Source organism: Danio rerio, chromosome 1 (assembly GCF_049306965.1).
Source record: "Danio rerio strain Tuebingen ecotype United States chromosome 1, GRCz12tu, whole genome shotgun sequence".
Classification (NCBI taxonomy): domain Eukaryota; kingdom Metazoa; phylum Chordata; class Actinopteri; order Cypriniformes; family Danionidae; genus Danio; species Danio rerio.
In genome coordinates, this window is record NC_133176.1 from 59,428,964 (window position 1) to 59,501,052 (window position 72,089).

The 72,089-nt window shown below is 40.0% G+C and overlaps 4 protein-coding genes across 4 annotated transcripts in view; all 4 read right to left on the reverse strand.

Moving 5' to 3' along the window:
- Positions 1-2,421, reverse strand: part of dcsignlg (dcsign-like g) — a 4,525-nt gene extending 2,104 nt beyond the window's left edge. The window contains exons 1-4 of the mRNA XM_002660580.8: positions 2,264-2,421; positions 1,652-1,990; positions 1,470-1,573; positions 1,291-1,397 (exon numbers count right to left, since the gene is read on the reverse strand). Of these exons, the coding sequence (XP_002660626.3) occupies positions 1,291-1,397; positions 1,470-1,573; positions 1,652-1,990; positions 2,264-2,366 (653 nt within the window). The 5' untranslated portion in view covers positions 2,367-2,421. The remainder of the gene's footprint in view (positions 1-1,290; positions 1,398-1,469; positions 1,574-1,651; positions 1,991-2,263) is intronic.
- Positions 2,422-4,705: 2,284 nt separating this feature from the next.
- Positions 4,706-8,832, reverse strand: LOC141375154 (P-selectin-like). The gene is made up of 5 exons (XM_073907390.1): positions 8,633-8,832; positions 8,102-8,404; positions 7,917-8,020; positions 7,738-7,844; positions 4,706-5,205 (listed from the first exon to the last, which is right to left on the reverse strand). The coding sequence occupies exons 1-5, from the start codon at positions 8,739-8,741 to the stop codon at positions 5,070-5,072; spliced, it is 759 nt and encodes a 252-aa protein (XP_073763491.1). The 5' UTR covers positions 8,742-8,832; the 3' UTR covers positions 4,706-5,069.
- Positions 8,833-13,992: 5,160 nt separating this feature from the next.
- Positions 13,993-17,581, reverse strand: LOC141375506 (CD209 antigen-like protein A). Its single transcript, XM_073909084.1, has 3 exons — positions 17,490-17,581; positions 17,314-17,417; positions 13,993-14,464 (listed from the first exon to the last, which is right to left on the reverse strand). The coding sequence occupies exons 1-3, from the start codon at positions 17,565-17,567 to the stop codon at positions 14,326-14,328; spliced, it is 321 nt and encodes a 106-aa protein (XP_073765185.1). The 5' UTR covers positions 17,568-17,581; the 3' UTR covers positions 13,993-14,325.
- A 19,220-nt stretch (positions 17,582-36,801) lies between these two features.
- On the reverse strand, positions 36,802-57,108 carry LOC141375100 (uncharacterized). Its single transcript, XM_073906685.1, has 5 exons — positions 56,898-57,108; positions 54,799-56,787; positions 54,611-54,717; positions 47,771-47,874; positions 36,802-39,399 (listed from the first exon to the last, which is right to left on the reverse strand). The coding sequence occupies exons 1-5, from the start codon at positions 57,010-57,012 to the stop codon at positions 39,264-39,266; spliced, it is 2,451 nt and encodes an 816-aa protein (XP_073762786.1). The 5' UTR covers positions 57,013-57,108; the 3' UTR covers positions 36,802-39,263.
- Positions 57,109-72,089: the final 14,981 nt, after the last annotated feature.

Here is a 72,089-nt window from a genome sequence, read left to right on the forward strand (position 1 = left end):
ATGTCGATCTTGGTGGTTTTTTAAACACAAATAATTTCGTCCTAAATGAGCATTAAAAGTTAGGAAAGCAGTCAAATGCTTTCATATTAATGTTAGATTTGTGCATTTTTAAAGTGACACCTCTGTTATTTAATGTGATCAAATAAATTTTTTTTTTTAAATAAATAAGAGATTCATTCATTGGTCTTTAATCAGAATGTGTGGGTTATACAGTGAAGAAACGGCTAATGAGATTAGATAGCTTGATTCTATTTTATTATAATAGCTATTAATTTTAATAAGCTGAACTGTTTGCTAATTGGCGAGGCAGTGGCACAGTAGATAGTGCTGTCACCTCACAGCAAGAAGGTCGCTGGTTCAAACCACGGCTCAGTTGGCGTTTCTGTGTGGAGTTTGCATGTTCTCCCTGCCTTCGCGTGGGTTGCCTCCGGGTGCTCCTGTTTCCCCCACAGTCCAAAGACATGCGGTACAGGTGAATTGGGTAGGCTAAATTGTCCGTAGTGTATGAGTGTGTGTGTGAATGTGTGTGTGTGGATGTTTCCCAGAGATGGGTTGCGGCTGGAAGGGCATCTGCTGCAGAAAAACTTGCTGGATAAGTTGGCGGTTCATTCCGCTGTGACGACCCCGGATTAATAAAGGGACTAAGCCGACAAGAAAATGAATGAATGTTTGCTAATTTTTTTTGCTGCTATTGTGTACTATTTATTTTTTCTTTTGTAAATAATAATAATAAAACCTATCACTGACCATTTAACTGTTTATTTACAATGAAACGGCTCCAGAAGAACAGATTTTGTTTGGGGGGGGGGGGGGGGTCGAGGGAATCCCTTATAGTGGGCATATCCTTTATTTTCACATCCCGATGTTGACAGGTATGCATACTGTATGTGTCAACGCAAATCAATTTGAAAGCATTGTTTATACAAAAAAGCCTTTTTTTGGAGCATTGACTTTCATTGACTTCATTATTAGTATAATCCCAGTTTTACTACAAAAACTATGGTTAAATTGTAGCTACCACTGTGTAAATGTAAGTTATACATGCAGTATATATTATATGCTTGTTTTACCACTGTTTTTGTAGGAATCCGATGCACCAAAAATACTGGTTACAGTAGATTCACCAACAAAACATTGTGGTCATAAAGAAAAACATCACCGTTATGTATGTGCTAATTGTGGCTAATTGTGATTGTGGGGCTTTTGGAAAACAAGTGTTGTCATCTGTTTTCAGAACATTTTAAAATGGGCATAAAATCTTAAGCAGTTTCTGTGTGCTTTATGACTTACCCTTGATTCAGTGGTGAGTTATCCACCCACTTCCACTTATTGCCTCCAGTCTCTGTGACGGATAAACCAATCCATGTGTCCTCCTTGACTAATGAAGATATGAACCTCTGTGTGGGAATTAAAGCAGAATAAGTGTGATTCCTCTCATTCATCAACAAACGCTCAATAAACAAACTCACCTGCTTCTCTTCACTCTTAATAATGACCAGATCAGCTCCACGATCCCTGCAGAACTGCCTGCTCTCAGACCAGCTCATCGCCTCAGTGGACATGAAAAACCAACCTAAACAACACACACTTTCATACACTTAAAACTGTTTGCAAAGTATAAAGAAACTACTATAATCAGATCAGCACTGACCTGATTTAGAACGAGCCTCCTTCAGTTCAGCACTCAATGACGTGACTCTGTTCTCCAGCTGCTGTTTCCCCAGACTCAGAGAGTTGTATTTGGTCTCCAGTTGCTGTTTCTTCAGACTCAGAGAGTTGTATTTGTCCTCCAGCTGCTGTTTGTCAGTCTCCAGATCAGTGTTGTCGTGCTGTAAGCTGCTGATGGTGTGATTGAGCTCTTCAACTGTGTTCTTGTAAGTCTTGAACAGGTCTCTCTCTGCTGTGATGCTGATGTTCTGCAGTGTGATGAAGAGCAGCAGAAGAGCACAGATAAGCCCCATGATCACCAACACCACACACTTCCATCTTCCTGACAAACACACACAGATACCAATGAAAAACACTTCAACTCAGCTTCAAATCTTGTATTCTTTCTTAGATTCTGTAGATAAAGATTATATGGTAGCAATGTTGCTGTATTGTTGAAAATCCAAACAAGGATGTAAAAATGCAAACGAATAAAAAAGCTAATAAAATAATAACACATTTAACATAAAAGCAGTTCTTAGGAAAATAGTTGAACTATTTCTGACATTCCTCTTTTTTTCCTACCATTTCTGCTTTACAGTTCGCTTCTACTTACTGCGTTTTCGATCGTTTTCTTCATCCCGATTGTGATTCTGTGATTGAGGTCCAGTCGAGTTCTTAATATCTCTACACTCAACATTTTCATAAACAGCCTCCATTATTGTGTCGTTGAACAGTACGTCCCCACAAATGCTATGCTCTTGAATAAGATGTGCAATTTTTGGGATTGTTTTAACTCTAAAAAGGAAGTTTCATTGCACAATGCTCTAACCACAAACATGAAGACATCGAGTCCAACACAAAATCCCCCTGCAGACCCATGTTAGGCTCATATCTGCATATCTTACATAAATCAGCTTCAAAAGCCAACAAGAGAGATCTGTGACACTCAAATAGGCTCAAACAGGCTTCAACAGGTCAAACTGGACCTTTACATTGAGGATAGAGGAACAGCAGTGGTGAAGAGAAGCGTAACTTAGGAAGTCGACATACTGTACAGTCAGTGTAAAGCGAGATGAAAGACTGTTGTAACCACTGACGCCGCCAGTAGCAACAGGCTAGCGCAGAAATTCTGTTGAAAATACTGGGATAAAATAACATTTTTAAACATAAACTTCAAGAATTCACACTTAGATATTGTTTGACAACTGTTAGCAGGTTTGGCATGCTGTCCCGGGAGAGAACCCTGAGCTCGGAGATAGTTGAGCCCAGGGCTCCTGCCTGGTCAACAGAGCATGTAAGGGGAGTATGAGATCAGGTGGTTCTCGAGAGCTTCCCGTGGTAAAGAAGGAAAAGGGGTGGATGGGGGTTTCTTCGGAAAACGAAAGTAATGGAGTAGTTCTAGCTTGGCTACTTATAGTGAGTTTGGATTCATCTGATTGGCTAACTAATGATTGTAGATGGGTGGCCAGCTGCAGTCAATCATATCACATGCTCCTCTGCAAATTAGTTTGTGAAACTTCACATAAAACTTGCATTCAAACAATTAGACATTTATACAATATTAAAATTTAAACAATTATAAAAATATATAATAATAATAAAAAACAAAAACAACAACAACAGTCATAAAAATAATAATTAAACAAAAAAATAATCATGCATTCTTCCAACCAGCCACCAGTGCTCTCCAACAATAGAAGTAGGTACTAAAGGCATAGTAAACATATTAATCACAACTCTCATAGCAAAATATCTCTGGCCCAGCTCAGGCCCACAATCAGCTTTTGCTTGGCCCACATGCCGCAGTAAATTACGGTACATGACTGGACCAAGTCTGGCTTCCAGACAAGGGCCAAACATGGTCCATATCTAAGTCTCAGCCAAGTTAATAACCCATTACTGAGCCTGAACTGGGCCAGATATGTTAGTGTGTTTCAACTACAACGAAATTGATAAACCCATGAACCATTGCACTTTAGGCGTGCTTTTTCTCGAAGTGACCTAATTGGTAGAATTTTTTTCTTTATTTGAAAATAGTAAAAATGTATTTTAAATGTGGGTCACGATAGGCCAAACTTACATGGGCCACATATCAATTATTAACATCTGGGCCAAATACTACAATTTAAATCATAAGGAATGAGCTGGATATTTATCTTAAATTTGGAATTTTCTGAATGGCTCACTAATGATTAGCGATAGGGACCAGCTGCGGTCAATCGGTCGAAATCAAAGACGAGGGCTTGTACTTTTTTTTTTTTTCTGGACGGCTTTTGCAAACCGTCACTTGGGTTTAGGAAAAGAGGAGGAGGAGGAGGAAGAGGAGGGCGGTCGGGTCGGCCGATCGCCCGGTCAATCGTTCGGTCGTTCAGCCAGCCAGTCGGACGGACGGTCGCTCCACAGCGGCCTCCGACGGCTTTTCACACGAGAACAGCGCGGACGCGAGCGGCGCACGCTCCCGAGAGACGCTCGAGATGCGAAAAACCGCACACAGCAGCCTCTCGCAGATCCGCGAAAACAAAAACTGCATGAATATGTACCTCCCGGGACATATTTCGCAGTCCGCAGAAACGTCCACGGATCATGGAAAATTGTGTTGGTAATACACTTCATAATAAAAGCAGAAAATGCTCTTTTGAGCCGATCCTTCATCCTGAGGATGAGTCTCCATGATCAGCATTTCAGTGCCTAATTAGTTAATTATTTACCCTTATTAAATAACATTTCTAAATAAGTTTAGCTCTTGTGTAGGACAGTGCAGGATTTGTATAATGCCATGTCTTGTTTAGAAATTGTGTTAATGTAAACCGGAAGTGTTCTGATTTCAGTCTGGCCTGTCTGATGAGAAGAACAAACTCTCCTTTCAGCCAGAAACATCTCTGCAGATTCAGATTTGGTGTGTGTATCACATTTACATGCTGCTGTCTTAATGTCTACTGAACGAACCAACAATAACCTCAAACATGATTCTCTAATAATGGTCAAAAACAATGTCAAATAAAGCGTCTCTCTACTGCATCCTGCTGGCTGGAGGAAAACTCTCATAGACATCCATCAAGTGCAACACAACAAAACTTTATTATGATGATGATAAGCAATCAACCTCAAGATGACACACTCGATATCTGAATAATATAACAGAGTAGAAAACAGGGCAGTAAATCAGGTTTTAGCAAAAAGGATGTTGGGTTATTACAGAAGAGAGTATGATGACAGTTCAGTATATATCTGATAAACTTGATGTGGCATATTACAGGAAAATATAAAACATAAATGATGCAATAAAAGCAGGTTATGTCAAATTAAAGTCGCTAACTGCTTTAATGGGTCACCAATCTTGGCCAAACATCACTTTCATAGTGATTTAACCATAACAAGAAAAATATAATGATGTTAAACCACAACAAGATCGAATGAATCTATTTCTCACAGATCCCTTTTCTATTCTTTGAGCATGGCAGATCATTCCAGTTGTTCAGGGCAGGTTCTGTAGATATCAGTTCAATACAGTCTTCAATTCCATCTTGATCATTCGGCTCACCTTTCAGCCAAAACCTGAATAACCACAGTGTAACATCAGCAACTCAACAGCGCAAACATGTTGATTCAGTGAGTGATGAGACTGCTCAAAAGTTATTCACAGACCGCTCATTAAAAGGTTTCAGTGTTAAAGATCTAGCACAGCTGTTCTTAACCTGGGGTTTGCCAAGGCATAGTAGGGAGGTCATGGGGAAATTTGTATTTTGAAATAATTTTACTTTAAAGAATACTTGCCTAATACCACCACCTACTGGAGACAAAAATAGATCTAACGGCCATCTGAAACTCGCATGGGCTTACTGATTAGACATTTTGGGCACACTTTATTTTAATATACATTTCACACTATTAAACTATCAACTAAGACTTTTAGTTCAATAAACTACTAATTGGTTGCTTATTAATAGTTAGTAAGGTAGAGGTTGGGTTTAGGTATTGCATAGGATTAGGGATGTAAAATAATTTCATACTTTATCAGTGCGAATAAACAGTTTATATCTTAAAGAGCCCATATTATACATGAAATAGGGTCATATCTTGGTTGTAAGGGTCTCCAACAACAGTCTAATATGCATGCAAGGTCAAAAAACACTTTCATGGTCTTATAATCTGCATTTATTTTTACCTAATTATTCCAGTGACTCCTGTATGAATCGTCCAGTGATTCATTTGTTCCCAAACCCCTCCTTAGCGCGAAGCTAATCTGCGCTGATTGGACCAATGGCAGTCTGTTGCGATTGGTCGACTGCCTTCAGTCAGAGAGGGAAATGGCAAACAGCTAATCAGCAATATAAAAGTAATCACAGTTCATACACGCTCGATAGTGTAGGCGTGGAGTTTAGCTGCCAGTGGGTCAATGTAAATACAGTCCATGGAGTTGAAAAATACAGACGACTAACTATTTTATTAAGCAAAAACTCCAAAAACTGTCGAAGAGATCTCCTAGCTTGTCTCACTCTGCTCTTTTCACAGACACACACACAAACACACACACATACCAAACAAAGCAGCATGCGTCGCGTTTTTAACATGACTTTGCACGCGATAAGAGAATATAACGAGTTAACCTGATACAAGTACAAATCACAACTAAATACATTTGCAAGCTCGAGTAAACGAGGCAACAACTTTAATTGCACGTACTTACACTTGAGAAATGGAGGAAGAAACCCATCCTGACATGTCCATCAGTAAGTTACTCTTTACTGATCCTTCCTTTAACAAACGCCGATGTTTCCAGTTGTTTCCAACTGCTTGGCTATAATGCTGATGTTTCATCTTTGGGTTGAGACTCGATATAATATCCATCTGCAGTGTGACTTCAATCGACCGGCATGTTTGTGTGTGTGCGTGTGTTTGTGGGTGTGTGTGTGTCTGGGTTTCTGCGTCAGAGGGCGGGGCCTCAGGTTTGAAATCTCCCGGGTTTGCGCGTGCACGTGAATAACTTGTTCGTTCGTACGTCATGGCGAAACACCTAATGAATCGGTATCAAGGCGACTCGTTTGAAGCACTATGAGTCGACTCTTTTATAGATGAATCAACAGTTTTAAACACTGTACACTAACAGATTTAAGCCTTAGCTGGATACTTCACTTCACTTAGAGCTGTGTTACACACTACATGGAGGGGAATTTTCAAAAACCCATAATATGGGCTCTTTAATAAAAGGCAGGTAATAAGCCAGTAGTAAATGGTGTGGATTGTTACTTATGTCTCTTGTTAAAAGATGTAAAATAATTATCTGATGTCTGTGAGTGTGTATGTGAAGTTTCAGCTCAAAATACCACATAAATAATGTTTTATAACTGTCTGAAACAGACCCTTTATATCTGAAACAGACCCTTTTAAGCTTTGATACTAATTGTGCCGTTTTGGTGACTGTTGCTTTAAATGAAAAATGCCTGTGTGTCAGCATAGTGGCAGATTCAAAAACAAGACCTAATGTCCTATGCTAATGGAGTAAAGGTGGTCACTAGTGTTTGGGGTTTTCCCTGAATGTCAATCAAAGTGTTTCAGACTGTTTTCATCAAGTCTGATTATAAAAAATAAAATTATTACATTTTAAAATATATATGTTAAATATTCATTCATTTTAATCAGCTTAGTCCCTTGCTTATCAGGGGTCGCCACAGTGGAATAAATCGCCAACTATTCCAGCATATGTTATACACAGCCGATGCCTTTCCAGCGGCAACCCAGTACAGGAAAACACCCATACACTTTCACATTTACACACACACACACACACACACACACACACACACACACATACACACACATCATCCAATCAACTGTGGGGGAAACCGGAGCACCCATGCCAACATGGGGAGAACATACAAACTCCACACAGGAATACCAACTGACCCAGCCGGGACTCTAAACAGTGACCTTCTTGCTGTGAGGCGACAGTGCTAACCACTGAGCTACCGTGCCACTAATGTAAAATATAACATTACATTTTGTAACTGTGCCTGAAAGGGTAAAAACCGCTGATCTAGTAAATGTGCAATGACTACAACAGAAAACAAGTGCAGTTTAATGGCTTACCCTTGATTATTGAGTATTGAATTATCCACCCACTTCATGGTGCCCTCAGTCTGGATGTCAGACAAACCAATCCACACTCTCTCTTTCACAAATGAAGATATGAACCTCTGTGTGTGAATAAAAGCAGAAGGAGTGTGATTTCTATTATTAAACAACAAACAGTCAATAATCAAACTCACCTGCTTCTCTTCACTCTTAATAATGACCAGATCAGCTCCATGATTCCTGCAGAACTGCCTGCTCTCAGACCAGCTCATCGCCTCAGTGGACATGAAAAACCAACCTAAACAACACATATTTTCACACATCTTATAAAACTGTTTGCAAAGTATAAAGACACTACTATAATCAGATCAGCACTGACCTGGTTTAGAACGAGCCTTCATCAGTTCAGCACTCAATGACGTGATGTTGTTTTCTAACTCCAGTTTCTCCAGACTCAGAGAGTTGTATTTGTCCTCCAGCTGCTGTTTGTCAGTCTCCAGATCAGTGTTGTCGTGCTGTAAGCTGCTGATGGTGTGATTGAGCTCTTCAACTGTGTTCTTGTAAGTCTTGAACAGGTCTCTCTCTGCTGTGATGCTGATGTGCTGCAGTGTGATGAAGAGCAGCAGAAGAGCACAGATAAGCCCCAGGATCACCAACAACACCAACACACATCTGCTGCCTCCTGACAAACACACAGAGATATCAGTGAAAAACACTTATAAATTCAGTTTTAAATCTGTCTTGTTTAATATTCTTTCTGAGGTTTCTATATGAAAATCACAACAAAGAAAGTGTGAATACAATGCAAATATAGCAGTAATTCTATGATAATACATTTTACATAAGTGTAGTACTAAATTTCTCATTTCCTCATTCGCGGCACCATTTCTGATACACAGGTTATACTTACTGTGTTTTCGAGCTTTTTCTTCATCCTGGTTGTGATTCTGTGTTTGAGGTCCAGTCGAGTCCTGAATATCTCTGCTTGGAACATTTGCATAAATGTCCTCTGAATCCATAATTTTCTAGTATATCAGACAGTGCGTCTTCACCAATGTTTTGGTCTTGACTGACAGATGCTTTTCTTAAATTGTAGCATCTCTAAACAGGAAGTTTCATTTCACACTGCAGTTTGTCGACAATAATGACCTAGACAAAGCACTCTGCAGACACATGTTAGGCTTATTGGTCCCACTTTATATTAAGTGTGCTTAACTACTATGTACTTACATCAAAAAATAAATACAATGTACTTACTGTGTTCATAATGTATTTGAGAACACTTGTGGTGCTCTTGAGTTGGGATAGAGGTTGGGTTATGGACAGGTTTGGTGGTATGGGTAGGTTTAAGGGTGGGTTAATGTGTAGGGAATGGTCAGCAGTGTATTTACAAATGTAGTTACAAAAGTTAATTACAGATGTAATTACATACATGTATTTAATTAAGCATAAGTACAGAGTAAATACATGTATTTACACAATAAGCACATTGCAACAAACTAATTTCTATGTAAGTACATATTAGTTAAGGCCACTTAATATAAAGTGGGACCGGCTTATTGTTGTGTACTGTAATTTCAACATATTATCAGCTTCAAAAGCCAAGATGAAGCCATGAAAAAGACTTTAAATAGGCTAAATTTTACTTTATTTTTTTACATTGATAATACAGGAAACAACAGTGTAGTGTAGCTTGACTGAGGAAGTGGACATAATGAAGAGTCACCCACAATATATTTAAAGTAAAACCACTTCTTTTAAGTTTAAAATTGAGCAAAAGTATAAAGAGCATTTAGATAATTTAAGGAGGAACTTGAACTGAAGCAGTTTTTATCCCCTGATGCAGCTTTGCTTCATATTCTGCATCTTCATCTGGCTTTTTCATCTGTGGGCGTGGTTATCTGCCTGTCTTATGAATATTAAACACATTGTCTATGTTTAAGCAGATTGGTTTCGTGAAAATCTTTTTTAAGCCTTTCATGAACAGTTATGTTTGCAAATCACGCAACAATTTGTCTAGGAAGATGAAGATATTTTTAAAGGGGTGGTCTGGAGTGTAATTTTAAGGCTCGGATGTGTTTATAAGATGCAAAGCAAAGTGTGTGCGTGCTTCATTTGAAAAAAAATCTGGTTGTTTTTCATATGTCTTTATATACAGCTACTCTGCTAATATGAAAACGACTATAATATTTCCTAGTTCCTCTGAAAGGTCCGCCCTCAGGAGGCTCTGATTGGCCAGCTAACATAATGTGCTGTAATTTCTATAACATGCTTCCTGAATCTGACAGAAAATGACACAGTGGACACAGCTGAACCTCACGCCTGCTCTATAAATTACAATCTGACAAGTGTTCACATATATTCGGAATAAGCATCTGTAGGTAATATAAAACGTTCATCTTTTGCAAGTTTGTTATTTTAGATGTAGAACACACAGAAAGAGTCTGCATAGAGAGACACTGCAGAGCTGCTGAAGACTGTGTGTGTTTACAATAGTTTGATGAATAAATATATATTTGTAGCTAAACTGTTAACGGTGCTAGCATTTCCTGTAGCATTACAAATAAAAACACTTTGGGCTCACAATCCACAGCTTCGCTTATTATGGTTGGAGGAGTTTTTAGTTGAATCCAGCACTGAACTGAAAGAGATTTTGGAAGCTATCTTTTGTCAAATGCTAGAGCTATATCTTTATTATCATCCTCTGTAACATAATTAAAATTAAACTGTAAGCTCTTCTCACTTCATGTTGTGTCCTCTGGAAGCTCAAGTACAGAAACAGAAGAAGTCCTGTGGAAATAGCAGTGTTTGGACGGCATTTTAGCTCTCTCTGCTGTAACATTAGAGCGGCTCTGGCCATGTCTCATCACTGTGCATGGTGAATGCGCGTAACCGGAATCGTTTGTGATGTCACTAGCCCTGAAGTATTTATTTTGTAGTTCCCAAACTTTATTCGCTGTAGGCTTCGCTAAGCTAACACTGTAAAAGCCATTGTCACCCTTTGCATTGAACTTTAAGCGTCTTACATTCAGGGATGTTGTTTATGTTGACACAGCTACATTACACATCAACTAAAGTTTCAAATATGATATCGTAGTGGACCACCCCCTTAATGATTGTAAATGAGAGATTATTATATGCATGGTATCTAATATTAAAGTGAACGCACACATAATGACGGAAACAAGTGCACTTGATTTTGAGTTTCTCTTCCTCTCTGTTTCCTTCAGTAAGATAAAGCTGCTCTCTTATAAAGTCTTTAATATGATGATGATAAGCAGTTAAACTCAGAAGCAGTCTCACATACTCAATATCTGAATTAGAGCTGAAGATCTGAACCTGACGAGACCCGGCAGGACTCGACGGGTTGGGGTGGGTTCGGGTTTGATTTTTATCATTTTAGACAGGGTCGGGTTGGGCCGGGCTTGGCTTGCGCAGTAGATAAATGAATAGTCATGTGATGCATTTCGATTAGCGCAAGAAAATAATTAAATCATTTGTTACAACATTAATATCCATCCCTGCCTAGGTGAAACAAAAAATGACGAGGAAGTTAAAAGGAGCGGATTTTGACTGCGGTCAAGGCAGTCACTAGTTCAGAAGGAACAGTCATTCTAGCCGCCAAGGTATTTCGGCGGTCGCTCATACACCACGTATTATGGTAGAGTGCAAAACAGCAAGCTGACAAGTAAAAAGATGAGGTCACTCGCTACATGCTGTCATAGAAAATTAAATGGATGTTCTTGGTTGGTAAAAGATGAACAAACAATCCTACCCAAAACTTGCAAAATTAGCCAGATCAGAACTCTGCATCTCGGCCTGTAGCAGCAGCAGTGAAAGGGGGTTCGGTGCTGCTGGACGCACCATCATGAGCGCAGCCTGCGCTAAAACCAGTAAATTCAATCAATAATGTTCCTCCACAAAAACTAATCTTGGTGAGTAAAGGGTTTTTAAATTATGAAAAAATATTAATTTAACCATAAAATCATAATGTAGACTATTATTTTATTATTCAGCTTCAGAAAAAGGGCAAATTGTGAAGAGAAGTGGCAAAACAAATCTCGCAGAGCCTTTATCTTAATTTCGTTATAGCCAAATACCCGTCATAATTGTGAATTTAATTTAATTTGTAAGGAAAGACTTCTTTACATTGGTGTGTTGGCCAATTTAAAGGCTAAGTGTATGTGCCTAGGCTTGTTTAGAGTGCTGAGATGGTACGATGTTACAGAGGACTTATTTTATTTCTTTGTTCCAACTTCCAAGTGGCCTATAGCCGACGTTTGTTTTGAATAAATTAAGTTAAAACATGTAAATGACTCGTTCTTGAAAAAAAGGGAAAAAAGCTGTGTGCATGTGCACATTTGAATAATGTCGGGCTGTAAATGGGTTCGGGGTTTATAAAGCTGTCAATCAAAATGCACCTGTCGGGCTCGGTCCGAATTCTGTCGGGCTCAGGCCCCATCGGGCCTAATTTTTATGGCCCGATTACCGCTCTAATCTGAATAAGATAACAGAGTGGAAAAAATATAGCAAAAAACCAGGCTGTAAGAAAAAAAATGTTGGGCTATTCTTAGGTTCATTATATAAAGCTTTTACATTTGCAGTGTTACTCTTCAGTTGAAAATCCAAGTAAGTGCATGAGGAAAGCAGCCTGATCTCACGAGAAAACGTAAGTATTTTACGTTTTGGCAGTTTAGAGGCTAATTCGTACAAATTCGTACGAGTTCAGTTGTAAGAAAATGTACGATTTTAAAAAGGAGGCGTGGCACCTAACCCCACCCCTAAACCCAACCGTCATTGGGGGATAAGCAAATCATACTAAAATGTACGAATTAGATCGTACAAATTTGTACGAATTAGCCACTAAATGAAAAAGTTACGAATTGCCGTGAGATTGTGTTAGGGGAAAGAGCAAATAAATAAATTCTATGATAATACAATTATCATAAATATCATAAATATCATATATATATATATATATATATATATATATATATATATATATATATATATAAATCCTCAACATTTAGCAACAGTTTCTTGCGTCTTTGCCAATTTGCTCACTGTGTTCTCGATCGTTTTCTTCATCCTGGTTGTGACTCAAAACAAAAAACTGAGATGTGAATCATGTTTATTGCTCTCTTCTAAAAAAGACTGGGGCATTCCCAGCCTTTATACATCATACTCGAGGTTACATGGGCTGTGAATATGTTCAAATATTCAGCTCAGTTAAGCAGAACAACTTCATCCAGGGCTCAAAAATGTCAAGGCGCAATGTTAAGGCGCCTACAGGGACAACTTGCAATAAGATAAGAAACAGTTAGAAAACAACAGAATATTTGAAGAGTGAGTACACGCATATTTCATTTAATTTCACACCCACCAATAATTTAAATACCGTAGATCAAGTCCAACACAATAAACTGTTCAAGAGCTGAGTTTGACACCCCTGTGCACTGTGAAAGAGGAAGTGACCACAGTGTGAAGTTTCCCACAGTATTTTCAGAGCAGTAAAATAATTTCTAAAGAGATAAAATTTAAACTAAATCGAGGTCTGATCTAAAACATTGCTACATCTATGTTTGAATAAAATGCATATTTTCCTTGTTGACCATTCAGAGAATTAAAGGCTGGAGGAGCTTGAACTCGAGCAGTTTCTTGCAGCTCTTCATATTCAGCTTTCTGCCTCTTCCTTCATTCATCATCTTTCAGGTTCAGTTGTGTCCTTAAAATATATGCATCTGAGAGATGAACAGGTTTATTAAACGTTATTTCTACCGTTTCTGCAGGTGTGTTTATCTGTTCTCTGATAGACAGTCCACTGTGGATTAATCTGTGTGTGAGTGAATATTACCTCCCTCTAGTGTATGAATATGCTATTACCTTCTGACATACGAGGAGTTTCTCATTTCCTAAACTGAGTTTCCTCGTTTTAAGTCCATAAACATTTGGATATTAAACCTTGAATCTCTAAACTCTAAAACTCTACACATTTACTTATCTATATTTTTGAATTGACATGATCGCCATCTGCTGGTGAGTACTTTTTACCTACAGACATGCTGACTGCAAAATCATGTTTTGTTATACTGCTTTTCAACTCAAAATGTCCCCAAATGGCATGCAGAATAGAATATTATTTGTTTTAAAAGCTTCTGTAAAAAATAATAAAAATAATACATGTTTTGATAATAGTCAGGCCTTTTAAAAGAGTATATATAATGCAAGTAAATCATAAATGCATGAATGAAATATTATACAAAAAAACTTCAATTCATCAATTTATTAAAACCGAAAGCAGTTCAAATCAGAAACAGTTTCACAGAATTTCAACATCAGTATTAAAGGTTTAATTAACACAAACACAGTTTACCGACCTCAACACTTCATACAGATCAGACAAATAATAACACATTTAAGTACTATTGATATAAATCTGCTTGTGCTGGAGAAAAACAAGTTCCCAGATCACTCCTAACATGAAAATATTATATGTTTTTTAATGAAACAAACAGTTTTAAAGACTGGAATCTTCAAAATTAATTACACAATCACATTATGATTTGATAAGACAAATAAAAGCTTGACAAGGCTGGATGAAGCTTATTTCTCACAAATCCCTTTTCTTCTATCTGAGCATCGGAGGTCATTCCAGTTATTCGGGATGCCTTGTGAAATTCTCACTTCAACACAGTCCTCGTCCAGACTCAGGTAGTTATTCGGCTCACCTCTAGCCCAAAACCTAAATAAAATGTGACAAGACTTAAAATGTTTCAAGTCAAAATCATAAGTTAAACTTAAATAGGAATTCATAAGTCAACCCTACTCGGTTTCACAATGACAACGAACAAAAGTGACAGTAGAGAAGCAAAAAAGAGAGGAGAAATCATAATAAATGTCTTTAAGTTTAAACAACAATGTTTTGAGTTAAAACTAGGAAACTTTTTAAAGCATTTTACTTGTTCGTTTACACAATAACAGCATTTGGTTAGCTGAAAGCTAGTTTGAAAGTGGAAGTTTTGTAAAATACAGTCATTATTATCTTTGGTGTGAACACTCAATATGGCAGTCTTAAAAAGTGGTGACGTCATGCGTAGTAAACATGCCCAGTATGTGCCCATTTTAAAGGCAAGCAGTAAAAACATACACAACAATGGTGAAGTACTTGTGTTGTTGCTGCTCAAGATTTGCTAACGCTTCTTCAGCACAGTGTGAATTTACTTCAATATTACAACCAACAGCGGAGACGAATCATATACAATTGACAAATTTTAAATACACACCAGCTCAAATCTGCCTGTGACAAGTCATCAGTTCCCTACAGATATTGTTTAATAACAAGATGACGGCGTCAAATACTGGCCTGGCAAATGTAATACAGCATATTTACGCATTTCTGCTTATTCCATGTGTTAATGCGGATCACTTTGAAAACATTGAGTCTCACAAAAGTCTCTGGATAATGTGGGTCTGTCTTGGCTGACACGTCTCTACAATATCGCATGGAGGTTGGGGACAGTACCTCTGAACTGGACAACTGGGGTGGTGGTTCCCATTTTAGGAAGGGGGTCCTAACTATAGGGGATCACACTCCTTAGCCACCCTGGAAAAGTTTATGTCATGGGTACTGGAGAGGAGGATCCGGCTGATGGCTGAACCTCTGATACAGGAGGAACAATGTAGATTCCATTAAGGTCGTGGTACACTGGACCAGCTCTATACCCTCACCAAGGTGCTCGAGAGTTCATGAGAGTATGCCCAACCAGTCCACATGTGTTTTGTGTCCCTAGTGGCATTTAGTGAGGGGTGCTCTAGGACTATAGGGTCAGAGGCACTCTGTTAAGGGCTGTCCGCTCCCTATATGAACATGTAGTTTGGTTTGCATTGCCAGCTATAAGACAGACTTGTTCCCAATGCACGTTGGACACTGGCAGGGTTGCCCATTGTTACGATTCTGTTCAGAATTTTTATGGACAGAATTTCTAGGCACAGCACAAGATCAAAGGAGGTCTGGTGTGGAGACCACGGGATTTCATCTCTGCTATTAGCAGATGATGTTGTTCAGTTGGCATCATCAAACGTGGACCTTCAGCATGCACTGGAATGGATTGCTGCCGAGTTTGCCATGGCAAGGATAAGGGTCAACCAAGAACGAGGCCATGGTGCGCCACCAAAAAAAGGTGGCTTGCAATCTCCAGGCTGGAGAAAAGTCCTTACCCCAGGTATCTCTTGGGGTTTTGGTTATGAGTGAAGGAAGTACGGAGCTTGAGATTGACAAGTGGATTGGTGCAGCAGTAATGCTGTCAAAGTACAAGTCTGAAAGGCAAAGCTCTTGATTTACCAGCCAATCTACATTCCTGCTTTCATTTGGTCATGTGTTTTGGGTCTTGACTGAAAGGACAAGATCTTGAACACGAGCAACCAAAATGAGTTTCCTTCGGAGGGTGGCAAGGCACACCCTTAGGGTGTACTAACACTTGGTATGGTTGCCTTGAACTGTGCAACCGTGCACAATTGCCCCCCCCCCCTTCCCCCTCAGCCTGCACTCACACTGCATATTTATCTTCCGAGGCTGAGTACACTAATGTCATCGATGATGCGACTGTTCAGTTAGAAAGAGAAGTGCTCTCGCTTTGTACAATGGAGATTGCCTTAGTTATATTTTGTATTTTTTAAGTCGTTTGAGATGCAGTGACATAGAGTCAAATCTTTTGCTGAACAGATCCACTACTTTTGAAGCTAATACATTTTCGTGAAAGTCATCATTCTGCATGCATTAAGTGGAGTTAGTATCACAGATCGCATTCATTGAAAATTAAAAATGAGTAATGAATCTATATGAAAGAGTCTCTTGAAAGTGATGTTGCGTCTTTAGTTTTGCTCTGAGGTGTGCTTTGCTCTCACTCTACTAGCATACCGCCGAAGCCCAACCAAACCTAGCTCTGGAACAACACCTCCAATCGGGCCAGGGCCAAAAAACTGAACCATACCTGGGCGCAGCACAGAGCACTCGCAATTGTCAAACGCACCAGGAAATGGGGGTCAAATGTGCCCAGGCATGGCTCGGATAGCCTTGTGTGAGTACACCCTTACGTCCTATTCACACGGGGCGTCAGCGTCAACGCTTGACTGAAGGCGTGTCTGAAGTTGAGGCTAACGCAATCGTCATAGCAGCGTCAGCCAATGAAATTCAGTCAGCAATAGCTGGCGTATTTGCATACAGCGATCTGATTGGCTGACGCTTCCGTCGGCGCTTGAAAAGTTGAGCTAGTCCCAACTTCTGCACCGAGCAGCGCCTCTGAAGGCGATGGATCCACAATGCAGTTCGGCATTGTTCAAAGTGAATGGGAAGCGTTGACGCCCCGTGCGAATGGGGCGTTAGAGATAGGGTGAGAAGCGCTGTCAGGAGGAGACCCCGAGGAAGACTTAGGACACAGTTTTTGTATCTTGTGGTACCATCATTGACTATGGAAACCTAATTGTGATTGTGATGTGGAATTCAAGTGTTTACATGTGTTTCCAGCTAATTATTAATATTAGCATGAAAAATGGAAAACAAATCTTAACCAGTTTCTGTGTTTTATGACTTACCCTTGATTCAGTGGTGAGTTGTCCACCCACTTCATGGTGCCTTCAGTCTTTGTGTCGGACAAACCAATCCATGTGTCCTCCATGACCAATGAAGATATGAACCTCTGTGTGTGAATAAAAGCAGAATAAGTGTGATTTCTATTATTCAATATTAAACAGTCAATAATCAAACTCACCTGCTTCTCTTCACTCTTAATAATGACCAGATCAGCTCCACGATCCCTGCAGAACTGCCTGCTCTCAGACCAGCTCATCGCTTCAGTGGAAAAAAAACCTAAACACACATTCATCCTTTTCAAAACTGTATGCAAACATAAAGTAACTACAACAAACACATTAGCACTGACCTTGTTTAGAACGAGCCTCCATCAGTTCATCATTCAGTGACGTGACTCTGTTTTCTAACTCCAGGTTCTTCTCTTTTAGAGAGTTGACGTTGTTCTGTAACTGGTTGTTCTTAGCACTAAGATCATTGACTCTGATCTGAAGACTGACAAACACCAGCTGGAGATCAGTGTTGTTGTGCTGTAAGCTGCTGATGGTGTGATTGAGCTCTTCAACTGTGTTCTTGAACAGGTCTCTCTCTGCTGTGATGCTGATGTGCTGCAGTGTGATGAAGAGCAGCAGAAGAGCACAGATGAGCCCCATGATCACCAACACCAACAACAAACATCTGTGTCTTCCTGACAAACAAACACACACAGATATCAATGAAAAACTCTCAAAATTAGTATTGAGTTCAGTATATGAAGCTTTTATATTTGCAGTGTTACGCTACTGTTAAAAATCCAAACAAGGGCATGAGGAAAGAGCAAATAAATCAATTCTATGATAAAACATTTATCAAAAATAAAGTATTTTAAGTAAAAAAAGAAAAACTTGTTTCCTCATCTGCTACAATGTTTCTGTTCAGAGTAAATTTCCACTTACTGTAATTTCGAGCTTTTTCTTCATCCTGGTTGTGATTCTGTGTTTGAGGTCCAGTTGAGGCCTGAATATCTCTGCATTGAACATTTTCATAAATAGTCTCTGAATCCATGTTTTCTGTGTATTTCAGTCAGCGCGTCTTCACAAATAGCTGTGGTCTTGACTGTCAGGTGCTTACCCTTAACAGGAAGTTTCATTTCACACCACCAATAAATACATCGAGTCCACCACAAAATCCCTCTGCAGTCCCATGTTGGCTTATGATTCTGGCCTGTACAAGTACAAGCTTTCTGCCTCATCCGTCATTCATCATCTCTGAGGTCCAGTTGTGTTCTTAAAATCTATGCATGGACTTTTTATACATGTCCAATAAACACATTTCTCATCATTTTAGCAGCCCTACATTAAGGCAGGAAGTGGCTATTTGACGCAGGCATTCAGGCTAAATATAAACTTCCGCTCTTCACCCAGTGGTTATCTGCACCCCTTTGGCACCAAGATTTTAATTAATTTCTATACAAAAATAGTAATTAGAAAAACAAATGTCTGATACACTCCTTCAATTGTCCTCAAACTCCATTTAATACTGATCTGAGAGACGAATTATGGAGAGAGATAAGACTCAAAAGTAATTCACGCAAAAGACACGATGTACACATGCGTAGCCAAATTACATGCATAAAACCAAATTCATGTGCGTAAAATATTTATTTATATTCACAAAAAAAATTTCACATGCTCAAAATAAAAATACATTTTCATAAAATACGTTTTAAAAAATGCAAAACACCATTTGCAAATGTATAGGAGTGTACAAAAAGTGTTTAAAACTTGCAAGTTCATCCTGAATGAGAATGTGCAAATCCTCTTTCACGTACGACTCCCCCTGGATACGTGTGTGTGTGTATTTTTGAGACTTTCCTGCCAGAGGCAGGGTAACTCGTACTTTTCAGCCAATCAGAGGAGAGCTGTAGTCAAGGACACCCACTCTGCGCTTCATTTGCGCAGACTGTTCCTCTCCAGCATGGTGAATGGAGAAAGCAGCAGTCGCAGTCGCACTTTTTTTCATTTATTTATTTATTTGACCATAGCCTCACTCTTTTTATCCATTATTTTGCCGCAGCGCCGCTCTTCTTTAGCAAAGTCAAATTTATGCATATCATATATTTCTCAATAACAAAATTGTGGTTAGTGAAAATGGCGAGTGGCTAGTAACAGTGGAAAACTACTAGACACAGTGGCTGGTGAAAAAAAAATGTTAGTGTCAAGCCCTGTGTATATATATATATATATATATATATATATATATATATATATATATATATATATATATATATATATATATATATATATATATATATATATATATATATATATATATGGTTTGTACGAGCACACACATAATGCCAGAAACAAGTGCACTTGATTTTGAGTCTATCTCTTTCCTTCAGTCAAATAAAGCTGCTCTCCACTGCATCCTGCTGGCCTAGAGAAAAAACTCTCATAGACGTCCATCAAGTGCAACAAATCAAAACTTTATTAGGATGATTACTTGATGCAGCCTTCAGGCTTAAAATAATCTTCCGCTTCTCACCCTCCTCCAGCTGCTGTTTAACCGCACCACCGTAACACTAAAATTACGATACATTCATTTGACCTTTATTCATCATGACCTTTTCTGTAATTTTTATATAATACTTTGATTCCCGACAAACTACATTTAATACAGATCTGAGAGATGAACAGGTTTATTAAGCTTTATTTCTCCAGTTTCTGCAGGTGTGTTCTCTGGTAAACAGTCCGTTGTAGATTAATCTCAGTGTGTGAGTGATTATTACCTTCCTCTAGTGTATGAATATGCTATTACCTTTTGACATTTGAGGAGTTTCTCATTACCTACACTCTCCTCATTTCCTCATTCAATTTCCTGCTTCCGAGTCTGTAAACATTAGGAAATAAAGCCTCGTGAACTCTGAGCTCCACACTGTAATACCCAAAAAGTGGAGGTAACTCAAACCGTTTGAGGAAACCGATTGCAACAAACCACTTAAGTTCAAAAACTAATGCTAATGAGTACTGTGAACTTAATACATTTGAGTAAATGGAGCAATTTGAACACAGTAAAACCCAATAAATGAAGAGAACTCAACCGAGTACTATGAATAAGTTAAGGCAACTCAACCCGTTTGAGGAAACCGATTGCTACAAACCATTTGAGTTCATAAACGAATCTATATGAGTACTGTGAACTAACTCCATTTGAGTTGAAGTTATACGGTATTTTATTAACTCATTACCTTCAACACTGAGTTCAAAACTCTTTTTAAATGAGTAGAATTAACTTTTGGTCAATTTTGAGTTAACTACACTCATTTCATTTGATAAAGTTGACTGCTGGGTCTTACAGTGTACACATCTCTGCTCACTGTCGTATAGGAAAATATTTTAATCATTGACTGTCCAAGCAAGAATATATATATATTTTCAAAGTTTCCTATTTACAGTTTAGCACATAAGGTGAGCATGTGCTAAATAACAGAAACAAGTGCACTTGATTTTGAATTTCTCTTCCTCTTTGTTTCCTTCAGTCAGATTGTCCTGCTCTCTACTGCGTCCTGCTGGCTGGAGGAAAACTCTCATAGACATCCATCAAGTGTAACACAATAAAACCTTTATTATGATGATGATAATAAGCAATTCAACGCAAAAGCAGTCTTGCATAGTACAAAACAGAATAATAAATCAGACTGTGAAAGGGAATGCTGGTTTTGTTACAGCATAGAGAAAATAATGACAGCTCAATAATCAGTTTTTCATCTGAATTTCCACACTGATGTGGCATTTTACAGAAAATGTATAACACATTAGCATGATACCATGAAGCAGGATATAACCGGCAAACTGTTTTAAAGACAGGAAACTCTATTAGAAACTATTAAAACAAAACAAGAGTAATATAATGCCATTAAAAGATGGGTGAACCCTATTTTTCACAAATCCCTTTTGACAACTGTGAGCACGGCATATCATTCCAGTTATTCAGGATGGGTCGTGTGGGCAACAGTTCCACGCAGTCTTCATTTCCATTTAAATTATTTGGCTCACCGCTGAGCCAGTAGCTGTAAACATGTTTCAGATCTGAATCAGTGTAAACAACAACAGTGTAAACACATTGAATCACTTTAATGAGTGACAATTTTTTCAAATGGAAGAAGTCCTTTTCAGATTTTTATAGGATTAGTTCACTCAAAAATGATATTTAGCTCGTTATTTACTCAGTCAAACACAGCCAATCTCTCAGTTGGGTATTATTTGAGTCTGATTTCACATCAAACTACCTTTTAATAAACTATTAATTTTAATTTACTGTCATGTAAAAAATTAGAAAATAAGAAAGCCTCTATTAAGTATTTTAATGTGCGTGAATAAGTCGTGAGAGAGTTTTACTTTCCATAATCTGACAGAGGAGCATCTACGGGCGGCAGGGATTTAAATCTTTCACAATGCCTGTAATAACTAATTTTAAATTCATTAATTAATATTTTATTCAAAGGAATTTTGAATTTATTAAAGTGTGAAGGTACTTTGAAATAGTAAAAAATAATACAAAAATAGTAAGACTCGAGTTGTGCCAGCTTGTGTCATAATTCAACGCCATTTAGCAAAATAACTTACTTATTTTTTTTAAGCCAAAAAGATACTCATAAGACTATGATTTAGTCAGTCTTAGTCCATTTATTAATCTAGGGTTGCCACAGCGGACTGAACCTCCAACTTATCCAGCATTTGTTTTACACAGCCGAAGCCCTTCCAGCCGCAACCCATCACTCATTCACACACATACACTATGGACAATTTAGCCTACCCAATTCACCTGTACCACATGATTAAGATTTGACCATGTACATCCAGATTCTGGGACATTCATATATATATATATATATATATATATATATATATATATATATATATATATATATATATATATATATATTACAGGTGGGCATCAATAATTTTTTTAAAATTTAGATTAATCTCTCTGTAATCTTGGAATTAATCTAGATTAAAATGGTTCATTTAAATTTTGCCGAAGACTTTCAGAATATGTGTGCAACCCAAATAATGACTAAAAGTAAGTCTTTGAGAGGGAGTTTCTCAAGCCAGGTGGCGCATTAAACCAGGTGCTCATCTCCTGTTTCCAAAATGCATCACAAACTGCTTAAGAAACTGTTCTACTATGATAATTGGTGATGAAAATAAATGATGTTCAATAAGATGTACTTGTGTTTACTGTTTATTCAATTAAACATGAATGTTGTACTGTAGGCCAACGTAAGCTCCAAACAGCCATTTTTGATCACCTTAATCCGACTAAATGAATTAATCGCGAAACGCTGTGTTTTTTTCTTTCCATTCGGCGTGCGTTTTTAAATCCCATAACACTCTCACCATTCCTTACTCCTTATTTGTGTCGAATACCCCAGTTTGTCACGGGGGACATGAATGAAATGTTTATGAGTTAAAGCGAAACTGCCGAACTGCATTTAAAGTTCCCAAAATGACAGGAAACTCTTACATGAAAGCACTTCACGTAAACACCTTCATTATATTATTGTCTATTAAGGCAGATAACTACATTACAGATGTTTGTGTAAGCGTTGTCAGGAGTGTCTACGAAGTTAATGAAAGATTCAGAAATGCATCTTGTTGATTTGATTCAGAAGGGCACTTTTTTGTCAGGCGCTCACCGGTTTGACTTTCCTTTACCGTCATTCATTTTTAAAAGCACCCGCTCTGTTTTATTTGTATGTTTTACTGGAACGCATAAACTCTACAGGCGCCAGATAATTAGATGTGAGCATTAATCAGATTCACTCTAGTGAACTGCATCCAAGTTAACACGTCACGTTTGACGTTGCAATTTCACAGTAGGAATACACACAGGTTCGAAGACTTGTTCTCCCCACCTACAGCGCAATTCGGTCAGGTACACATCTGCGCTAAAATATCAAGGTGAAAGTCATCATAGCTTGTGTAGAACAGACCCAGCTCCCAACCCAACTTTGAGTATAGATTAACGGCGATATTTTTTTATCGCCTGATAAGAGTCTCGCATTAACGCAGCACATTAACGCTGATTAACTCAGATTTAATTTGAAAGTCATACACAGTAAGATGATGATCATTTCTTAATTTTTATTTTAGGCTGAACCTAACCTTTAAGGCAGGGATGTCCAAACTCGGTCCTGGAGGGCCGGTGTCCTGCAAAGTTTAGTTATAACCCCCAATCAGACACACATGGGCTAGCTAATCAAGCTCTTACTTGGCTTTAGAAACATCCTTGCAGGTGAGTTGAGGCAAGTTAAAATCTGCAGTACTCCGGCCCTCCAGGACCGAGTTTGGACACCCCTGCTTTAAGGCTTCCAGAGCAGGGGTCACCAAACTTGTTCCTGGAGGGCCGGTGTCCTCCAGATTTTAGCTCCAACCCGAATCAAACACACCTGAAAAAGCTAATCAAGGTCTTTAGGTATACTTGAAACATCCTGGCAGGTGTGTTGAGGCAAGTTGGAGCTAAACCCTGCAGGGCACCGGACCTCCAGGAACAAGATTGGTGACCCCTGGTATAGATCCTTCACTAGTGGACCTAAAAATCACAAACCTTTCCACAACATACAGTAGTAGGTGAAAGACTGTGTGAGAAAATAATTCTGTCGGCATGTGGTCAGATGCAGGCATTGCTAGTAATCTCATTTTCTTCTGCTTGAGCATTTAAGTCATGCTCTCCGCAGAGTCCTGCTGGCCTGGAGAAAAACTATTCATATATAATGCAATATAGCGCAAATAAAATATGTCGGACAAAACAAAATTACAGTCTACTGTTCACTTTATTTAAACAGAAAGCAATTCTAATCTGAAGCAGTTTGAAAGGCTATTAAACGTCAGCAATAAAGTATAATTAACACAATATGAGACATTTCAGACTTCTGCAGTTTACTGATGTAAACACTTCAGACCAATGGATAAAGCAATTGATAAGCTCTAGATCACAGGTACCAAACTCAGTTCCTGAAGGGCCGAAGCTCTGCACAGTTTAGTTTGAACACATTAAATACACCTGATCAGATTAGATACATCTGAACTAATTGAGTCCTTCAGGCTTGTTTGTAACCTACAGTTAAAGCTGCGTTCACACTGAAATGTTCTCCCCCCATAGACTTCAATTCATTCACACCCGAATGCATCAGACCGGAAACGCAAGTTTGTGCATCAAGTTTTTAGTGTGACCACACCTTTAGTGTGTTGAAGCAGGGTTGGAACTAAAATGTGCAGGGCTGCGGTCCTTTTTACATTCCTGCTCTAGAGGTCTCAAACTCAATTCCTGGAGGGCCACAGCTCTGCACAGTTTTGCTCCAATCCTATTTTAACACACCCGATCTAACTAATTGAGGTGTAGAAGAGTAGTCTTGACCACCTTGATTAGTTGAATCAGGTGTGTTTGATTAGGGGTGGGGCCAAACTGTGCAGAGCTGTGGCCCTCCAGGCATTGAGTTTGAGACCTATGCTCTAGATCAGAGGTTCTCAAAGTGGGGGTCGGGACCCCCCGAGGGGTCGCGGGACAATGAAGGGGGGGTCGCCTGGTGATTTTTAAAAATCAATTAATTTTTATGAAACCTTAAGACTTACTGTATTTTATCAATAACCTACTGAAGAGTAAAAAATAGTTGTTTATAGTTACTATAAACTATATAGTTACTATAGTAGCTTATAGTTACTAGTTCTATTGGATTGCGACTTCTCAGGTAATTACATTATACTAAAGACACAGCAATACTGTCAGATGCAGCAGATTTTGTAACACCAGGTTAAACTTTCTAGCCCATTTACAGCACTGACATACATAAAAAAAAACAAAGAATAGACTTGGGTCTATTGGTGTGTTTGTGCATTGCATACAAGGTTTCTGTATTTATAACCACCACCTCAGAGAATATTGGGGGTCACGAGTCACTGGCATTGACATGTTGGGGGTCGCGGGCTGAAAAGTTTGGGAACCCCTGCTCTAGATTAGAATAATATATTGATATACATATTGATAGTAAAGTACATGTTCCCATATTAATTGAAAAAAATATATATTATTTAATGAAACAAACAGATTAAAGGACGAGAATCGTAAAAATAAAACCCACAATCATGTTATAACTTCACTAGATAACACAAGTAAAAACTTGACAAGGATGGATGAAAGTTATTTCTCACAAATGCCTCTTCTTAGATTTGAACATGGGAGATCATTCCAGTTATTCACAGGTCCTTGTAAAAATTTAATTTCAACACAGTCCTCGTCCATACCCATATAGCTATTCGGTTCACCTCTATCCCAAAACCTAAAAAACAAACAAACAAAAAAAAAGATTTTCAGTGATTAAAGTCTGTAAATCAATAATGTCAAATCTATAATGTTATATATATATATATATATATATATATATATATATATATATATATATATATATATATATATATATATATATAGATATAATATATATAATGTATATATAATTTACTCAAAATTCTACACACAATACCCCATAATGACAATAAGAGTTTTTGAAATTGTTTAAATTTTATTAAAAATAAAAAGGCTGATAAGTCACATGTACATCAGTATACACAGCCTTTGCTCAATACTTTGTTGATGCTCCTTTGGCAGCGATTACAGCCTCAGGTCTTGTTGAATATGATGCCACAAGCTTGGCACACCATTGGGAATTCTTTGTCTTTGGGAATTTTTGCCCATTCCTCTTTGCAGAACCTCTCAAGCTCCATCGGGTTAGATGAGAAGTGACAGTGTACAGCCATTTTCAGATCTCTCCAGAGATGTTCAATAGGATTTAGGTCTGGGCTCTGGCTGGGCCACTCAAGGACATTCACCGAGTTGTTGTGAAGCCGCTCTACTTATATTTTGGCGGTTTGCTTGGGGTCAATGTCCTGCTGGAAGATGAACTGTCGCCCCAGTCTGAAGTCAAGAGCACTCTAAAGCAGGTTTTCATTCAGGATGTCTCTGTACATTGCTGCATTCATCTTTCCCTCTATCCTGACTAGTCTTCCAGTTCCTGCTGCTGAAACACATCCCGACAGCATGATGCCAACACCACCAAATGTTACGCCTGGCATTCACTATTAGAGTTCCATTTTAGTCTTATCAGAGCAGATAATTTAGTATCTTATAGTCTGAGAGTCCTTCAGATGAATTTTGGCAAATTCCAGGAGGGGTGTGTCTTCCGTCTGGCCATTATACAGGCCTGATTGGTGGTTTGCTGCACAGATGATTGTCCTTCTGTAAGGTTCTCCTCTATCCACATATACTTAGAATACTAAAGCTCAGACAGAGTGACCATCGGGTTATTGATCACCTCCCTGACTAAGGCCCGATCACTCAGCTTAGATGAGTTCCAAACATCTCCCACTTGCCCACTTGGCAACTGTGCTCATTGGAACTTTCAGAGCAGAAGAAATGTTTCTGTAACCTTCCCCAGCCTTGTGCCTCGAGACAATCCTGTGTCCAATCTACTGAACTGATCACAGGTGAACTCCAATGAAGCTGCTGAAACATCTCAAGAATGATCAGTGGAAACAGAATGTTGCTCAATCGAGAGCTTCACGCTAAAGCCTGTGAATACTGATGTACATGTGATTTTTCAGCTTTTTTTTGATTTTAATAAATTTGCAACAATTTCAAAAACTCTTTTTCCACATTGTCATTCTGGGGTGTTGTGTGTAGATTGTTGAGGAAATAAATGAATTGGTCCCACTTTATATTAAGTGTCCTTAACTACTATGTACTTACTTCAAAAAATAAATACAATGTATTTACTGTGTTTATAATGTATTCGAGAACACTTGTGGTGCTTTTGAGTTGGGATAGAGGTTGGGTTATGGATAGGTTTGGTGGCATGGGTAGGTTGAAGGGTGGGATTAGGTGTAAGGGATGGTCAACAGTGTATTTACAAATGTTATTACAAAAGTTAATTACAGGTGTAATTACATACATGTATTTAATCAAGCATAAGTACACAGTACATGTATTTACACAATAAGTACATTGTAACAAACTATTAAATGCTTTGTAAGTACATATTAGTTAAGGCCACTTAATATAAAGTGGGACCAATGAATTTAATCCATTTTGGAATAAGGCTGTAACATAAACAAATGTGGAAAAAGTGAAGGGAAACATACTCATTCACGCACACTCATACACTACAGTCATTTGTGTTTACCAAATTTTCTTATACCATATGTCTTTGGACTGTGGGCGAAACTGAAGCAGAAAACCCACGCCAACACGAGGAGAATAAGCAAACTCCCAAAACACCAATCTTAAAAAAATTGTGACATGATGTGCATATGTAATGTGTGAGGAAGTGCTATCAATATGGCTGAAAACCTAAATTCTTAAATAAGCATAATTCAATAAATACTCGAACTCTAAAGCCAGTACTTAATGTTACAGAAAAAAAGTACTGCATTGTCTGCTATGCCCATGGATTTGCAACATTAAACATTTTTACCAGTTTTACCATAGATTTTTAGGAAGTCAATGCATCAAAGACATTCTGGTTATTGTTGTAACCGATGTTCCCCAAAGAAGGTAACAGAGAAGTTGTGCCTTCTGACACATTGGGAATCGCCAGAAGGACCAACCACTCTTAAGAGTTAGAAAATGGGTCAATGAATGCCTCTGAAAGGCAAAGCGCAGCTCCTCACCTGAAGAAGAGCAAGCCAGTCTTTTAATCCCCGAAGAAGCTGAACACTCAGCTACCAGCAGGAGCAGCCAGTGTGGATGGGCCTAGCCGGAAGAAGACTTGCTACATGGCGCTCAGCTTTTCTTTCACTGCTGAGAACTCCTGAATAAAGTCCCTGACGGTGTCGCCGAATAGGCCTGCCTGGGATATGTGCACGCCAAGAAAGTGAGCTTTGTCAGTGTAGCTTTTATCTACCCGGGTAAGTCAAGGGTGGCATTCCTGGACCACTGTGTGGCCATTGTATTTCCCAGGGCATTGGCAGCCAACTTGGTTTATTAGAGCATAGTTGGCCAGTGTGCGGAGCTCATGCATTAGCCTGGGAAAAAAATAACACCCTTGTGCAGCCCGGCCTGCGATGGTGGTGGTACCGTGGTGTAGGGCAGATGAGGCATAGCTCAAAAGCAGTGTGGACTCTGGCCATGAGAGACACAGATAACCCACCCGTCTTGGTCGGGAGTCTCAACTTATCCCTCCAAGTGGCGGCGCCTACTTTGTGGGAAATAGCCTCATACCCGCTGGCCATCCTGCCATCAAGGGAGGTGAGGGCGGAAGCGCACAAGGACACAATGATTATACCTCTGGACCCACTACAGAAGCAGCCTAGGAAAGCACAGCCATCATATCCGTCTCCAGATCTTTGACTGTGCTTTGCATCCAGGAGGGTGGTATCAGTCTTGGTCTATCATCTTAACGTGACAGCTTGTCTTACGATGCCATGATGGCCACCTGAACTCTGGTGTCATTAAGGGAGACTGCCGGGAGTTTTCCGGGAGACATAAAAAGATGGGCAGGAGATGGGTCTGAAATATGGGAGACTCCCGGGAAAAACAAGTGTTGGCAGGTATGTGTATATGGTGCATATGGAAGACAAGTGATGTCACCTGTTTTCCTGAAAATTATTGAATGCACATAAATAACTGGAAAACAAATCTCAAGCAGTCTCCCCTGTGTTTAATGACTTACCCTTGATTCAGTAGTGAGTTATCAAGCCATTTCATGGTGCCCTCAATCTCAATGTCAGTCAAACCAATCCATGTGTCCTCCTTGACTAATGAAGATATGACCCTCTGTGTGTGAATAAAAAGAGGAAAAAGTGTGATTCCTCTCATTCAACAACAAACACTCACACAAACAAATACAATCTCACCTGCTTCACTTCACTTTTAATAACGACCAGATCAGCTCCATGATTCTTGCAGAACTGCCTGCTGTCAGACCAGCTCATCGCCTTAGAGACAAACAAAACTAAACACAAAAGTTTATGAACATTTTTATGAGCGTTTTATAAAACAAACTACTACAAGATTAGCACTGACCTTGTTGAGAATAAGCATTCTTCAGTTCATCATTCAGTGATGAGACTTTGGCCTCCAGCTCCAGTTTCTTCTGATTCAGAGTGTTGAAGTTGTTCTGTAACTGGTTTTTCTGAGCATCGAGATCATTGACTCTGTTCTCCAGTTGCTGTTTCTCCAGACTCAGAGAGTTGTATTTGTCCTCCAGCTGGTGTTTGTCACACTTCAGATCAGTGTTGTTGTGCTGTAAGCTGCTGATGGTGTGATTGAGCTCTTCAACTGTGTTCTTGTAAGTCTTGAACAGGTCTCTCTCTGCTGTGATGCTGATGTGCTGCAGTGTGATGAAGAGCAGCAGAAGAGCACAGATAAGCCCCATGATCACCAACAACACACATTTGCAGTCTCCTGCCAAACAGGAAGAAACATTTGAATAGCAGTTCAGCACAATTCAATGCAAATAATGTTTTCATGTCGAGTTCATGAGTCATGTCACGAGTCTCTGAAAACAAGGCAATAGGGGCAAATTCAATTGCATCAATTGATCCACGGTCTGATACCAGTCCGCGGCCTGGCAGTTGAGGACCGCTGCTCTAGAGAGTATGAAGATCACAAAATTTATCATAAGAAAACACACTTAAGAAAAATTCAAGTATGGACTCAATTAAATCCAATTTGGATACACAATCTAATATAAACATGGTTTGTTTAGTATTTTAGTCATTTGCCATTGTTAAATATCACTTTACAATAATACGTCATTGTTCAGCACCCTAAATATTGAATACTTTTACTCTTTAAAAGTTTTACTCAATCAACATAGACAAACTTGCTTTAAAACGTTTTTAACATGTGTTTTACCTGGTAGCATTTACCTAATCAAGCATAATAGGGATTTCTTGTTGCAAACTACAATAATGCTCAACAAGTATACATCACTCTCAGAAATAAAGGTACAAGCAGTGGCGTAGCGGACGGGCCCGCAGGGCACGCACCGCGGGGGGGCCCCGCGTGATTAGGGGGCCCCGCGTCGTCGTGATTTTCAATAATTAAAAATCCACCGGCGAACGCAATAATCAAACTCTTGGGAACAACTGTGGTCGGAACCAAAGTTCACACGTCTGTGTTCTCTGAACTCCCCTAAGCGGTGGACTACTTCATTCTGATTGCTTGCCGCCAATGTTGCCAACTTAGCGACTTTGTCACGAGATTTAGCGACTTTTCAGACCCCCTTAGCGACAAATCTAGCGACTTTTTTGTGTGTTATTGGAGATTTTTTTTAGACTGTCATTTGTCCATACTGTACCGTCCCTACTCTTCTCAACGAGCTGCGTGTGATGCCGCCGGCCCCTCCCCCGCCTCACAGCACTGACAGGCGGCCCAGTCAGTCCTCTACAGCAGCCTCTCCCACCTGCAGCCCGAGAGCAGATCACCCCTCTGCGTACCGACGGCAAATGATTTAGCACAGGCAGTGTGAAGGTATTTCCTTTGTACAGTCAAACCGATCTGCTTCTCCTTTATTTTAACAATTTAATTGGAGCGTTTATTCTTTTCTTGTTCACAATCACAGATATTAGTGACAGTTTCTGAACTTGTCTGAGTTTATTACATATGAGAGATTACTGCACATTCACTACACATCTGTAATGATATACTGTATTCAAACAGCAATACATTTAGTTAAATAAACATGCTTATATAAAGTGTAGTGCAATTATAAATACCCCTTTATTAACCATAGGCTGTTAAACAAACAGAAACGGTAGAACGTGATGACGCCAGTGATATGCAAATTGACGTATGACGTATCCCCCCCCCCCCCCTCATCAGGGGGCCCCCGTCAGCGATCCCTGCAGGGGGGCCTCTGCATTTTGCGCTACGCCACTGGGTACAAGAGCTGTCACTGGGGTGGTACCTTTTTGAAAGGTACATATTTGTACTTAAGGGGCCCTTATTAATACATCAAAGGTACATAATAGTACCTAAGAAGTACAAAAGAATACCTCTTAATTTTATTTAGGTACTAATATATACCTTTGAGGTACCAATATATACCCTTTAGGTACAGATGTGTACCATTCAAAAAGGTACCACCCCAGGGACAGCTCTTGTACCTTTATTTCTGAGAGCGATGGAGCCGGTAACCTTACACAACACAGAGACCTCTAAACTTGGCACAAAATACACACTCCAGGTGTCATAACTGTAAAACAGAGTAAATGCAACTGAAAATGCCCCTGTGCAGTGATGCCAACACAAGTGTCATGACGTTAAGAAGGTTTTATTGAATCTCAAACTGAAACAAACAATTATAAAACAAAAACAAGTATAAAACACCTGTAAATGTAATCAATTATTTCTTATTGTAGATTAAATATTAATATAGGATTTATTAATAATCTTGGTTGAACAAAGTTATTAAAATAGAGAATTGTCTTTATTTCTGTAACATTTACTTTATCACCAAATCCCATTATCAGTGCATGCTTGAAATTAAATGAAAAATATCTTAATACACTTATTATAAAATCAGAAACACAGATTCTCTTTATAGAAAACAATGCCTGGAGTTGTTTATCAAATTTTCTACTGATGATTTTAAATAGTGTTTGTCTTACTGCTTTTTTGAGTTTGTCCTTCATCCTGACCTTGATTCAGTATTTGAAGTCCAGGTGTGTCATTATGACGGGGAATAATATTTTCATAAATAGTCACTATCTCCATTTTTTTAGCCATGTTCGACAGTCTTTGCAAAATTTGCTGTGTCCAGAGTGAGAAGTGTTTTTAAATAGTCCAAACATACAGAGGAAGTGGCCTCATTTTTCTGCCAAATGACGAACAATATTATAAAATGAAGGTGTGGTAATGTTCCCAACTATTCAATGGTAATTAGTTTTGATAATCAGCTTGCCTTTTTTACCAAATATGTTCCTATTACAGGTCAGTGTCAGAAAAAGTGCATCAAACTCTTGTTAGTTTACCCAAAAGTAAAGATTAGGCCATGATTAAACCTGTTTAGCGAAGCCTAACAAAAATAAGCATTTAAATTTGATAAAAGAGTGTTGTTAATGATGTTAGATGATTGACTCTGTTATAGATTATGCTTTAAATTAAATGTTTGCAATGTGTTTGAAGAGGTGACACAGTGGTTAGCACTGTCGCCTCACAGCAAGAATTCCGCTGGTTGGAGCCACAGCTGGGTCAACTGGCTCTTTTGTGTGAAGTTTGCATGTTCTCTCCGTGTTCTGCTCCGGTTTCCCCCACAGTTCAAACACATGCGCTATAGGGGAACTAAATAAACTAGATTGGCCATAGTGTATGTGTGCATGTCCTGGTCCTCCAGGTTGGGGGTTGAGCGTTGGGCTAACGACCCAGCTGGTAAAAATTAGATGTTACGAAACACCATGGTGTGGCAAAATATTTATAAAACTTTGATATAAACGGCCCTGAGGGTAAGAAATATGTTTGAAAAAGCCATTTATGTTGACAGCGTTTTTATAGCATTTTTGACCAGTAGGGGGTGTTTAAAACTTTGACTCAATGAGTTTTTTGAAGCAATAAGGTATATGCCGAAGCATGCTAATAGCACTTTTAATTTGCCAGTAACCTGGGTTAACCGCTTCTGGTGAATTGTATGCCAATTGAAAACCAGTGCGTTTAAGGTCTGTTTTCTTTCAAATTCAGCTCTCTCCACTGGCTGAGTGATATCCGGTATAAAGTGGGTCTCAGATTGTACTGCATTAAATGACATTTTCTCCACCATGTCTTTATAAGATGAGCATTTATTTTACCCCAGTTTATTCAATGGAGCTTTTGCGCTAGCCTGCCGATTCTGACGGGCGCCTGCGAGTAAACTGCTTTTTGTCTCGTTTTACGTTTGAGCAACTAAATAAATGCTAAAGTCTGTTTAAATGATTTTATTTTAATGACATTACAACATCAATGCTGTAAAATAAACCATATAAAATGGAAAGAAAACGTACAATAACCGGTCACCGGAAGTTTATCAGTATGGAAAGAACACTAGCTCAGCATATAACCTATTGGTTAAATTGTTTGAAGCTTTGAAAAGCTTCATTACTCCATCACTACTAAATGGCAGAACAGCCCCGCCTTCTAAATACTCAAGCCAATCACTATTCGGTTAAATCATCGCATTACTGTAACTGCATTCAAAAGCTCCGGTTGCAATAGAAATGGTCAGTAATCTGCACATGCACATCTTGTGTGTTACACATATTTGTGTGTTAGTGTGTGAATGAGTGTGTATGGGTGTATCCCAGTACAGGGTTGCGGCTGGAAGGGCATTCGTTGCGTAAAACATTTGCTGGAATAGTTGATGTTTCAATCCGCTTTAGCAATCTCTGAAATAAGGACAAACCAAAGGAAAATGAATGAATGAATGACTGTATATTATGATTGAAGATGATGAAGTTTTCTTTTAGGCTGTGAATTGCATTATGGGGTGTTGATCTCTGCCCTGTTGAAGTAGAAAATCCAACTACAGTCTAAGAAAAGTGACTTTGAAACAACATTGTTTAAGAAATAATATATAGAGAAATATAAGTAAAAAAATTAACAGTAAATAATAGTGAAGGTACTGGAAGTTTGTTACAAGGTTTTTGTACAGTAATTTAAAACAATACAGACGATATATCACTTTAAACTATTATAAAATGTCAATAACAGTCACTTTGCAAAAATTTAACCATCAAAATATCAGGTCCCACAGTGCAAATCAAAAGCATGAATTAAGAAGGAAAAACATGCAATAGCAAAACAAGGAAAACTGTTAAATTATGTAGAGTTTTACAGTGCAGTTACTGAGACTGTGATATTTCTCTATTTTTACATCTAAAATTTTATATATATATATATATATATATATATATATATATATATATATATATATATATATATATATATATGTATACAGTTGAAGTCAGAATTAATAGCCCCCCTGAATTATTAACGCCCCCGTTTATTTTTTCCCCTAATTTCTGTTTAATGGAGGGTTTGTTTCAGTACATTTCTAAGCATAATAGTTTTAAAAACTTATTTCTAATAACTGATTTATTTTATCTTTGTCATGATGACAGTAAATAATATTTTACTTGATATTTTTCAAGACACTTCTAAACAGCTTAAAGTGACATTTGAAGGCTTAACTAGGTTAATTAGGTTAACTAGGCAGGTTAGAGTAATTAGGCAAGTTATAGTCTATAACAATCTATAACAATGATTTGTTTTGTAGACTACTGAAAAAAAAATAGCTTAAAGGGGCTAATAATTTTGTCCCAAAAATTGTTTTTAAAAAATTAAAAACTGCTTTTATTCTAGCCGAAATAAAACAAATAAGACTTTCTCCAGAAGAAAAAATATTATCAGACATACTGTGAAAATTGTCTTGCTCTGTAAAACATCATTTGGGAAATATAAAAAATAATAATAATAAATAAAAAGGGGGCTAATAATCCTGACTTCAACTGTGTGTGTGTGTGTGTATATATATATATATATATATATATATATATATATATATATATATATATATATATATATATATATATATATATATATATATCACATTTCATATAATATTGTTGAGTGAAATGATTGCTGTTGAACATAACCTAACAGAAGTCTGCTCTTTTCTGCGATAGTTTAAGGACTTCTGATTTATTTGCCTATAGGAGAAATGACTAGGAATAACAAACAGCAGTAAATGCCAAACTAATTGTTTTATAAACAACTGTGCCTATGACATTATATAAACATATAAATAATATAATAAGAAAAAAACCTGGATAGCAACATTCAACAGCATAACCAGTAGCTAGGGGTGGCATGAGGACATGCTGCAAAAAACAAATACATGCCCTAGTAAAAATTATCAGTGGCTCAGCAAGCTTTGAGATACCATGTACTCTATGCAAGTGTATTACTTTAGAGTGGTAATCCCAAAATAAGGACATTAGATTAGGGTCATTCACATCTGGCATCTTTTGCATGCGAACGTTTGTTATTCTCTACGTGCAACCGAAACAACACTGGTGATCCATGCATAATTATTATTATTAATATTAATAATAATTTTATCAATAACAAATATAAATATTTTTAATAATCGCAACTCTCGTTTTGTCCATATTTTACCCAACGTTGGGTTAAAACAAGAAACTATATTTTTAGAACGTAAATGATCTTTTTTTATATATTAACCTTGAAACTGTTTATAAGCTTTGAGGGGTGGGCGTATGTTGTTCGCCCAGGGTTCCATTTTAGCTAGAACCGCCACTGGAATCCGGAGTGTTTACTTCACTAATGTCACTAATATATGCATACTCCACGTCTTAATTCCATTTAGTTATTCGGATTAAGGTAATCAAAAATCGCTGTTCACATGTTAGATTTAGATTTGTTAACTTAGATTTAGATACATTTTTTTTTTTTTTACTTTTATAGCACATTTGGGTACAAAATTGTGTCCTAAAGAACCAATTTGGCACCTTTACAATTAAATATTTAGTTCCCCTGTAGGAACAAAATTGTACCCTCAGCTCATGAGATCAAAACACTATATACCACTAAAGATTAATACTAAAACACATAATTTAAAAATATAAAGTTAATGAATTGATTGAATTAAATATTTTAATAATTTAAATTTTTTCATGTTTTTGAATTTTTCCTCAAAAAATATTTATTTGTATAGTTGAATGTAATAATAATCATTAAAAACTTAAGTACTTATCTTTGCATAACTAATTATTTAAGACCCTAAATGAGATTTAGAATAAGGACTATGCAGAGGGGCAACATCATCATTCAGGTGTTGCTGCTGTCTCTCTATTTATTTTTTTTTTTGGCTTGCCGAGACGTTAGTAGTGTTCGTTACTGAGGCGGTCGAGTATGCTGCCTGTTTACACAGAATTCTGCATGCAGTAACCAAAGGATCAAAATGCCTGTCAGTACCATGAAAATGCTATATAATAAGATACATTTTTAAACCTTCAGTTTCTACAATTTTGTTCCTTGGTGGTACAAAATTGTCCTTTAAATAATACAAATATAGAAGGTACAATTTTGTACCTCTTAATATAGGTACAACATTGTACCCTTTAGGGCGGGGGTGGCCAACCCTGTTCCTGCGAGCCACCTTCCAGCAGATTTCAGTTGCAACCCATATCAAACACACCTGAACCAATTAATTAGGACCTGAACACCACGTGATAATTACAGGCAGGTGTGTTTGATATGGGTTGCAACTGAAATCTGCAGGAAGGTGGCTCTCCAGGAACAGGATTGGCCGCCCCTGCTCTAGGGTATCACCCCAGTGACGGGCCACTTGTACCCTAAAAGGAACAATATTGTACATTTTCTTCTGAGATTGTTTACTGCAATTATCTGAATAACAAGATAAACACAAAAAGAGTTCCCCAGGTCTAAATTGGAGATTTTTAGTTAATTTCACTTTTTATAAGTAATTATAGCTTTAAGAACATTTGAAAATGATCATTATTATAAATTGAATAACTACTCCTGATTTTGTACATTGTAAAAAAGACATATATTGGAATTGAAGACAGAAACATTTACAAGTTGATTCTGTAAAATTATAAAGGTTGGAGTTTAACACTATTTTAACAAATTGCTTTTCTCTTTTGTGAGCACGGCAGATCGTTTCAGTTATTCAGGGCAGAAAAAAAACAAACATTATTTCTACACAGTCTTCTCATTTCCATGTTAATCATTTGACTCACCTTTACACCAGAACCTAAAATAACACACTTCAGATTCTTTGAATTTACCAAATCTTCTCATTCACGGACAACACAGATTCTTGCATTCAAGTGAGAATCGTCAGTCCATTATACACTGCAACATACACAGCATCACAACAGCAACTTTCCAGAAGTATTACAGAAGTGAAATTCAAAGAAATAAAAGATAGAAGTATTTCAAAGAACGTAGTTAAAGGGAGTTCCCACACTTGTGGCTGTCGCTGTGACTATATTTTCTGTCTCGTTTTAGTAATGACAAAAGGTTAAACAAATCCAGTATTATGTCTTAAATATACAATCACTTTCTGGCTCTTCATCTGTGGTTATCTGCTGACCTTATGAATGGTCAATAAATTGCACGTCTATGTTTAAGAAAATTAATTTAATGAAAACAAATCTGCTATTTTAAGCCTTTAATGAACAGATTGCAAATTACAATTCATCCAGAAATAATTATATATTTTGAATGTTTCTGAAGTAAAGTTTAGTATATGTATGATTTCTCATATTAAGGTAAGCACACATTGACAGAAATGGGTGCACTTGATTTTGAATTTCTTCTTCTCTGTTTCCTTCAGTCAGATGAAGCTGCTCTTTACTGCATCCTGCTGGCTGGAGGAAAACTCTCATAGACATCCATCCATAGATATATACACTATCGCATAGGGACCCTGAGCATGCGTATTACCCTCCCAGGACAAATGTCATTCAACCGCACTAGTCAAAACAGTGTTATTATGTGAAGATGCGGGACTTTAGCGCTGTCTACGGGTGTAGTAACGAGCAAACAAGGAAAACAAAGCACAAAGGCAGAACATTTCATAGGTATGATAAAGTTTTTCACGTTTTTGTATGTTCTGAACTTTTGTGCTAAACAGCTAAAGTTATTGATGATAACAGTCACTCACTGCATTCATCATAAGGCAAAGCAGCCCCAACTCACACTAAACACTCGGCTTATGCTAGTTTTGTTGAATAAAATCAGGAAACAATGCAAAATAAATATGACAACGAGATGCTGCGCTGCCGGAAACTTGTATTATTGTCGTCAAGTGAAGGAGTCATTCATAACGGAGATTCATTCACAAACGAATCGCTCTCTCCGTCAGTATGAGAAGTGAAAGCAGGAGAGGAGCTGTGTTTCAGGACACGGATTAGATCAAATTTAACAGGCAGGGTGGATAGTACATTTCTGTACACACAAACACAAGCTTTTTGTCAGGAATGCCCGTGCTGTCACTGATCCATCAATGTAGAAAAGTGATGTAAAATTATAAGTTTTGTAATTTAAAAAAAATGGCATACTGACATCCAGAAAAAATGTGTATATCTCTTGCTTTGGATGGCCACAGTCCTCCACTGTACCTTGGTCCTGCATTCATTTCAAAGGAGCGCTGCCCTGTAGCAAGATGGCGGCGCTATTGACGCATTCCTTTAAATAGACAACAACAGGGTAGGCAACATCGAATGTATATATCTATGCATCCATCAAGTGCATCAAATCAAAGCTTTATTATGATGATGACAAGCAGTTAAACTCAAAAGCAGTCTTATCACAATAAGATAACAGAGTATTATGAATTATGTGGTAAGAAAATTATATTATTACAGAAAAGAGAAAATAATAGAAAAACCTGAATATGTGTATCATATTTGAATCAGTCAAACCACAGTATAAACATGTTCAATGATGTTTCAATGAGCTTTTCTCAAACAGAGGAAGTCCTTCATAGAGCAGTCATTATAAGCCTTCAAGATTAAAGCTCTACTAGGTACTACAACTCCTGCAAAGGGCTCTTTATTCAGACACTCTTTAGGTAATAGCACTACTTAAAGGGGGGGTCCACAATGTAATTTTAAGGCTTGGTTGTGTTTATAAGATGCAAAGCAATGTGTGGTTTTAGGGGAGATCGGGAAACAAGATGGTTTTGGGGGAGGGGGCTTGCGGGGCGTATATGGGGGTGATTCGCCCAGGGTGCCATTGAAGTTAGAACCACCACTGCGAGCAGTTTTAAAGATAGGAACCTTATTTTAAAGGTCACTCTACAAGGCAACACGTCACTTTCACTTTATCAAAACTATTTAACCAAAACAAGAATAATAATACAATGAAAGTTAAACCACGACAAGATGGAATGAATCTATTTCTCACAAATCCCTTTTCTTTTCAATGAGCATGACAGATCATTCCAGTTGTTCAGGACAGGTTCTGTAGGTATCAGTTCAATACAGTCTTCATTTTCATCTTGATTGTTCGGCTCACCTTTCAGCCAAAACCTGAATGACGATCAGATTTGTATATCAGTCAAACCACAGTGTAAAAACAACATCAGCAACTCAACAGCGCAAACATGTTTAATGAGGATTCAGTGAGTGATGAGACCTACCAGAGCAGTTATTATGGTTCGCTCACACCAGACGCGGATGAAGCATCAAACACGAGTGATTTAAGTCAATGCAAAGGCGAAATTAGACATCCTGTAGCACTGTTCTCATGAATGAGATGAATTGAGCATTTTGGCTGTTTGACGCACTTAACATATGAGTTGAAAAATGTGAATTTTAGTGGCCATTCGCACTATGTTAACCAATCAGGAGCATAATTATAATGTAGCACACAGTTTCCCAACCCTGTCCCTGAAGGCACATGAACCGTACACATTTTTAAGCTCTCCCTAATCAAACACACCTATACACACCTTGGTGTGCCTCCAGGAACAAGGTTGGGAAACATTGACGTAGCGCCGGCTGCTGGTGTCCCGAAGGGGAAATCCTACTGCCGACACTGGAGAACAGCTCATCAAACTGGGACCGCCTCAATCAGAAGCAGCGCTAAAAGCCATCATCATCCTCTGGAGGAGTTGATGAACTCACAGAGCTGGGTGCACCTCTGCAAGAACTCAGACAGTGTACTGAACAAATCTATGCTGTTTTCCAGTGTAGCGGCTGTTTTTCAGCCTTCCTAAAGCACATAAAGCACAGCTACTCTCTCAATAAAATCTATGTTAGCCCTTAGCAACAAAACTAAAGTAAGCAGGCAGACAGACAACCCATGATGTTAATCTGCATCTATTGTGAACTGAATTTGACATGCAAATGAAGCGAATGACCTCAAAATAATCACACGTCTATTTACGAGGTCTTTGCGCAAGCCATGTCTGGTGTGAAAACTCCATAAGACTTCAATGCTAAAGATCTAGTACAGCAGTTCTTAACCTGGGGACGAAGCAGGGGATTGCAAGTAAACTTTTATTTTATGTATAACTGCTAATTAAAACTCGCTTAGGCTTATTTGGCAGTCTTGGTGCTGACAATAAAAAGCATTCAACTGAAAATGAATCAAAAGAAAAGAAAGCCAAAAGCAGAAAATATGGCAATAAGTACCAGGATGATTTCCAATGACAGTGTGTGATATGTGTTTGTGAAGGAAAATCTTAAACAACAAAATGCTGCAGAACACATAACATTATCTCCAGTGTCAGATAATGCAGTGACTAACCGTATTGGATGAATGGTAATGGATGTGAAAGTTTAATTGAGTTTATTTTTTGATGAGGCGACCAATGTTGCTTGAGAATGTTTGAGGTTACAGAAGTAACCCTTCGTTCCCCGAGGAGGGAAACGGAAGTGCTATAGGTGGATTTGATCTAGAAAATCCATGTATGGGAGGATTCGGTTCAGAAGCCGCTTGTCTGAAAGAATATTGAACGGGCCAATGAATTGGAGCGTAAGCTTGCGCAGGTGTGCTTCATTGCCAATTATCCCAGCATATAAGCACACCTGGAGTGAGCAAACGCCATCCTTTTAAGCTGAAGAGACTTTTAACAGCTAATGCCTAGTTCACACTAGAGGATTTTAAGCCTGATTTGAGCCCGATTTGGAAATTAACGAGCTCGCCGACAGATCGGGCTGTGATCGGGAAGAAATCTGCGGGTGCACGGCGCTCGCCGCTCTTTATGTGTGAACTACTGAACAACGCATCAACGAGGCTCGCTGACGCGTCGCCGACACCTCGCAGACGGAAATCCAACATTCAGCGTGCTAAATATTCCAGAGCAGTCGGCCGACTCAACCCCACGTGTGGTCAGATGTAGTGACGAGCTGCAGCCAATGAGAGAGCAGATCACCATGAGCCGCGTGCCTGTGTGTTCAGGAGCTCAGCAGAAACATCTGTGATTGGTCAGAATGGGCATCGATGCACTCGCTTCATTCTGCGTTAGCACAGACATGAGAGTAGGCTATATTAACAGTGGAACTAGAATTCTGTAACTATTAGAATTACCATACTGCTCATTCTGACTGTTCTCATATAAAGCGCCATATTGTCACAACATATTTACATTCAAAGCTATTATTGAGATATTAAAATTAAGCTTTGAATGTCTGGCATCATATTTAATGACACCATTACCCTAAAAATATCATCTTTTTTGGTAATACAGCCTATAAATATGTAGTTAAGATACTAAAACACTTAAAGGTCTTGGCTTTCATTTCCACTTTCAAACAGGAGCTATTTCACAGCACATAATCTGCTGTTTTTAAAGATATCTGAAGTAAATTGATGTTTTTGCCATCAGAAAGTTTTGTTTATGTTAGCAGGAAGTTGCCAAGCAAGAAAATGCACACATATTTAAAGTCACAGCGAAAAGTATCAGACATGCATGCAGTCATTTTGACCAATATGGTAATTTAAGGCAGAAATGCTCAGTTCTTTACTATTTTGTAATAAAAAAAATAACAATGTCAGAAAGAAATGCACTGATAGTTAGAAAACGGCAGGGTGTTATAAATATTTTAGTTTTATTTCAAAGAGTTATAAAATTACAAAAATTAAAAACTCTCTGTGTATCTATCCACTGGAACCTGCAGATGAGTGATTAATCCGCCGATAAATCAGCTGATTTGACGATGTTTTTAAATGCTTTCTCCAAAGCTTGAAACGCTGTCAGTGATGTAATCCGCACACAAGCAGCCAATAGTGTTCAGCTTTTTCTGACGTCTACTCCCTCAAAATTTCATTGGCTGTGGTTTGGTAGCTTGAATGAGCTGATGGGGGATGAGTTGTTGTCAGATCATGTAGTGTGTGACCCCCCTCTTGTGGAGTGTTGCATAGTGTGAACACCACAGAGATTAAAAGACACAAAGTCAGGTCATGTACTCTGAACGGCAAAGCGATCTGCTGATGTTTAAAATCCTGTAGTGTGAACTAGGCTTAAGGGACAGTAATTATGGCGATGGAATATAGCACTTCCGTTCCCCTCCTCAGGGAACGAAGGGTTACTTCTGTAACCTCGAACGTTCCCCTTCGGTTGGGGAACTCCAGTGCTATAGGTGGATTTGATCTAGAAAATCCACGTATGGGAGAACTATGGAAAACGCCACAATGACTGCACCTTACCAACGCCCCCGATGAGAGGGCAGTCAGGCAAGCGTGACGTACCCACATCATGGGAGGCGCGGTCCTCCAACGTGCCCTAGGCCCTAACTTACCCCTACTTCAAAGAAAGTTTTACGGAATAGGCATATTTTTTTGGGAGTCGCTAGCGTCTAGATAATTCTAGGAAATACGACAGTAAATTGGGAAGCGTAGGGAGGACGCTGCGGAGACCATCCGCACCCAAAGGGGGAGACAAATGGAAATACATATGAACTAGCCCTAAGAAGGGGGAGTGCGCATAAGAAGGTGGTTAGCGGATAGGTAAAGCACGGGTCCATCCCAGAGTAGGGACTGAACCGTGGTGGGAAGGCATATGGGATCACCTAGTGGGGACCACACACAGCCGGCACCTATACCCAAAACGCGGGCTAAGCAGCGGGCAGACCTACAACGTAGAGGGCCGGCAAGTGACTCCTCCGCTGAGTCAGTGCTGGGGGCCATGGAGGAATCTGCAGAGCTCACGACGGGGAACTTTACTGACAGACAGGGAGGTGCACATCTCTCCGTGTGAAGTTAGGCGTTACGCGTTAGGAAAAAATGGCACCGCAAGCATGTTACAACACCCCACCGAGTTGTTTCCTCAATCACCAATGGTTACCTAATACCCTTGAGGAAACTGGCTCCACTCGCAGATTGTAAAACCTAGCAAATGTGTTGGGTGTCGCCCAGCCCGCAGCTCTACAGATGTCTGTTAAAGAGGCGACACGTGCAAGCGCCCAAGAAGATGCAATGCTCCGAGTGGAGAGCGCACGCACTCCAGGGGGACACGGCTCGCCTCTGCTCAAATAAGCACATGAAATGGCCTCCACAATCCAGTGGGATAATCTTTGTTTGGTCACGGCACTTCCCTGCTGCCGACTGCCATAACAGACAAAGAGCTGCTCAGAAGATCTAAAGTACTGAGTACGGTCCACATAAATGCGCAGGGCACGAACTGGACAGAGGAAGGAAAGGGCTGGGTCTGCCTCCTCCGGGGACAGCGCTTGCAGGGTTACTACCTGAGCTCTAAAGGGGGTTGTATGAACCTTTGGCACATAACCCGGGCGGGGTCTCAGGATAACGTGAGAAAAATCCGGCCCGAATTCCAGGCACAAGTCACTCACCGAAAATGCCTTCAGGTCCCCGACCCTCTTAATGGAGGCCAACGCGACCAGCAGAGCTGTCTTCAGGGACAGAAAACTTAAGGATACTGATTCGACGGCTCAAAGGGATCTGAACGCAGGCTTGTGAGAACGAGGGCGAGATCCCAAGAGGGCATGAGAGGGGGGCGAGTTGGATTAATTCGCCTAGCGCCTCTGAGGAACCGGATGATGAGGTCGTGTTTTCCCACGGTGCCGCCAGCTACCGCGCCATGATAAGCAGAGATGGCGGCCACGTAAACCTTGAGAGTGGAGGGCGACAGTCTGCTCTCCCGCTTCTCTAGTAGGAAAGAGAGCACAACACTGATCTGGCAGGTTCGGGGGTCTTCTCTGCGAGAGCCACACCATTCAGTAAATAGACTCCACTTCAGGCGTAGGCGCGCCTCGTGGAGGGGGCTCTAGCCTGAGTGATGGTATCAACCACCGCAGACGGTAAAGAACAGCTGGCAATGAGCGTTCTAGGGGGAAACAAACAGATCTATCTGGGCCTCCCCGAATCGCGCCCATATCAGCTGGACAGGCTCGGGGTGGAGTCTCCATTCTTCCCTTTGCTGTCGTGACAGCGCATCAGCTGCACGGTTGAGCATACCTGGGATGTGAATAGTGCGCAGCGATTTCAGCCGCGGATGACTCCAGAGGAGCAGAGGCCGGGCGAGCTGAGACATGCGGCGAGAGCGTGTCGGTCCTGACCAGCACGTGTTGCTGCTCCAACACCGGAAAAAAACGGTGGAGAGCGAGGAACACTGCCAACAGCTCTAGGCGATTGATATGCCAATGTAGCTGGGCACCTTTCCATAGGCCCGCAGCTGCATGCCCGCAACACACAGCTCCCCAGCCCGTGTTGGAAGCGTCTGTTGAGACAACAACATGACTGGACGCCTGTCCCAGAGGCACACCTGCCTGCAGGAATGAGGGTTCATTCCAAGGGCTGAGGGGGCGGCGACACAGTTCAGTAACAAGAGACTCGGTGTGCGCCCGCATGCCATGTGCGTCTTGGGACTCGATCTAGAAGCCAGTGCTAAAGTGGTCTCATATGGAGCAATCCGAGCGGCGTGACAGCTGCAGCGGATGCCATATGCCCCAGGAGCCTCTGAAAGTATTTCAGTGGGACCACTATTTTGCTGTCGAGCTCCCTCAGACAGTTCAGCAACAGGGAAGCGTGTTCCCCGGAGAGGTGCGCTACCATGATGACCAAGTCCAGCTCCATCCCAAGAAAAGAGATCCTCTGCACCGGGGCGAGTTTGCTCTTTTCTCGGTTGACCTGCAACCCCAGTTGTCTCTGTGCATAGTCAATTGCTCCCGCGAGTGGGCTAAAATCAGCCAGTCGTCGAGATAATTAAGTATGCGGATGCCCGCGAGCTGAAGGGGTGCTAGGGCATGCTCCGCGAGTTTGGTGAAGACCCACGGAGACAGAGAGAGCCCGAAGGGGAGGACCGTTTATTGCCACGCTCGACCTTCGAACGCAAACCGCAGAAACTGGCGGTGGCGTGGAAGAATGGAGACATGAAAATACGCGTCATTCAGGTCTATGGCTGCAAACCAATCCTGAGAACGAACACATCGGAGGATAAGCATTCGTAACGGCAGCTTGTGTAGACAGCGGTTTAAAACGCACAGATCTAGGATTGGCCGTGACCCACCGGTCTTTTTGGGTACGATGAAGTACGGGCTTTAAAACCCGATCTCCATCTCGGCTGGAGGGACTAGCTCGATTGCACCGTTCGCCAGGAGGGCAGCAATCTCCTCTCGCAAGACAGGGGCAGACAGGGGGTTGAACTTGGGGGGGCCGTTTCGCGAACTGAATCGCATAGCCGAGTCTGATTGTATGTATGAGCCACCGTGAGGGGCTGGCCCGCGCTTACCAGGCAGGCAAAGCCCTCGCTAATGGCGTCATTGCTGCAACCGCTGACGTACCAGTGGTGGGGCAGCGCGGAGCGGGTCTACTGATCCGGGAAGCGCGAGGGTCCCGCAGAAGAGCTGGAGGAGAGCGATTCGCTCTGGGTCCGCACCGACTACGGAGAGGGGGCTCGAGGGCTGGGGGAAAGGAGACCATCCCAAGAAAGGGGTTCTTTGTCGACTTCACGCATATCAGCCAGAGGTGGCGCTCCTGGATCACTAGTGTGGACATCGTCCTCCCCAACACACACGCAGCGGACTTAGTAGTCCGAAGAGCTTAGTCGGCTGCGGTGCGAAGCTCATAAGCCTGAGCTGGATCCACCCTCATGCAGCTCGGCCCGCGCCTGCGCTTGGAAGCGCTGGTAGGTGGCTATTGCATGCAAGGCGGAAGCAGCCTGGCCCACAGCCTTGTAAGCTCTAGCTCCGAGGGAGGCAGATAACTTACAGGCTTTGGATGGGAGATGAGGCGAACCCCGCCAAGAAGAGGCGCCGTGCGGATTGACCGCCATCGCGCACTCTACCTGAGGAATCGCCACATACCCCCTGACCGTTCCACCGTCAAGAGTTGTGAGGGTGTAGGGACACGCAGCACAAGTAGAAAAAAAGTGACCTTCAAGTCCGTGTGAGCCTACTGTGCACCTCCTGGAAGAAGGTAACACCCACTTCTAGTCGAAGCAGCCCGGGAAAGCACGGCTAACATGTCCGTTTCAGGATCCGTTTTGACAGCGCTCACCTGCCCGGAGGGGGCGAGCGGGTCTGGATCATCATCGGACAATGAAAGCCCACCCTCCGATGCCGCGGTGGACGTCTGGTCTCCGGTGTCATCGAGCGTAAGGGCTACCATCTGTTAGACGGATCGCTTCCCCCGTCCGAAGCTTGGTTGGAGCACTTGGAGGAGCGAGAGGTCCGCGGGCCCATGGGCGACGGATTGTCTCTCGCTGAAACCCTCAGATCTGCCCGAGTGCCCGCTTCAGAGCAGGGGACAACTGGGGTGGTTTGCCCTTTTGCAAAGGCCAGCCACGATCTTTACTGCGCAACAGTCATGGCATCGCAATGACGACATGAACTGCTCGCGAGCAGCGCATTAACATGCTGGAGCATGAAACGCAGTGCTCGTGCCCATCATCCGAGGACAGAAAACCACCGCATCCAGAAACGCACAGTCGGAGAGCTGTCCTGAAAAGAACATGCTGCATGACTGTGTTGCTCTCTTTGTGAAGTTGCAACTTTATATGCACCGCTCTGGAGGACCAGACCCAAAGAACGCCAGGCAAGGGAAAAAACCCAGCTCGACCGTCTGCCGCTGCGTTGTACACACTCTGGACCGGGAGAATGCTCTCGTTCTCCAGGCATTGCTGGATCACACCAGGAGGAACCCTCATCGACTCGATCAGAAAGTCTCTGAAGCGAAAAGGATGACGTTTGCTCGCTCCAGGTGTGCTTATATGCTGGGATAATTGGCAATAAAGTGCACCTGCGCAAGCTTACGCTGCCAATTCATTGCTTTCATTGGCCCGTTCAATACTCTTTCAGACAAGCGGCTTCTGAACCGAATCCTCCCATACGTGGATTTTCTAGATCAAATCCACCTAAAGCACTGGAGTTCCCCAACCGAAGGGGAACAACAGTTACTGGTTTACCTCAGAGTTATTGATGATGGAAACGTAATGGAGGATTCTTTTTTCTGTCAGCCTCTCACCAAACGTGCAACTAGTGAACAGCGTTGGATTTATTTGTACATGAGAATGACATTAAATGAAAGAACTGCATGGGAATTAATTCAAATGTAATTTAATTGGTGATTCCAAATAATAGATTTAATTGTAAGCTAGGGATTAAATTTTGGAGAATTTTATATTTTTATTCAAAAAGATAAGAGCTGCAATTGCATGCCCAAGAAGATTACAAAGGCCGCTGAGAGAAAGGGACTTGCCTTCAAAGTAGACTGGCTCTTTTATATTTTCAGCTGACAGATCTAAAAAAATAACTTGCTCTTTACCTTAACTTGAATAGATCTGAAAACTGAGGGATATGGCTATGAAAAGCATTGCTCCCATTTGCATCAATCTATCTCAGTGAGGCTGTTTTTTTCAGCACTGGTGTACTTGAACACATACATGCGCAGTGACTGCAATAGTAAATAAGTGCAGTTTCTGTTTGTTTCATCACTTACCCTTCATACAGATATGAATTATCCACCCACATCATGTAACTCTCATAGCTTCTGTCAGACAACCCAATCCACATTCTCTCCTTGACTAATGAAGATATGACCCTCTGTGTGTGAATAAAAGCAGAATAAGTGTGATTTCGGTCAGTGTATCTTTTGGTCATTGGATTTTCATTTTAGAAATGGATATTGAAAAACAAGCCGTTTTTGATTTTCGTTTTAAAATTAAAAAAGAAAATTTAAATTCAAGGCGCTATTTGATTTTGGTTTTTGAGTTTTAAAACGAAAATCAAAAAATAAATCAAATCAAAAAATAAATATATATATGAATATATATGGTTATTATATGGTAAGGGCCGGGCATGGGCAGTGATTGACTCTTGCGAGAGTCGAAGCTCGGAGCGACCCCTGCGGGGGTCAGAGCTGCTGTGGGCATTTCTCCTGCTGAAGTCTGGGAAAGGGAGGGGGCGGTGGAGACTGCAGCAGGAGGTGGCCGGGGCGGGTCTCTTGCGAGAGTCGAAGCTCGTTTTAGTCACTCCTGCAGGAGTTAGAGCTGAGGATTGATGGCCTATGAGAAAGGAAGAAAAGAGAGGGCGGAGGAACTCGACGCCAAAGGAAGAAAAGGAGAGAGGGAATAACCTGCGTGCGTGAGCATGCACGTGCGTCTATTCCTGTTTCGGCATGTACATGCACACACATCGGAACAGGTATACATCGGATGTATGCGTATAACATGCGCGTACATACCATTTCTAAAGGCCTGGGGGGGCGGCGCAAATGGTGACTCTTGCAAGAGTCGAAGCTCAGCGTGACCCCTGCGGGGGTCAGATCTAGGGGGGTGGGGGGGGGGGGGGCAGTAAGAGTCGGGAAGAGGGAGGGGGTAGTGCAGGCTCTTACTGGAGGTGGTAGTGAAGGGGTGGCCGGGGATGGGCTAGGGGTGACTCGCGAGAGTCGAAGCTCGGATTGGACCCCTGCGGGGGTCAGAGCATGGTGAGGGAAGGAGCATAGTAGGTTTGAAAGGAAAGTTAAGAGCATACATGCAATCTGCACAACATATAATGCTCCTAGGCTCACATACTCATTTGCTTGCACGTGCATATGCATACCTAGACGTACGCACACACCCATATACATATCCACGTGCAAATAAGCATGTATACGTGTGCAAACTCACGCTGTATCTGCGCGGGCAACTACACACATTCCCATGTGCACCCATACACAAGCACACACACACGCGTACTCCAGCCTACTTAGGGTCGAGCTCGTACCCCTAGTTGGAGTTTGGAATTTAGCTGATTAGGGCTAGCTGGGCTGTCTTGAGGTGGGATCGGCTGAGGCGAATGTAAGCTTTGAAGGCATCGGAGGACCAGCGGCCTAGGGTCTGGATTTGGTGCGAGGATAGACCTTTGTGAGCTGCTGTGGTGGCTGCGCCAATTCTAAATGAATGGCTGGAATACAATTCGGGGGAAACGCCCGAAAGGCGAAGGACTTCTTTCAGATGTTTTTGAAACCAAAAACGGGTTACTGGACGGTTAGCGTCATCAGTAAAAAGTGGGGCATGTGGGTCGGACTCCTTTGCTCTCCTTGAATGGAAAAAAGCTAGGAGAGTTTGGAATGGCTGTGTGGGGGAAAAAATTTTAAATATGTAAATAAAATGCCCTTTGCTTGTCTGATCTGTTTTGCTTTGCTTAATGAAAAAGGCGAGTGTTTCAGCATTCAGCAGTGTTAGATCAGATATAGTGGGGTGTATTGCGGGATTGAAATTGGATGTGATAGCCTTTTCTGAACACCTCAGGAAGCCAAAAAAAGCCAGGGTAAACATGGCGTCTAGTGTACGGGCTGTGTGGAGTAAGAGGTATCCTTTGCGCAGTGTGCGTATGCACTTTGCTAAAATATTGAGTGTAATGGGTAGTCTAGTGTCAGGAAGGGGGGGTGTGATTTCTGGATACCTTTAATGAGGAGGGAAGTTTGAGCGTTAGAAATGGCTTCTGAGGTGGCCCCGTAAATCAATTTGTGAAAAAATTGGACCCCACTTAGGTAGCTTTTAATGGAGCTTGCCTGGATATTTTTGGCTGTTTGGAGGTGGAAAATAAATGAGGTGATGGTAAGCAATGAAAAATCTGGGAACTGTATTTGATACAGGGTATGGAAATATTTATAAGATTTCCATGCTGTGAGATATGACTGAAGGGTCCTTGGTGCTACAGCATGAAGGATCAGAGATATGGAAGTTTCATGGAGGCGGTGTAATGGGTGATTTATGGCAATATCATTTGTGAATAGAGTGGAACAGGTGTTGGATGCTGATCTGCCTCCGGTACCAAGAGCCAAAATTTCTGAAAGAGAAAGCGAGAGAGAGAATCAGCAATTTGATTTTTGCAACCTGGAACATGTCTAGCAGTTATAATGAATTGCTTTTTGGCTGCCGTCCAAACGAGGCGTCTTAGTAAGGGCATAATTGGAAGTGCGTGCGAGCGTCCTTTATTGATGCAATAAACGGTAGCTTCATTATCGCAATGAACGAGAATGCTAGAGGTGGACCATTCATCTCCCCATAAAAGCGCTGCTGCGACTATGGGGTAGAGTTCGAAAAGCGCAGATGATTGCTGATTTGTGGGTAGACTGAGCATCTGCGGGAGCCACGTTGAAGCGAACCAGTGACCTTGGTAAAAGCCGCTGAACCCGACTGAGGGGGCAGCGTCAGTGAATAAATTAATATCCACCAGGGAAGAAATTAGGTCGCTATAGAAAAAGGAACAGCCGTTCCATTGCTTAAGGAAGGAGATCCATAAGCTGAGTTCATTGCGACTGGGTTTAGAAAGATGTATGGTATCTTCTAAACCGGGGACCGAGGAGGAGAGCTGGAGGAGGTGAGTAATAAACAGGCGACCTTGGGGAATTATGCTCATCGCGAAATTGAAATGCCCGAGAATAGATAGCAGTTCGCGTTTAGTGCATGATTGTTTCTCGAGGAAATTTTGAGCTAAGGAGATTATGCGGTCGATCTTTGCTTTGGGAAGGGATGCTTGAAATTTATTCGAATCTAAGTTGATGCCCAGAAATTCTATGGAAGTGCTGGGACCGGCTGTTTTCTCCTCTACAAGGGGGATGCCTAGATTTTCGAAAACCTTTTGGGTGATCGATAGGTGCTTAGCTGGAGGAGAAGAAGGTGGGGAAATGAGGAAAAAATCATCGAGTAGACGGATGATATGCGGGATTTCGTAGTTATTGGATAAAATCCAGCATAATGCTTCTGAAAGCATATCGAAAATTTTTGGACTACTTTTGCAGCCGAAAGTTAATCGAACTGCAAAGTAAAATTGTGAGCGCTAATGAATGCCAAAAAGGTGCCAGAAGTCTGGGTGAATTGGCATGATTTTAAAGGCGGATGAAATGTTGATTTTTGCAAGCCAAGCATTGCGACCGGCTAATCTGATGAGCAAAATTGCTTGGTCTATATCATGATAATTCAGCGAGTATTCGTCTGATGGAATGGTGCTGTTAATGCTAGGAAATATAGAGTTATGCGGAGCGGAGAGATCGATAATCAATCGTTTTTTATTAGAGAATTTCCTAGTTGCTACACCAATTGGACTAATACGAGAAACGCTGAACGGAGGGGCGGAAAAAGGTCCTATCATGAATTTATTGTCAATTTCTTTTTTGATTAACATATCGACAGTTTCGGGATCAGTAGTAGCGGATTGCAGATTAGGACAGAATAGGTTGCAGGCAGGGAGAGCTGAAACGCCCAGGTTAAATCCGTGGGTTAGACCTGAAATCAGATAATCAGAAAAGTTAGTATCAGGGTGACAGCGCAATTCAAAGGCAAGTTGAGAAACATTCACAGGAGTCGACAAGTAATTTTTAGATTTTTTATTCGTTGCTCTTAACACCTGGCATGTAGAATGTAGATATTTGCAAGGAGCCCTGTAACACCTGCTGATATTGAAGTTTTGACAGATAGGACGATTAGAAGAAGGAGAGAGAAGAGAAGGCAGATTATCGCTGGGTGGGCGGGGGACGTAACTAGTGGATTTAGGAGGTTGTGCAGAATCAGAGGGGAGAGTGATAAAGGGACAGGATGTGGTGGGGTGAAGACTGGAGCGGCAGACGGCGCAAGATAAATTACGGCATCCCAGAAAGACTCGGTTGTGGAGTTCAAGATCTACGGCCCCCCAGTAAGAAATTTGATTCCACTGAGTCAATCTGATAGCGCATTTAGCGGAGAACAATTTATGGTACGTGTAGAAATGTGTACCCCCATAGGAGAGCGCTAGTTCGGCTATAATAGCCATGTAGTCATTCAGTTCGCGTCTCCTATGGGGGAAGACTGAGCAGATGACGTCAGTGAAGCGAGCTAAAGCTATGGAGAATTCGACCAGAGATAAAGTGCGAGAATGGGTGTTGGATGGTGGTCTGAGTTTGACTGTGAAATCGCCGCAATTTACCTGGCGTTCTGCTGCAGGGGGTGTAATAGGTGAAAGGAGTGAAAAGAGATCTATATCTGCACCTGCTAGGATTTGGTTTCTTGTTGAACTGGAGACTGGAGGTGGTTCCATTGCTAAGGCATTCTGAGGCGGAGGGAGGGGTGTGGCTGTGTAAAGAGTGAATGGGGGGCGTGGCGAAGAAACTGGTGTGGGAAGAGTCGGATGAGTGACATGTTCAGTATTGGTGTGAGCGAGGGGAAGAGAAGATGGAGGGAGGAAAGTAGGTTGGGTTGAAGAGGTTGGAAATGAAGGCAGAGGGTAAGAGGTAGAAGATTGAGGAGGAAAAGATTGGTTTAGAGGGATTGCAGGAGGGTTGAAATGAGAGGCTGAGGTGGAAGGCATGTGAGGACTGGTTTGGGCGCTAGGGGGAGCAGGCGGCCAGAAGAAGGGTGTAGATCCGGGTTGAGTGAGAGAGTGAATGGCGTTGTTGGGATCCCGATTGGAGTCTTGCTGGAGGGTTGGAGGTGACGTCATCTGAGGTTGCCGGCTTGCCTGAGGGAGTTGTTCTGAGGGGGTGTGGCTTAAGACATGTTTTTGTTTTAATTTCCTTTTCCCAGTTTGAGAGCGGGGATGTTGGGTATAGGGAGTATAGCGGGAATCTGACTTCTGAGTGTTTGGTCTGGCGGATGGACTGAGCGAGGGGTGAGAGTCTGAAGTAGTGTTATTGTATAATTTTAACAGTTCCGGTTTGTTGAGGTTTCGGGGAGCGTGGATGCCAAGATTGGCTAGGAGTTTCCTGAGTTCGGTGACGGTTATTCTTTTTGATGGCTGGATGAAGGAGGATGCAGAGGCATAAGAAGAGGTAGGAGAAACGATATTTGTTCTGGATGTTGCTGGCGATGGTGATCTGTGGCGGGGTGGTCTGTTGATAGCGGAGCGGGTAATTCTTCGTCCTCTTGTTAAACTTTCGTTTTGAAGTTGGGGGTCTTGTATTACAGGCTGGTGTGTTGCTGGGGGGGGTAACGATGATAGTGGGGAGGTCTTGAGGGTTGTTCTCTTGGTTTTCGGCCATGTTGTTGTTGTTGTTGTTATTGTCGAAATTGCTCATGGTAATGATGTATTAGCGTAGGGGTGACTTGATAGAGGTTGACGATGGTGGCGGTGAAAGTTATTGTTGGCTGGGTGACTTACTGGCTGGATGGCTTGCTGGCTGGATGGTAACTTGCTGGCTGGATCGTAGCTTGCTGGCTGGATGGTAGCTTGCTGGCTGGATGGTAGCTTGCTGGTTAGCTTACTGGTTGGCTGGTTTGCTGGGAAGCTGGCTTGCTGATTAGCTGCCTGAAGGTTAGCTGGTTTGCTGGTTAGTTGGCTGGCTTGCTGGTTTGCTGGCTTGCAGGTTGGCTGGCTTGTTGGTTAGCTGGCTTGCTGGTTAGCTGGCTTGCTGTTTAGCTGGTTAGCTGGCCTGAAGGTTAGCTGGCTTGCAGGTTAGCTAGCTTGCTTTGGTCTTCAAAACGAAGATTGCAATGGAATAAACCCCAGGGTATTTATAGTAGTTTAGGAGTCATCTGATTGGATCGTAGTGAATTGGATAATGCGGGTCAGCTGCTAGCAATCATAAGCACGTGATCTCTCGAAATTTGTTTATACATAAACTTCACTTAATAATGTTATAAAAGGAAGTTTCTTGTTATAACTGGATTTTCTTAAGACATATTTTCCTCATTAATACAAAATATTTTCATATAAGGGCCGGTTATAGGCTATATATTAATTTTTTGATAGCAAGTTTTACATTAAACATTCCAAACGATTGCCAATGTTAGTGTCACTCCTGAAGTGGATGTGATTTTAACAATAAACTTTATTTTCAGAAAACTGTTCAGCAATGCAAATAATGCATACATCGTCAATTATGATGTTTTATATAACCTGTATCAGTGAGGAAAATATGTATTAACAAAATCCTGTTATCACAAGAAAAAAATCTTTTATAATATTATTAAGTGGGGAAAAAAGTAATAGCCTGTGTAGCAGCATTGCATCATCGTAAATGAGTCGGCCTCTCTGGTTTCAGAATATAAAAAACAAATCTTTATTTGTTTTTGTTTTCTGGTGATTTTATTTTTTGTTATTCAAAATAAAAAATGAAAATCAAATCATTTTTGAATTGAGCTTTTCCGTCTTTCATCATGAAAATAAAAAACGAGCCACGATTTTTTTTTTTAAATTCAAAAACCAAAATCAAAAAACGCCTTGAATTTCAATTTTCATTTTTTATTTTAAAATGAAAATAAAAAAATTGACTCGTTTTTTGTTTTTCAATATCTGTTTCTAAAATAAAAATCCAATGACTAAAAGATCCACTGAAGGATTTCTCTCATTCAATAACAAACACAAAAAACAAACTCACCTGCTTCTCTTCACTCTTAATAATGACCAGATCAGCTCCATGATCCCTGCAGTACTGCCTGCTGTCAGACCAGCTCATCGCCTTAGTGGACATGAAAAACCAGCCAGCTGCTTTCAAACACCAAACAAATGCCATTTTATTTTTATTCGCAGAGAAAGTTCAACCACAATAAAATTACTCTTACAAACCTTTTTCAGATAAGGTCTTCACTTCACTCTCTAACTCCAGTTTCTTCTGATTCAGAGAGTTGACGTTTCTCTGTATTTGGCTTTTCTCTGCAGTAAGAACGTTGACTTTGGTCTCCAACTGGCTTTTCTGTGCAGTGAGATCTTTGACTTTAGTCTCCAGCTTCCCTTTTTCTTCAGTGAGGTTTTTGATTTTGGTCTCAAAATCTCTCTCCAACTGGCTTTTCTCTGAACTGAGATCATTCACAATGGTCTCCAATTCCAGTTTCCTTTGAATCAAAGAGCTGAGGTTGCTCTGTGACTGGTTTTTCTCCTCAATCAGATCATTGATTCTGGCTTCCAGCTTGAGGTTTTTCTGAGTTGAAGACTCAAAACTTGTTTGCAACTGGTCATTTTCAGCATTGAGATCATTGACTCTGGTCTCCAACTCCAGTTTCTTCTTATTCAAAGAGCTGACATTGCTCTGTATTTGGCTTTTCTCTGCAGTGAGAACATTGACTCTGGTCTCTAACTGACTTTTCTCCATAGTGAGATAATTGACTTTGGTCTCCATTTCCAGTTTCGTCTGATTCAAAGAGCTGAGGTTACTCTGTATTTGGCTTTTGTCTGCACTGAGATCATTCAAAATGGTCTCCAGTTCCAGTTTCCTTTGAATCAAAGAGCTGAAGTTGCTCTCTACCTGATTTTTCTCTTCAATCAGATCATTAATTCTGGCTTCCAGCTTGAGGTTTTTCTGACTTAAAGACTCAAAACTTGTCTGCAACTGGCCTTTTTCAGCAGCAAGATCGTTGACTTTCGTCTCCAACTCCTTTTTTTTCTTACTCAAAGAGCTGACATTGCTCTGTATTTGGCTTTTCTCTGCTGTGAGAAGATTGACTCTGCTCCCCAATTGGCTTTTTTGCACAATGAGATCTTTGACTTTGGTTTCCAATTCAACGTTTTTCTGACTGGAAGACTCAAACATTCTCTGCAACTGATCTTTTTCAGCACTGATGTCATTGAATTTAACCTTCAACTTCTCTTTATCTTCAGTGAGATCTTTGTTTTTGGTCTCAAAACTTGTCTGTAACTGGCTTTTCTCTGCAGTGAGATTTTTGACTTTGGTCTCCAGGTCCAGTTTCTTCTGATTCATAGAGTTAAAGTTGCTCTGTAACTGTTTTTCATCTTTAATGAGATCATTGATTCTGGCTTCCAGCTTGAGGTTTTTCTGGGTTGAAGACTCAAAACTTGTTTGCAACTGGCTCTTTTCTGTACTGAGATCACTGACTCTGGCCTCTAATTCCATTATTTTCTGACTGAGGTTGCTCTGTATTTGGCTTTTCTGTGCACTGAGATCATTCACACTGGTCTCCAGTTCCAGTTTCTTTTGACCTAAAGAGCTGAAGTTGCTCTCCAACTGATTTTTCTTCTCAATCAGGTCATTGATTCTGGCTTCCAGATTGAGGTTTTTCTGACTTGAAGACTTAAGACTACTCTGCAACTGGCCATTTTCAGCAGCAAGATCTTTGACTTTGGTCTCCAACTTGATTTTCTTCTGACTTAAAGAGCTGAGGTTACTCTGTATTTGACTTTTCTGTGCACTGAGATCATTCACACTGGTCTCCAGTTCCAGTTTCTTTTTACCTAAAGAGCTGAAGTTGCTCTCCAACTGATTTTTCTCCTCAGTTAGATCTTTAATTCTGGTTTCCAGCTTGAGGTTTTTCTGACTTGAAGACTTAAGACTACTCTGCAACTGGCCTTTTTCAGCAGCAAGATCATTGACTTTGGTCTCCAACTCCAGTTTTTCCTGACTCAAATAGTTTAAGTTACTCTGTAGCTGTTCTTTCTCAGTTTGAGCTCTTGACCCTGACTGTAACATGTGTGTAGCTTGTGTTTCTCTCTCTGTGTTGAGTCTTAAATACAGTACTATAATACCAGCCACCAGGAGAAGGCACATGAGGCCAAAGCATGCAGAGCTAAGCACAGCACACCTATGTCTCCATATCGAACCTCCTGCCAAACAGGACCATTTCAGATTTCAATAGCTTTAAATGAACATGTTCATAATTACAGACATTTTTCACTCACTATAAACTCAACTGACTTAATATTAAATGTCTTACCGTGGCTTTGAGCTCTTGCCTCAGTCTGGCTCAGTTTTCTGTCTTTATCTTCATCTAGATCCAGTTCAGTCTCATTCCCCTTGCTGTAGGTCTCTTCTAAGAAGGCCAGCTCCATGCTCACTTCTTTTGTCCCTTCAGATGAGTAGTGGACTTTTGGAGGACGAGTGCAGGGTTTAATATAGAGAACTTCCTTGAATTTTGCATACTGCTGACTGTCAAGAATTCAATCTCTAGTGCACTGTTCTACTACTCAGGAAATATGACAACGCTGGGTTCGAGGAATTTTGCTCTTTAAACTTAAAAGTTTATTGCCCCCATGGTCAAATCCCATAAATTAGTGGAAAAAAAAAACTGTCAAGTAGTAAAATCTTACGATAATTATATATTATTGATTCATAGATATGCCTAATTGGTCTTAAAATTGTATTTAAAAGGCATATTTTTGTATTGTGACATGAAGCCCTGCTCATTGTGTTATCTTTGTTAAATATGGGTTAATATTAGTGAAATTATTCTTAATTCTTATAAAATTTTTATAACTTTTAATCAAAGATTAAAACACAATTATTTGTTTTCAAACAGGAAAGAGATGAAGTGAAAATGAACTTGTTTAAGACTGTGCACTCCTTCCTCAAACTTTCTATTGAGTATTATTAGCATTCAGTGTCATTATGGGGAGATGGATTACAGACTGATGTGCAAATGCACATTTCCCATTAATAACACTGTCACTTTTTAGCTTAACTTGATTATTTTTACAACCCGCTGAGCTTGAATTTTTGGAAAATGACCTTAAACAACACAAAGTTAATTACATAACAAGAGGTAATGTTCAAAATCATAATCATCAGTATGCATTAAATATTAAATCAGTACCCTCCAAATGTCTTCTTATTTTGAGAAAGCAAACAAGGAGATGATCTTGCTTGATTTTTATTGCAGAAGTTTGCTTAAACTTGTCAATACACTGCTTTAAGAACAATGGTTTAACTATATTCAGACATACATTATGTAATCACAGAGCGAAACAGCATATTCACTCAAAAACAAGCTCATATTTTATCTTTAACTTCCATTAAACTGCAGATTTTTCAATATAGCGATATTAAATGAAGAGCATCTCAATGCTGTACTCTGGGATGTTTTGATGGATCATTTGCAGCCGAATTGCAGGTCATGCTGGAGACTCAACATGCCCTTGTATTTTTCTTTGAGTTCAGCGCTGGTCTTGCTTTGCTCCAGACTGGGCCAGAACTCCAGCCATGTCCTCTCACCCAGAGCATACTGACCACTGGAGAGAAAACAGAGCTTACATCACAAACTGAGGAGGCGCTTACAGGACACCAGCCTCAGCTAAAACCAGAAAAGTGGGCTTGTATTCATTTACACAACATCTGAATATGCTGCAACTGGAAAAGGGTGGCAAAAAGGGTGTTTCTTTATACCATTGCAATTGTTATGATCGCCAACAGTGTTGCAACAGGATGCTGGAGAACACTCCCTATCATTCGAACTACAAATCCCATCAAGCCCTGCAGTCTCACACCTGTTTCAGTTCACCTTCTGTCCATCAGCTACACATAGTCAAACAAGTTCCAGCGGCTGTCTTAATCAGTCCTGATCAGCTTCAGCTGTATATATGTAATCAGGAGGTGAACAGAAACAGGTGTGTGACTGCAGCACATGATGGGAGTTGTAGTTCGGTAGGATGACAGGGAGTGTTCTTCAGCAGTCTGCAAGGGTAACACTGCTAGAGATCATGACAATAATATTGGTTATGCTATATGTGACCCTGGAACACAAAACCAAAAAAGTCTTAACCAAAAAAAGTCGGCAAGCTTAAGGCTCACTTGTTCAAAAAGGTTTTTAATGCATACTAGCACCGACACTTTCCTCCTTTTTAATATTTAGCTGTATTTTATTGACATTTCTTGTATTGATTTTGCACTGTTTGCTTTCTAGCTTCGTTTGTTTTTACTGGTGTAAAGCACTTTGGTCAACCTTGGTTGTAGTAAGGTGCTATATAAATAAAAGTTTGACTGATTGATTGATTGATTGTTTGTTTGATTGATTGATTGATTATCTACTCTGTTGGTAACAGCTGCGCACAATTCGAGAGCCATGAGAGAGAGTTGCATAGTTTTGCTTTAAATCACAGGTTAACTGCACTTACACTTTTCCTTCCAGCTGGACGTCTTCAGACTGGCCCATGATCAGGTAACTCTCACCCCGTTTCAGATCCAGTGCTTCTTTGCAAGAGATCTGTACAGTGAAAGTGCGCCGCTTTCCCTCGACGTCATCTTCTGGACCTGCACAGATTCACAAACGATTACATGCTACCAAAACAAACAAAAGGTGCTTTAAGGGTAATAAATGTGTAGGTGCTCTTTGCATTAGAGATTCTTAAAGGTATACAAAAAGGCTTAACTTTTACCCCTTTTCCCTTATTGACTGATGATTGTTTGATTACAAAAAAAACAAAAGAACATCTAGAAGCTCAATCCTTGCCGTTTTTGAGATGGCAATCAGTGTTTTAGGTATATTATGACAACGGAAGCCCTTGTACATGTACAGGAGGAGTTAAATCTGATATATTTTTGTAAAAATCCCTTATTTTTTCCAGAAAATATGTTAAGCTTTGAAGTTTATACACACTGTGCTGGAGTAAAAGAGTTGCACTGTACCTATTTTGAGGGCTTGTTGAATCCTCATATAGTATGAAACTGTTGAAGCGTCTTCATCTTGTCCCAAAAGAACAGCTTTATAAACTGTCAAAATTGAAAACAACAACACTTTATTAGCTAATAATTCAGCAATAAAGGAGAATAATGCTGAAAACATTCACACTAGCTGTAGTGAAAGCAGAAGAATGTTCACAACACAAGCACAAACACAAAAAATATAAGTTACCGTAATTGATTTTAGATTCACAGGCTTTCTTATTGCGATGAGCCTCCTGAATTTTCTCCTTCTTCTGAAGACTGCAGTTATCTGTATCAGACGCGAGCAGAGAAATGAACATTTTCATGATTACCAGCATCATCTCGTTTAAGTTATTTTACAATAAATATTAATATTATTTATTATTACTATTTATCATTTATATTAATCATATTAAATTATAAATACTGTACCTTCTGCACACTGACAGACGTCGTTCTTACAGATTTTCTGAAGGCCTCCTTCCTTCCTGGTGGGATGATAAAACTTCACACAGCGATTTTCTGAACGCAGAGAAATTAATAATGTTACACTGGTCAAAAAGGCATTGTGCTGTAGAATTTAAAATATTACAATAATCAGCACTGACACTAAAAAATATCAGTTTTTACAGAAATCAAGTTTTTTTTTCTTTTATTATCCTTTTTTTAGGATTATATATATATATATATATATATATATATATATATATATTTATTTATTTATACAACAGTTCTGTCTGGTTCTCAAATCTGATTGGCTGATAGCCTTGCGATATTCTGCAATATCAGAACTCCTACAGCCTCTTTACCCTTTGTGTATTACTCCGCCCACATACAGCCAGCAAAAAGCAGACACTACAGATCTAAAGTTTAAAAGATGCACGCTCAACTGTTTAACTGTCAGCTTATGATTTGAATCCGGAAGAAAGTAGTTCCACATACAAAAGGGTTTTTGAGACTCTCCATGTTTGATTTAGTTTTTATATACACAATTATGCCGTCAAACTGTTGTATAAACGCAATATCACACTCGTAGCAGTGCGATATGGCTGTATATCGACACTGGTGGGGGCACAAAGGCACTCGGCCTCGGGCCAACGCACGCCTCCCACCAGTGCCGATATACAGCCATATCGCACTGCTACTCGTGTGATATTGCTCATATATATATATATATATATATATATATATATATATATATATATATATATATATATATATGATAAAACACTTAAACATTTATGGAAATAATTGAGAGACCAAAAATTATGTTTCTTTGGGTTTAAGTAAAATGATGTTTGGTTAATTCTATAAAGGTGAGATAATATTTCTTTGAAATTTATAATGTTATTTAGAGCATTTTTTTGTGTGTGTGTGTTGATAGAATAAAAATAACATTAGGAACTCTGATAAATGTATAATATGTAAGGAATAATTAGCTTGTTCATATTATTAAATGATATACTATTTAAAAAATAACTTTAAAAAATGGTAGTTTCTATGCTGTTACTGCAAAAAAAAAATAATAATAATAATTTAGTAACTACATAATAATCTTATGCAATTAAACTAAAGAGGAGGGAAAACAGCGTGCATGAGTGGCCGTGTTCAGGAGATGAGCTAGTTTCACCTGACAGTGACAGTCGGCAACATCAACAACAAAAAAGACAATTTAAAAATGTAATTCGCCTCAATTTAATAGCGGATATGATCTTTCCAGGGATCGCAAGAATTTTGTAGCCTCCTTTCCATTGCACATGACAAGCGACAGACCGGAAGTCATTCATTTCCAGTAGAGAGTAGTCCGGGAGCTGCGTGGAGTTCTGATCATCTCCGTCTGCGGACAGTTTAGATCCAAATTGAGCTGCGGATACGTAGAAATATTTGAACTCCTGCGACTAGACTGTATGCGACCAGCTGACCGCATGTGATGTATTCCAGTGTTGTTCAAGCAGGTCCATGTGCGCGAGATGAGAAATATTTGTTTTTCAAAAAAGTCTATATATCCTCCAGCCGACACCGACAACAGTTCATCAAACTGGGCTCGGCTCAGTTAGAAGCACCGCTGAAAGCCTCCATCATCCAGGTTCAGTTTCTGGAGGAGTTGATGAACTCACAGAGCTGGATGCACCTCTGAAAGGATCTAGTGGACTCAGACACGGCTCTAAACGTATCGACACTGTTTTCTAGCCTTCATAAAGCACATAAGCACTGTTATATTCTTAATAAAATCCATGTTAGCAATTTAGCAATGAAGCTAGATTCACCGGGCAGACAGAAGGTCTGCCCATCACGCGAATGCGCATCTGTTCTGAAGTGAATTTGACGCATGATTGAAGCGAGTAAACTCAAATGTTCACGCAGCTATTTACGCTCAAATAGCACAATTTATCCGCGCGTTCCACATCTGGTGTGAACACAGCATAATAGCTCTTGCACTCCTTTATTTTGAACAGTGCGAGAACAGCTTCTCTCCCATGGTGCATGACAGAACTGAAAATTCTGTGCGACTGCCACAAGGGGGCGTATTCCAACATTCGAGTCCAAATGTTGTGTGCAGTGGAAAGGCAGCTTGTGAGTACGCACACATACACACACACGTTTTACAGCCATCTGAACAGACACATTGTATAGGCATTGATCTCTGTTTTAATTACCGTAACGACTAAACTTAGTTTACTTCGTATTTACTACGTTTTATGGTAGTTTAAACTGTAACGGTTTATAATTAAACTGAAATGGAAGAGCAAAATTAGGGCAAATCTTTGAGAAGCATTTGTCTGGTCAGCTTGTTTATTAGTGGACAGGTGAAATCTTGGGCTGTTATTGTCGGGCAGCTGGAGTGTTTAATAATCAGTTTCATACAGTACCTATAGAGTAATATTCATATACGGTGACTCCTGCTGGCTGAAGAAAACCTCCGTTCATAATCCTGTGCAGCCTGAAGGCAACCCTGTCTTTCCTTGTATGAGAAATCTGTAATGGAAATAGCAGACGACTTATAGTTGGTGTGTGGGAGGATTGAAATAACATACAGTATAGCCTAAAACATATATTAAATAGGATAAATTGACTAAGGTTGACGCGGTGGCACAGTGGGTCGCACGTTCGCCTCACAGAAAGAAGGCTGCTGGTTTGAGCCTCAGCTGGTTCAGTTGGCATTTCTGTGTGGAGTTTGCATGTTCTCCCCGTGTTCGTGTGGGTTTCCTCGGGGTGCTCCGGTTAACCCCACAAGTCCAAAGACATGCGGTACATGTGAAATGGGTAGGCTAAAACTGTCCGTAGTGTATGTGTGTGGAGTGTACATAAGTTGGCAGTTCATTCCGTCGTGGCGATTCTGGATTAATAAACGAACTAAGCCCCCCAAAAAAATGAAGGAATGAAGGATAAATTGACTATTTAGCCCCAACAAGTATCTATCCAGCAGCAATATCAGTATTACTGGTGTAAATAAGTATGCATGTATGTATACCAATCTATCTATCTATCTATCTATCTATCTATCTATCTATCTATCTATCTATCTATCTATCTATCTATCTATATATCTATCTATCTGTATTCTATCTATCTATCTATCCATCCATCCATCCATCCATCCTTCTATCTATCTATCTATCTATCTATCTATCTATCTATCTATCTATCTATCTATCTATCTATCTATCTATCTATCTATCTATATATCCATCCATCCATCCATCCATCCATCCATCCATCCATCCATCCATCTATCTATCTATCTATCTATCTATCTATCTGTATTCTATCTATCTATCTATCTATCTATCTATCTATCTATCTATCTATCTATCTATCTATCTATCTATCCATCCATCCATCCATCCATCCATCCATCCATCCATCCATCCATCCATCCATCCATCCATCTATCTATCTATCCATCCATCCATCCATCCATCCTTCTATCTATCTATCTATCTATCTATATTCTATCTATCTATCTATCTATCTATCTATCTATCTATCTATCTATCTATCTATCTATCTATCTATCTATCTATCTATCTATCTATCCATCCATCCATCCATCCATCTATCTATCTTACTATCTATCTTACTATCTATCTATCTATCTATCTATCTATCTATCTATCTATCTATCTATCTATCTATCTATCTATCTATCTATCTATCTATCTATCTATCTATCTATCTGTATTATATCTATCTATCTATCTATCTATCTATCTATCTATCTATCTATCTATCTATCTATCTATCTATCTATCTATCCATCTATCCATCCATCCATCCATCCATCCATCCATCCATCCATCCATCTATCTATATATCTATATATCTATCTATACACATGTATATTTCAGTTAACACAGTATCTCATTATTATTAGCAATCTTTCTCTATTAGTCCTCTTCAGTTTAAGACATGACAGGAATCATTTTTCAACACTTGTTCTAGTGGTGTTGAGAGTAAAGCTGGCTCAGAGACCTTGTCCAGGTAGATTATGAGGGATCCTCGCTCTGAAAGCTGCTTGTTCATCTCGAATTTCTGAATCAGCTTGTCTCGCCCAGTGGACAGCTATAAAGAGGAACAGAAAGTCACTACTAGAGCATCTGGCAACTTTCATTTCAAGCTTCTTACGAAAGTTAAAACACTCCAATACTGTATGCAGGTTTATTTAATCATGGCACGAGCAAATATGTTGACACTGAAAATGCCATCCATACCGCCTTCAGATCATTCTCATCCACAACAAATCCCGTCAGTAATGATACGTCCAGTATAGACATGGTGGCGTCTCTGTCAGCAGAGAGATATCTGTGGAGCCAAAGCAAACGTGAGATTTCTACAGCATTAACAGATCTGCAAAAACAAGACATCCAGTATATCTACTAAACTCTTCCTTTATCTAATTAAGCGGAGACAAATTAAGTAAAGTACAGGTAAAGTAATATGCAAATGAACTGAACAAAGCATTGGTTAAACTAAAGTTAGCTATACAGTTAATATTTGAACAATTATTAACAATTATTTAACAATTGTTCACTTTACTAAAAAAGTATAGTAGATTTATGTTGACACTTAAAGAAGCATCGTTATAAATAGGGCATTTATTCACACACCTGGTGTTGATAGTGAGTTTATAACTCTCAGTTGCTCCTTGATATCTCACTAAAATGAATGAAAGACAAATTGTGTGTTATTTTCCAAAAGCATCAGCTAAATAAATAAATGTTAACAAGACTGTAATGTAATTTGGTCAATATAACAAAACCAGTAGAGCATATTTAAAAAATAAAAAATTAATTTTGTTTTACTGATATCTATTTATTTTACATCAAGAATAACAGAAACATTGAAAGTTACTCTACTGAAAATAAACTAAATTATAATAAAACAGTTTCATTAAATATTTTATTAATAAAAGGTTTTATATTTTCTTAAACACAGAGATGCCCAAACTAGGGCCCACAGGTCAAAATTTGCCCGTGGTAACCTTTAATTTGGCCCACCATCCCATCTGAAACGAGTAGAACAATAGGGATGTTTTGATATTGTGAATTCAAATTTAATGCAACCCCTTTTTGTTTATTTTATTGTTAAAAGTGAACTGAAATTAAATGTTATAATTAAAAGGTGTACATTAATCAGGTTTTTTCTTTAATTGTAGATACTGTCACCTGACAATGCAGAGAATTTGGTGAGAAAATCAAGTCAAAGGCAGATTCTGCTTGACTAGGGTGTTCAACACTAAACTTCACTGTGTTATAAAGGAGATTGTTTATAGTTTTATTGCAATAAGTTATCATTTATAAAGTCAAACAGCGTTAGTTAATACGATTTAAAGTAATGTTTTCTATTTATTTTGAAAGATTATTAATTTAATTTGCAAATTACCCATGGCAACTTTAATGTAATATAGTTTGGTATATTTATTTTCAGCCCACGGCTCGTGATCATATTTGGCTGTTCATAGGAAAACGTTTGGGCACCCCTGCTTAAACATTCATTCATTCATTTTCTTGTCGGCGTAGTCCCTTTAATAATCCGGGGTCGCCACAGCAGAATGAACCGCCAACTTATCCTGCAAGTTTTTACGCAGCGGATGCCCTTCCAGCCGCAACCCATCTCTGGGAACTGCTTAACCTCAAAATGCCACCAGTGTCAGGCAGAATTTATACTGAAATAAATTATACAAAATGCTAACAAAGTCGAACCTTCATTGTCCTTTTCAAAAGTCAACTCCAGCTCAAAGTTCTTGCAGGTGCTGCTGCTCTCTTTTGGCTTTGCATAATATTCAGTCACGACCTGCAGAGGAGAAATCTGATCAAAGTGCTGCTGCAGACGGCATCTAAAACCTGATATATTAGTGTATTCTCAGTGTTTAGCTCTGATTATTCCGTTCATCAGTCACTCACAGTTACAGAAGCTTCACCAAAACCCTTAGCACTGATGGTGATTCCTTTGTTAGAGGGAATCTGTTGAGGAAAAATATATAGAGCATTAAGATGATTACTGACATACAGGATTTAGGCGCCAAACACATTGAACATGCTTTTTGTGATGAGAGATGTCTTTTTGAATGGTTTTCTAATGGCCACAAATTGCCGTTGTGCTCAATGCATCTGTAGTTGAGCAGAAAAAGTGCACTGGGTCACTCCTGTTTTTATACTGTCCAATCAAATAAGGGCAGAGACAGAAATTCTGTTGATGTGACAGTTGTGTTTGTGTTGTAAAGACAACTTTGAAGACTTCAAAATGGAGGAAAGACTAGTGGATGCTAGAGTTATAAAGGGCTGGATGACTTCTTTTGAAGGTATTCTGTACCCAAACACCCCTTCGCTTCTCTCTCTATTTATTATTTTGCAGTTTCTGCAAATATTACAATTATAACAAGAACAGCAGAAGTGCTCGCACACAATACTCAGTGCTTCAGTGGTTGCCTAGCAACATAAAAAGCGCAGCGCACTACTTTTTATCTTGTCAACAGAATGTTCTTAGAATGTAAAGAACTTTAAAGTTTTGTAAGTTAGATTCTAAGTTGTCGCTTTAAGCTTCAGTTAAGAACAGTTTTGCCTCACCATGGAAACTGAAATGGAATGCAGTGTTCTAAAGCTCAGATATATTCGAACATTCTAAAGTTAGCAGTGAAACGGTTAAACCAGCAAAACATTAAAAAAAGTTGCTCAGACAATTTGGACTGTTTGACATATGGTCATTTAAATTTTGCACCGAGAGAATTAGTGTCAACACCGAAGGTCTTTGCACACAGGTTTGAAAGTTTTGTATGCATTTTTTTTTCTTAAAAAATTTGTCACATATACAAACCTTACACATTAAGTCCCATGCATATTAATTAAATGTTCTTTCAATTACACTTATATAATGTTCTCAAAGATTGGCTGGCTGGAATCTTAAAATCTAAATTGTTGTTGTCTTGTTCCGGATTGTATTTTGAATTGTTTATAAAAAATATACAAATTGTACAATTTGTGCACATTTATTAGAAATCATAGATAGTCTCAATTGAGATGTCACTGCTGCTTTGACCACTGAACTAGAAAATGTCCACAGTCACCTCATAATCATAGAACTCTACAAATACAGTTAGACCTCTAAAATTACACTAAATAAACAATCTTAAAATTCTGAAAATACACTAACAACTATTGTAAATTTTAAAATCGATTGTTATGATCTGTATTTTTAGTGTCAGCTTTCAGCACAGACGCACCTTCGCTGTTTGTGAGAGGTGATCGTTGTTTTTGCTGAAGGTAAACACAGTGGGCCGAACACCTTCCACACGGATGGACAGCTCCAGGTCCAGCTGCTTTATGTTTTTGGCATGAATCCTGTACTCAGCGACCGCCTGGAACACCATGATGGTGGCCTGAGATGAAGATAGAGACACAATAAAGCTGTTTTTCATGTGTAGGAATGTAACAGTTTGCTAAACTCATGATTCGATTTGCAATTTGCAACTGCACGTCATGATTTTGCCAAGTACGATGCAATCCTGGATTAACATCTACAGTATGTTGATCCTGGAACATCATTTTTGTTGGAAAATGTAATCCGTTCTTATTCCCTAACTCTTAACCCAACCATATCTGTAAGTTCAAGAGTTCACACTTAGCTGATGATTTACTAAAGCTTGTTTGGCATGCTGTCCCGGGAGAGAGCCCCGAGCTCAAGGGTTCCTCGAGCCGGGGCTTCCTCCCGTTGGCAGAGCAAGAGGGGAGCCTGAGCTCGGTGGATCTCAGAACTCCCCTGCCGCTGTAGCTAAGGGAACGCAAGAGATTAGACAAGCTTGATTGTTATGCATGTTGAATGTCTTTGGATGGTGGGAGGAAACCGGAGAACCCGGGGAAAACCCACGCGGACACGGGGAGGACATACAAACTCCTCACAGAAACACCCACCAGTCCTGTGGAACCAAGGCCGGCAGTGTTCTTGCTGTGTGGCTCACAGTGCTAACTACTGGGCCGCCGTGCCGCCTAATCACAGGTAAAGGAGGAGAATAGGGGAGGAGGGGGGTTTCTTCCAAACGAAGATAAAGTGAACTGAAAACTGTGGCTATTTATAGTAGCTTAGGGCTCATATGATTGGAAGATAGTGATTAGCATAATCATAAGCACGTGATCCTCTCGAAATTAGTTTATGAATAAACTTCACTTATTCTCAAACGTATCCCTTAATTCTGATTGGCTGATTGGAATGTTGTTCCAGAATCAACATAGATGTCGTGGTGCTGTCTAATAAGGAAGTAGCTTGTCCCAAAACCTGCGTACTCAAGGTAGTTACAGGGAAATTAACAATCTACGTCATACATGACATCACACAGGTTCAACCGCACATATCGGTTGCAAAAAAAATACCAGTTGCAATATGAAACATGGCGTGTTGTGCGGTAGGATGCCAAAATAGAAAGTCCAAAAATAGAAAACTTCAATTTTACCGTGCACCACACTGATTTTAACGCCAACTGCACACGTCTTTGGCTAACAGCCATCAAAAGAACTGAATGACTGAACAGTTTAACATTGATTTTGCAGAATAATTGTGCTTATCAATGGGTGACAAGCTGTTATAATTTGCTGAAAGCAATATGTAAATAATATATATAATATCTAATCAATATAACTTATTTCTAATACAACAACAAACTTTGTACCGCATTGGATGTCATTCCCTCGCTGTAAATGCTAGCGCTCCTATGTTTTTTTCTGCAACCTCTGAATGTATACAAACCGGTCATTTGCCTATTTGACCTATATTAAAGACATATAATTAGGCAAATTGGGACAAGTCTTAAGCTTTATGGTCTGTTGCATATTAATCTTGCTCAGGCATGCAGTGTTTATTGTAAAGCACTGACCTGAGTGGTGCCGTATCCTCCGTTGTACTGCCTCTGGTTGTTGAGCCAGTTTACAATAGGAGCTGTGTTCTGGTAGTCATGCAATTTAACAAGAGCCAGAAGCGCATAAGACGAAGCCTCCAGAGTAAAGCTGCTGCTTCCAGGAACAGGCCAGTGGCTTTTGTCTGTATAGCATTCATTCAAACAGGTTTTACTTGTATGGGACATGTTGTAACCGTACAGATTATACCCAAGCAGAAATACAGACATCAGACACGTTTCATATTCTTTGATCTTTTAGTATTTTGTTGTCAAAGTTGAGAATAGTCATTCGTCTTTTTGTATGGTAACTTTCAAAAGTTATCAGCTGTTAAAATTTTCCCCCATATCCGGGACCAGGCCGTATCCTGAGCTGCTGCTGCTGCGCTGTTGGTCATGGGGGAGTGGAGAGCATGAGACTGATCCCAGTGACGCTCCAGGGACAGACGAGTCTTCGCTGAGGCCAGCTTCCAGCCTCCACTGCTGAGACTGAAGCTCTGCACAAGACTTTTGGCCAGCGGAGAAATTAAAATGGTCGTGCCGAACTGAGTCTGGTTCTCTCAAGGTCTTTTTTCTTCACCCTCCTATTGGTGAAGTTTTTTTTTCCCTCTCCGCTGTCGCCACTGGCTCGCATGGTTCAGGATCTGAAAAGCTACTCATCGATGAACTTGCTCTTCAGTGTTTGGACTCTCAATAATAGCCCCTTTCACACAGTGATACCGGTAAATATCAGGGAAATTTCCGGAACGACTTTACCGGTATATTGAAAAAAGCGCTGTTCACACAGGCGAGGATGTTACGGAAATTTTCCGGAAAAGAGCGTTCACACATCCATTCCAAAATACCGGTAAATTCTGACATCATTCACCACAAATGAGCTTTAAACGGCTGCGCTTGTATTTGTAAACATTTGACTAAATTACAAACTCTGTGGATGATCAATATTGTGAACAACTTTCGCAGAATCACTTTCGCATATCGAGATGTTCATAATATGTGCGTGTGCTGACGCTCACAGGCTGTTTTCACAGGCACACGCAAAGCTTAAAGGTAAACAAACAACGGCTTATCATAAGCATCTCATCGATGATTATTTACACAGTTGGCATTAAGAAGAACATATAAACGTTATCTGACTAACTTCTTGCAGCTAAATGTGTCTGGAAAAATATTCAAAGGCTTTTATTCTCATAGACCGCGCGGACGTAAATGCGTCTGACTGTTGTGATTGGCTAAAGCAGACATCTCACGTCAGCACATTCTAGACGTGCACGCGCTTATTACGGTAATCTTCCTTCTGCATTCACACAGCGCAGCATTCCGGCAAATTGCCGGTAATGTTACAACTTCTCTTTCCGGAAAATTGCCAGAACGAATTTACCGGTATTTTCAAAAAGGACCTGTTCACACATACAACCTTTCCGGAAAATTGCCGGCAATTTTCCGGAAAGGTCTGTATGTGTGAAAGGGGCTAATGACTTCAAACCACACTGAACTGAGCTAAACTGAACTGAACTTAAACACTAAAAACTGAACTACTCTGATCCAGTTACTATGACTATTTATGTGAAGCTGCTTTGACACAATCTACATTGTAAAAGCGCTATACAAATAAAGCTGAATTGAATTGAATTGAATTTTTCTTTAGGTTTCTGAAAGATGTTGTGGTCATTGAAGCTGTGATAAAACAAAGTAAAAGCTGTGATATAAGAACTAAAAAATGGTTTCTACTTAAATATAATATGAGCTGAATTGTCAGCCTCATTACTGCAGTGCTTCACAATCTTCTGAATTAATTCTTAAATGCTGATTTGATGTTGATATATATATAAATGTAACCCACCAGTCCTACTGAACCCAACCCAGTCTGAGCTGAGATCAAACCAGCGATTCTTTGCATGGCAGTCGGTTGCTCTAACAAGGAAGCTAGAGGCCATGGTCGCCAGAGCACATTTAGAGGCCAGAGAAGTGAGGTTTACCAGCATAGCACTTCGCTAGCTTGCCTCCATTACACTTACACCCCCTAAACCTCACTTTCGTCCCGGACGAGCCCCCTAAATATACACCATAGTTGCAATACCATCATGAAACACTGAATATGAACTTTGGTCAGTAGGGTTAATAATAAGAAATCCTTCTTTAGCATATTAACATATCAGCATATCAATACAGTAGTTTTAAATGTTTAATTTATTTCACTGCTAAACAAGAAGTGTTATTGCTGTTCAGCTGGCACCAGAAACAAAATGCCTTGCTTTATGACTTTATGACTAGGTAAAACTAATTGTTCATGTAAATCCATAAAGAGAGTGTGTTTACCTGCGGAAGCTTTACTCATCAGCACTTGCTTGTTGAGAGAGTTCGCATTGGCTAAAGCGTAAGATGCCATGGCCACTGCGTACGGATTGATCAGCCCTTGCAACTGAGACTTAAGGTAGGCAATGGCTTTATATATGCTGCTGTCAAGACTCTATTGAGGAAGAAAACCAACACAACATGATTGCATAAACTATGATGGACATGTAGTGACGGATTAATAAAATGTACTGTTGATTTTAAGTTGTAAAGCATTCAGCAGGACTCACTGAGACCTGGCCGTTGCAACGGCTCCTTCCCTCCTGCAGAGCAATGGTCACAAACGCTGTCATGGACGCTTCTGAGTTGCTCCCTTGAACGTTCCCCTGTGTTACAGCGATGATTTCAGAAATAAATAAAGATCAGGTCAACAGCGAAGGAACTTCAAGACACTTCAAGAAATTTGTTGTGCTAAAGACATCTGAGGCCCCATTTACACTAATGCGTCTTTGTTTTAAAGCGCATAAGTTACGCCATCCGTCCACACTACACCAGAGTTTTCAAACACCGAACATGGAGCATTTTGGAAACGCTAAAGAGACCGTTTCATTCTGAAATGCTGCTGCTCCATCTCAGTGTGGATGGGAGAAAACAGACATCTGAAAACGGTGGCAAATGATAAACATGCCCTCTCTTTTGCTGAATATCAGTTTTAATAAACAATAATGGCCATTATAGAAGTATAACGTACAATAAGTTTATACATTATAGGAAAAAAAGGCAAGCAATCAGTCAGTATACAGAATGTACATG

Excerpts from the sequence above, each read along its gene's own strand:
- LOC141375154 (XM_073907390.1), bottom strand. The coding sequence starts at position 8,741 with ATGGATTCAGAGGACATTTATGCAAATGTTCCAAGCAGAGATATTCAG. Across the intron at positions 8,021-8,101 it reads GAAGGCTCGTTCTAAACCAG|GTTGGTTTTTCATGTCCACT; the intron begins GTCAGTGCTGAT and ends TGTGTTGTTTAG. Across the intron at positions 5,206-7,737 it reads TCAATACTCAATAATCAAGG|GTTTTGGCTGAAAGGTGAGC; the intron begins GTAAGCCATTAA and ends GTGGTTATTCAG.
- LOC141375506 (XM_073909084.1), bottom strand. The coding sequence starts at position 17,567 with ATGAGCTGGTCTGAGAGCAGGCAGTTCTGCAGGGATCGTGGAGCTGAT. Across the intron at positions 17,418-17,489 it reads TTAAGAGTGAAGAGAAGCAG|AGGTTCATATCTTCATTGGT; the intron begins GTGAGTTTGATT and ends ATTCACACACAG. Across the intron at positions 14,465-17,313 it reads AACTCACCACTGAATCAAGG|GTTTTGGGCTAGAGGTGAGC; the intron begins GTAAGTCATAAA and ends CATTTTATTTAG.
- LOC141375100 (XM_073906685.1), bottom strand. The coding sequence starts at position 57,012 with ATGGAGCTGGCCTTCTTAGAAGAGACCTACAGCAAGGGGAATGAGACT. Across the intron at positions 54,718-54,798 it reads GAAGACCTTATCTGAAAAAG|CTGGCTGGTTTTTCATGTCC; the intron begins GTTTGTAAGAGT and ends GTTTGAAAGCAG. Across the intron at positions 47,875-54,610 it reads TTAAGAGTGAAGAGAAGCAG|AGGGTCATATCTTCATTAGT; the intron begins GTGAGTTTGTTT and ends ATTCACACACAG.